The following is a 62,823-nucleotide window of genomic DNA, read 5'->3' as shown; positions in this document are numbered from 1 at the left end:
AATGCGATCAAAACTAAAACGTATTTTAAAGAAACTGACAAGAATAACTACATATTGAGATCAAGCTGTCATTTGCCCAGGTGGATGGACAATGTTCCACCTGAGCAATTTACTCGCATTAAAAGAAACTGTACTGACAGAAATATGTATAAATATATCAGGCAAAGAAAATACGAGAAAGATTTATGGAAAAGAAGTATAGGAGAGAAACAGTTGATGGGGCAATGCTAATAGTGGACACGTTAAACAGGGAGGATCTATTAAGGCCAAAAATTTAAAAAAACAGACAGGAATGCAAAATTTGATTTCGCTTTCCTCACTAGTTATAACAAGCAGGTAAAATCCATTAAAAACATCATAACTAGAGATTGGGGCATCCTTAAAAATGACCCCATTCTAGGTACGAGTATCCCTAATAAACCCAATATCATCTTTAAAAAAGCAAGTAATCTTAAAAACAAATTAGCGCCCAGTGCATTAAGAAGTAAAACCAAAAATGTAACAGGTTGGTTTCAACATAGTAAAGGTTTTTTTGGCTGTAGATAATGTAGAACATGTCAATTTAGATCCAGTAACAACATGGAATTCTGCTCAAATGTTACTGGGAGAAAATTCCAAGTGGACTCATGTTTAACATGTAGATCAGATCATATAATATATTTGTTAGAGTGCCCCTGCAAGCTACAATATGTAGGGAAAACAGAGAGACCAGTTAGAACGAGAATTATTGAACATTTGAGCAGCATTAAATAACAATTGACTACGCACAGCATATCCAACCATTTTCCAGAAAAACATCAGGGGGACGCCACAGGTTTAACATTTATGGCTATAGAACAAGTCCTCCAGCAATGGCGAGGGGGGGACGGTATAGGAATCTAGAGTTGATTAAACGGAAATCATTTTGGATACATAAGTTGAGGACTCTCTCCCAAGAGGGCTTAACATGGAAATTGATATTGTCCCTTTCTTGTAATAACTGGTATATGATTATACTGCTGCGGCCCATTTTATTCTAAAACATCGCTGCATTTTTCCTGGATTTTTTCTCGAATGCGACGCACTTCACCGGGAGCATGCCGCATTCATGTTGCGTTCTCAGCCGCGGGTCATGCGCGGTTGATGCGTTTATTGAGAATGGTTCGGATTCAATAGGTTGCAATTCTTCGCGTGTCCGCCAGATGGCAGATATTCATGAATTGTAATGCGCATGCGCTTCAGTAATGTGTCGACTTGCAGGTGTTACGTTAAAAAAGATACCACAGTGTGCTATTGTAAATTGGCCTTGAGACTGAAGGAAGAGGTTACAATAATGTATCAATTTAGGCTTTTCATATTAAAGAAAGACAAAGACCAGTTAATGTTATTCTCCAGAGACCCGCCCGCCATGAGTGTTCAAGTGTAGCCCGTTTTCCAAAACCCGACAGAATTTATGCGTATTTGATATGGGCCGCGATTAATGCAACAGATGATAAGATGGCAACAGTTGTTCAAATTTATCAGTATTTTATCAAAAACTATGACATTTACAAATTTTCGCCAGCTCCTTATGTGTGGAGCGTGCAATAAGGAAAAGGTTATGTAGCGATCCATGTTTTTATCGTATTGATCCCGAATTTATTGGAGGGTATTGGTGTGTATCACCGGCTTTTTCCTGTATCTATGATAATGCAGACAGCAAAAGGCGAAAGGTTGTGTTAAAACCAACTAAGAAACGACAGTCGCTGCCAAGCAATGCGCCAGCACCGGCTTCCAATAACGGTCCCACCGTCAGTGACAACCCTTGCTGTCTGTCCAGCAAGCCTGAGCCGGATTTCGCGTGCAGTTTCGAGCAAGCTTGCATGTACCTAAGCGATTTCCAGCCTCATCAGCTGACTACAGGTGTAGTAGTCCCGCTGCCAACTATCAACGTGTATGATCAAGAATACTGGACTGGCAGTGGTGAGTATTGTTGCCGTATTATTTTCTGTGGTTTTTTTATTTTGACAATATCAATATCGGTGCGATTCAAAAGTCAAGCGATTCTCCTGTAAGCAATATCATTGGCTGAGCGGCTTCTACAGTACTGTACTGCAGATACTGAACAATTGGTGGAACGCTAGGCGCATGCGTATTAGAACCTTCTTGAAACGCATATGCGTGTCATTACATCCACGGTAGGCGCATGCGCATGTGAACAGGAGACGCCCCCCGAGAAAATTATTGGTGGGACTGGCTGGGAACTTCTTTAGAGACTGACCATTACAGTATAACTTTCCTTTTTGTTTTTCCTCAGAAAAGAAAACGGCTAAAGGAGGGATTTCGATGGATAATATCGCTTTGTGTAACAATGCCTGCACATTGCTGAATCGGATTTTAAGAACCACGTACCGGAGTCTACAGTTTAGTGGCCGTTGTTATTGATTAGGATAGAATACCTGAAACAGTATGCTAATGTTTTCCGACCGTACAGTATACAATACTTTCTTATATACAGTATACTGTGTAATAAACACGAAAAAATAAAAAGTATGCATTTATTCTACTGTACATGTATTACAGTACATACAGTATGTGTCTTCTATACAGTACCAGTACATACTGTACAGTACAGTATGTGATTTCTATTTTTTTAATACTCTTGTGATGAGCATGCCTACAGTATACAGTACAGTATGCCTGGACAGTACTGTACATTCTAGAAACACTGTATTTTGTTACAGTATCAAAGGAGCCAATGGAACAATTTAAAACAAATCAACATGTTCTTTTATTGGTGGAGTAAGTACAAAAACATTTATTTACAAATACTGTACAATGTTAAAACATTTTAAGTTCACAGCAATTCAAAACATCAACAGGTGTATGGTTTACTGCTAGTGAAAACATTTATTTACAGAAAGTAAAAACCTTTACAGTCAGTCAGTATGGTTTACAGTCACATGTATAAAAAATAATTCTTTATTCATAAAATATACAAAACGCAACATCTCCTTTATTAAAGTACTGCAAGTCAAAACATTTCCAGTGGGATGGTGTGCAAAACAGTCAGTCAGGCCTGCACAACTCCAGTCCTCGAGGGCAGCAAACAGGCCCGGTTTTCAGGACAACCTTGAAAACCGGGCCTGTTTGCGGCCCTCGGGGACTGGAACAAAACATTTACCAAACATTTTCAACAGTTTCAACATTTTCAACAGTTTACTCAAATGCGTACCCCACCAGATTGTCCTTCCATGGCCGATGCCTTGCATGGCGCAAAACGCCATTAATGCAGTCTCGAACGCCTTTCATTACAGGATCTGTAATTGAAAAAAAGCGCCGCAATTCCTCCAGAATGGTCTTTCTTAAATTGTCAGGAAGCGCCTTTTTTACGCGATTTCCTTCGTAGTTCACTTTGAAGGCCCAGTCGCAGTACAACAAGTAGGACACATGGTGCTTAAAAATTAACAAGGCATACTTGTGGGGTGCACCAGCACTCATCACCCTATACTTCTCCCTGAGTGCCGGTGGCATATTGCGCAGGATGATGTTGGGCACCGTATCGATGCTAGCGAATGTAGGTCTTCTGTGAGCGGATGTGCTTGAGGTGACGGGCAAGGGTAGGTTGTCTGGGAGGAAGCTTTCCTCCTGTCTTGGTCGCCGTGTTGTCTCCTGGCGTGGTCTTGACGGGGTTGCCATGTTATCCTCCTCCTCAACGGCATACATGTACAGAAAATCTTCTTGGGTAGTGGGTGCGCTTGGTGATGGAAGGTGGTCGATGCTCCCATTCATCACATCCATGCCACCCTCCTGGTCCGGCGTCAGGGAAACAGGGGCATGAACACCAAGCAAATGATGTATCCCCGCTATGTCAGCCTTTATCTTCTCCATCCGTCGATCCATCCGTTGATCCATATGTAGCATCCGTTGCCCCATATTTAGCATGGTCTCCAGAAGCAGATCTATCTTTGTCAGCATAATAGAGTCCACGGAATATCCACACTTATCCCATTCAGCATCCGGTCTAACGAGCTGCTTCTTGTGCATGGCGTGTGGACATCTGGGTGGATGGGTGCTACGGAGGATGAGATGGGGGTTCCATGGAGAGAAGCAGCAGCATCGTCGAAGGGTGGAGGAGGTGATCTGTGGATATCCGGTAGAGGAGAAGCGGCAGCGTCGTCGAAGAGGGATGGAGAAAGTGACCTCTGGATCTCCGGGCGAGAAGCGGCAGAGTCGTCTAAGCGCAAAGGAGAAAGTGACTCGTGGATTTCAGAGGCACCAGCGGCAGCGGCGTCGAATAGAACTGGAGAAGACCGGCCGAAGATTTTCGGGATAGCGGCGGCAGAGTCGTCGAAGCGTATGGGAGGAAGTGGTCTGCGGGTTTGATGGGTTGGCTGCCATTTGTTTTGCGTGGAGTGTACATCACCGTATTTCTTCTTGACATAATAAGGCTGACGTCTATTAAAACCCTTAGCCTTTGGGGTCAGCAGAAGGTTTTCTTTATTGGCCTTAGCCTGTCGCTTTGGCCTTGGCGTGGAAACGGCAACCGCCTTTCGCTTTTTCTGCATGACAGGCACGGCAGAGGCGAGTGGGTTCCTGCGTCCATAGAATCGGGGTTGATCCATGGAAGCAGATGGCATAATGCAGTATCTGGACAAGGGAAAGTTCATATAAAGATCATCGAGTGGTGGGCTATGCAAAGTGTGTAACCTTTTATGCATGGCGGCGAGGTACAGTTTTTGAAAGTGGGCGTACTCTAATGTGAGTCATTACCGTATAAATACACCATCCATTTTGTGGATTCACTGCACATTGAATACACATCAACTAAACATCGAATATACATTCTTGTGTTTGTATTTCTTTCTACTCGCAGCAATGCCCGTTAAAAAGATTTCCAAGGAGCTGAGCATGCAAATTAAGGAGATGTACACGAGCGGACACCGAATTGCTGCTATCCAACGCTGGTTAGCTACTTCTGGCATCGTTGTGCCAGCAACCCCCGTGAGCTATCATGCACACGGAAAAACCAGAGAACTCAAAAGAGCACCAAGGGTAACTAACGCGTAAGTATATTTATATAACTTAATTTTTTTTTTATATAAAATATTGTACTGTAGATCTACTGTATCTAATATTTTTATTATTTCGGTAAATTTATATTACAACAGTATATATATTTTTGATATTTATATTTATATTACAACAGTATACAGTATATATTTTGGATATTTATATTTCTATTACAACAGTATATATATTTTTGATATGCGAAAGGCATACTGAGTTTTTGGAACGATGTACTCACCGTGGAACGCTGCAATAAATATATAGACCATATTGCGACTGTGTTGCCCATTGTGATCGTGCGTAATGGGCAAGCATCAGGAAAGTAGTACTGTACTGTAGTATTGTAAGTACAGTATGATACAGGTAAGTGTGGCACAGATTTTTTCTTTCCTAATAGTCAGAGTATACAGTAGTTCCAGAATAGACTAGTTTGACAGTACTAACTGCATACACAATGCCATAATGCCATAATACAGTATGCACCTACTGTACAGTACAGTACTGCTCAATTTTTTTCTTTCCAGAGAGAGCAGCACCAGCCATCTGGTTACATAGTATTTAACAGTAGTCAGAGTATGTAGTAGTTCCAGTATAGACTAGTTTGACAGTACTAACTGCCTACTAACTGCTCAATTTTTTTCTTTCCAGAGAAAGCAGCACCAGCCATCTACAGTAGTACTACACATCACACAATGCCATAATACAGTACGCACATAACTGTACTAATTTTTTGTTTTCTTGTCTTTTCAGGAAAAAAGGTTGGCCTGGGGGATGGGGGGTGTTGTGTGCAGTCTAATCTGTTTGTACAGTCAATTGTACAGTATATAAATAGCAGTAATGATGTACACAAAACCTCTCCTCTCTCAATGAACTACTGTACTGTACACAGAATGAGGAAGAAGATAAAGACGGAAAAAATGATATTACTATATATATAAATATTATACATTATATATTATTAAATAATATTATTATAAATGAGCATTATTTATGTTTATCCATGTTTTACAAATGTTTTATAAATGTTTATCCAATTTCAATCTGCCAGAAGAACTTAATAAAGACTGCATTATGTTCTATTCATGATTATTTTTATATTTGTAATTTTTGGTTCCTGATAAAGTTAAATTAATATTTATTTACATTCCTGCTAATCATAATCATTGACAACAACCCCCCCCCCCCACACCTACAGTACACCAAAGAAAAATAATGAATGCCAAAACAACATGAATCAGTTAATGGTTTTTTTAACTCTCAATTCTCACAATGCTGTGCAAATCAGATTTACATTTCAAATTCGAGAAGGGATTTTCCAAAGCGTTACCGTAAACAAAGCCTCAAAGGGTTGGGGGGGGGGGCTGGGTGAGTCATGCGCAGTAATCAGCTAGCTCCCATCTCAAAGAGGATTACATGCAGGCACAGTAAGGTGATTGACACTCGGCTAGGGACGGATTAAAAACACAATGACTAGCTTCAGAAAATTAATGACTCTGTGGAGGTGTCTGTCGATAAGAGTTTCAAAATCTTGAGCGAGCCTTGTGTGTGTGCGTGGTGGAGGGGGCTGCATGAAGGATTAGCTGTGCAGCAGTTCAAAGAAATTACATAGAGTAGAGTACAGTAATTTCAAAAGGCAGTTCATAATAATTTGATCCGTACATCCCCAAATACAGTACATAAAAAGCACACAAATCAACCATGTGCAGTCAAACGCACAGGGTCGCAGTCAAAAGCTACAGCACAGATTGAATATCTTAATATCAAGATTGTTTTTGCAGGCTTGTGGAGAAAATAACAGTTAAAAAATTATAATAATTTTTTTTTTGGGCACTCAAGCAAGCAGTGGTGGGTGAAGTTACAGGCGCATGCACAGTAATCAACTAGCTCCCATCCAAAAGAGGATTACACACCGGCGCATAGAGAGGTGATGCTCTGCTAGGAACTGATTAAAAACACAATGGCAAGCGTTTTATATTTTTTTTTTGTTCCTGGTCAAATAAATATTTATTTACATTCCTGCTAATCATAACCATTGACAACCCTTCCCCCAACACCTACAATACACCAAAGAAAAAGAATGAATGACAAAACAACATGAATCAGTTAATGGTTTTTTTTTAACTCAATTCTCACAATGCAGTGCAAATCAGATTTACATATCAAAATCGAGAAGGGATTTTCCAAAGCGTTACCGTAAACAAAGCCTCAAAGGTTTGGGGGGTGGGGTGGGTGAGTCATGCGCAGTAATCAGCTAGCTCCCATCTCAAAGAAGATTCCACGCAGGCGCAGTGAGGTGACGCTCGGCTATGGACGGATTAAGAACACAATGTCAAGCTTCAGAAAATTAATGACTCTGTGGAGGGGGGGGGGGGTTGGGTGAGTCATGCGCAATAATCAGCTAGCTCCCATCTCAAAGAGGATTCCACGCAGGCGCAGTGAGGTGACTGACGCTCGGCTATGGACGGATTAAGAACACAATGTCAAGCTTCAGAAAATTAATGACTGTGGAGTTTCAAATCCTTGAGCGAGCCTTGTGCGTGTTCCTGGGGGGAGAGGGCTACAGGGTACAGCTGCATGAAGTTAAAAATTAATGACATACTTTAATTTCAAAAGGCAGTTCATCATAATAATATGATCCCTACACCCCCAAATACAGTACGTACAGTAAAAAGCACACAAATCAACCATGTGCAGTCAAACGCACAGGGTCGCAGTCAAAAGCTACAGCACAGATTGAATATCGTAATACAGTATCAAGATGGTTTTTGCAGGCTTGTGGAGAAAAAAATTAGAATAAAAAAAATGTTTTTTTTTTTTTTGGTCACTCACTCAAGCAAGCAGTGGTGGGCGAAGTTACAGGCGCATGCGCAGTAATCACCTGCTGTCAAGCAGGAATGTGATTGAAACCAGACACACATTCAAAGGAATGGTGTTGGAGAGATGTACTGCATTGTAGAGAAGATAAGAAGTTGAAATACCCTGCAGCGCAGTTAATTATCCTGAGCGAGGGGAGAGCGCTGTACTGTATATTCCGAAATGTGACACTGTTACAGTACTGTACACGCCTATGTGTTTCAACAATTTTCAAATGAGACATACTGTACAGTACAGCACTGCAAATGCATGTATACTTTAAATATGTGTATAGATGTGTGAGACCGCATCACCAAATTTTATGAAAGTGATGTAGAGTGAGAGGTGCTCTAGAGGATATTGTTATGATTTTAACAGTGTTGATCAGAAAGGTGATCAGAAAGATTCCCCCTCTATTGAGCACTCAGTCCTGAGGTGGTCTGAAAATGGACTGAAAATAAGCCCTGTAGATAATACTACAAATTACTGGTAAGTTGTCCAGAATCACCGCGGAAATCAAAAATAATAAAATTTTATTAATTCTACATAGAAGGCTAAAAACACATATACATTATTAAAAATCCCCATGCAAATGTGGCAAATGAGTACAAAATCCCTTAATAGAGAAATATAGTAAATGTATATCTCTATATACTCATATGACATCCAAATGTGTACTACTAATAAGGTATGGCTACGAGCGTTTAGGTTATAGATAGTATATATAAATCCTAATTGATGTGGCTAGTGTGGTACAGTAGCAATAGATCTGTAGATAAAAATTGGAGCCTAATCGTGCTTTTGAATAGGTGGTAAGTTAGACAAACCATAAATTTCAAAATCATATGAGTACGATTCTCAGTCAGTGGTATTCCAACACTGCATAAGGGTACTCAGTAGCAAGCTTAAAGGGTAGCATTCCCAAACAGACGGCTATTCATTTATAGCTAGTGCAAAGATATTATCCATCCAGTATGACACTGAAATATCTAAATGCAGCTGTAGACTGAGTACGATTGTGGAAGCGATTGTGAATGGCAGAGAATCAAAATAGTTTTTTGCCCGTGAACCTGCTACAATAGTATCACATTGGATCTTATAAATGCAGAGAGTAACCAGGTGTTTGTCCTAGCACAACCGCAGCGTTTGCTGCCATATAACCATAAAATCCATTATAGCAAAGGTATGCCACAATCGTAAACCATAGAGAAGTGAACAAAGTAAGATAATCATTAACTGTCTCCCAAATAGGGGTGTATATCGTTACAGATCAATTGAAAATACTGCCACAAAATACAAGCCTGCTCGTAGACCAAACGATAGGATGTCGCCACTTGAAGTGACGTCACGAGAGTGACGCCCTACGTTCCCAACGCACGTTTCACGTGTTCACCACGCTTCATCAGGGGAGGAGGGAACCTTTGCTATAATGGATTTTATGGTTATATGGCAGCAAACGCTGCGGTAGTGCTAGGACAAACACCTGGTTACTCTCTGCATTTATAAGATCCAATGTGATACTATTGTAGCAGGTTCACGGGCAAAAAACTATTTTGGTTCTCTGCCATTCACAATCGCTTCCACAATCGTACTCAGTCTACAGCTGCATTTAGATATTTCAGTGTCATACTGGATGGATAATATCTTTGCACTAGCTATAAATGAATAGCCGTCTGTTTGGGAATACTACCCTTTAAGCTTGCTACTGAGTACCCTTATGCAGTGTTGGAATACCACTGACTGAGAATCGTACTCATATGATTTTGAAATTTGCCATCTATGGTTTGTCTAACTTACCACCTATTCAAAAGCACGATTAGGCTCCAATTTTTATCTACAGATCTATTGCTACTGTACCACACTAGCCACATCAATTAGGATTTATACATACTATCTATAACCTAAACGCTCGTAGCCTAACCTTATTAGTAGTACACATTTGGATGTCATATGAGTATATAGAGATATACATTTACTATATTTCTCTATTAAGGGATTTTGTACTCATTTGCCACATTTGCATGGGGATTTTTAATAATGTATATGTGTTTTTAGCCTTCTATTTAGAATTAATAAAATTTTATTATTTTTGATTTCCGCGGTGATTCTGGGCAACTTACCAGTAATTTGTAGTATTATCTACAGGGCTCATTTTCAGTCCATTTTCAGACCACCTCAGGACTGAGTGCTCAATAGAGGGGGAATCTTTCTGATCACCTTTCTGATAAATACTTTAAATATGCAAATTTACAATTACTGTGCGCGCACACACAGACTGTGTACTGACGTAGGTTGAACCGCGAAGGTATTAGACTTCCAAGACAACAGCTTGCAAACGCCCCCTGAGTTTTTACATGGCATTGCAGTATTGCAGACAGCGAGAATAAAATGCTAATATCACGAATGCTAAAATAACGCAATTCACTCCGGACAAAAAAAAAACGCACCTGACTGGGATTATCTGAGAGCCGTGGATCAAGCCGATTTAGACTCTGGTCGGCCGCCACTGTACAGTCCAATGGTCTCTAACATTGCACATCTGTTTTTCTCTCTTATCCTTTTTCCATTCTCTTCTAGGATATATATGACAAAGAGAATATTGTGTATTAGTTTTTTTTATATTGTGCTCTTGTCAGTTTATTTTATTGTGTTCCTGTCAGTTAGCATTATGATTAACCTTCTTTATCGCATACACTGTTTTTCTGTTAGGAATTTTTACAATCTCCTTTGTTGATAATTATATCATTTACATTATTATGTACCCGCCACAACACACCACTTGAGACTGTCAGTCCCATTAAACTAACATCTTGTAAATATTTTTACAACTTATATGTATTGTTACTTAGATGAAAGATAGGTAGCCTCAATGTTGCACTCACATTATCTAGCATTTTTTCCCATTGATCTGTTTTTGACATATGATAGTATTTAGACACATTGTAGTATATTTTGGATAAAAAGATGTTCCCCCGATTCATCTTGAATCTTCTAGCATCTAATAGGTTAAATGCTTATAGATAGATGGTGAGTTCTAATTAGCATTTTTAAGCACATTCCCTATTTACCACATAAATCTTGTGAGTAAGCTATATAGAAGAGCCAAGATAACATCTGAATTTATTCACACAGCATTTTAATCTACACTTAGATCGCTTTGTATTGTTGTTTTTCTCCCTCTATGCTCCCCCTGGATTGTGAGAAAAAGTTTATACATTTATAGAGAACATTCAATTGAAACTGATAAGGTATATATTAAGAATATATACTTAGCAACACTAATGTGACACAGTGATACCAAGTTATACAGAGAAGAAAATATATCTCTAAAGGAAACAAAGTAATTGAAATCAGATAAATATCAGTAAATACTGTATCTGATGTCCATATGATGTGTGTTAAATGCCTCAGGTTTGTATCCACTGAGCTTAAAGTGATGGAGTTAAAACATATCTCCTATTCATTGCTTATAGAACAATATTACCTCATACATTAGTTAGAGAGAGAGTAATTTACATAGACAAATCGCAAATAGTCAAACATTATAATATATATGTTAACCGTAATATTATTGCAATAGTCATGATTTTTCAATATTTGTGGGTATATATGTTAAATGTCAGTATGAACATCACTATATTAAACTCAAGGACACTTTAATAAAAAAAAATATTAAAATCACAATCCATCCTAATGCAACAGAAAACCCTCCTTATACAGTATCTGTATTTTAATGGATTAATAGTTCTCTTAGTATTGCTATTCCATATCAGTCTCATTCATCCTAAAGAGATTCAATGGTTAACAGATGAATATATATGTAAGACTGGATATTGCTGTATAGGAGGAGAAGAGCAGAAAGGGGATGGGAAAGGATGTGGGTGGAGGAGGGGGGAGGACAAAAAAACGGCAGTGCTGATAATATAAAAAAAAAAAATATTAATCTGGAACCAATGGAGTGACCTAAAATTTATATAGTTTCACAGAAAAGAAAGTACATTATTTCATTTAAAGAAAACACTTCAAGTCCCAATCTATGTTAAGGCAATTGGGATATAATGTATTCAAAGTAAAAATCCAATGAACCTAACGTTGATATAATATTTTGACTCTATCTCCTCCTCGTATCGGTGGAGGGATATATTCAAGAGCTACTGTATACATCTAAATGTGCTCAAAGAGCCATTAGGACATAGAGTGAAGTTTTAGCTACAGGATGTAGCAGATCTTTTTGAGAAATTACTTAAATACTGGGGTCCAGCAGAGCACTAGTCAGCCATTCACGCCTACACCACGCATGCGCCTCCTTAGGCCTTTTTTTTACGGATCTGATATTGTACGTCTTTATTTATATAGCGCCATTAGTGTACATAGCGCTTCACAGTAGTAATACACGTGACAATGATATAAATAACAAATAACAGGTCATCGGAATAAGTGCTTCAGACATAAAAGTAACATTTCGGAAGAGGAGTCCCTGCTCCGAGGAGCTTACAATCTAATTGGTAGGTAGGAAGAACGTACAGAGAAAGTAGGAGGTAATTCTGGTAAGTGCGTCTACAGGGGGTCAAGCTTTATGTGACATGTGTATAGTATCAGCCACGGTGCTACTCATCTGCTTCTTTAAGCAAGTGTGTCTTAAGGTGGGTCTTAAAGGTGGATAAAGAGGGTGCTAGTCGGGTATTGATGGGGAGGGCATTCCAGAGGTGTGGGGAAGTCAGTGAAAAGGGTTTAAGGCGGGAAAGGGCTTTAGATACAAAGGGGGTAGAGAGAAGACATACTTTAGCAGAACACAAGGTTTGGGATGGTGGATAGCGAGAAATTAGGGCTGAGATGTAAGGAGGGGCAGAAGAGTGTAAAGCTTTAAAAGTTAGGAGGAGAATTGAGTGCGAGATGTGGAATTTGATAGGGAGCCAGGAGAGCGATTTCAGCAAGGGAGACACTGAGACAGATTTAGGAAAGAGTAGAGTGGTTCTGACAGCAGCGTTTAGGATAGATTGTAGGGGAGACAGGTGAGAGGCAGGAAGGCCGGACAGCAGGAGGTTACAGTAATGGAGACGGGAGAGAATGAAGGCCTGAGTCAGAGTTTTAGTAGGTGAGCAACAGAAGCAAGGGCGTATCTTTGTAATATTGCGGAGGAAAAAGCGACAGGTTTTTAGAAACGTTTTGAATGTGAGAGGAGTCGAGTATGACCCCTAGGCAGCGTGCTGATATGTTTTATATGTATTGTTTTTAGCAGTACAGGCTATTATTGCACTTTTGCACTTTTATTTTGCGGTATTACCGCATTTTCTGAATACCGGAACTTGATGTATCCAGGCATAAGGGGTTTCTTTAAGTAATAATCCCAGAAGAACAGGGCATTACTGGCCAATAATGTTTTTTCCTGCTATAATTCCTTTGATTATGTATTACAGGCATACCCCGCATTAACGTACGCAATGGGACCGGAGCATGTATGTAAAGCGAAAATGTACTTAAAGTGAAGCACTACCTTTTCCCACTTATTGATGCATGTACTGTACTGCAATCGTCATATACATGCTTAACTGATGTAAATAACGCATTTGTAACAGGTTCTATAGTCTCCCCGCTTGCGCACAGCTTCTGTACATGTAGGGAGCTGGTATTGCTGTTCAGGACGTGCTGACAGGCGCATGCGCAAGCTGCCGTTTGCCTATTGGGCGATGTCCTTACTCGCGAGTGTACTTAAAATGAGTGTCCTTAAACCGGGGTATGCCTGTATAACTCTGTGTTTCTGTGGCATAAATCACATAATTTCCATCATTTTGCTTCTAATTGTACTCGCTTCCTTTGAGCATTCCTCAAATTTTATGAGATTGTCCACGTGCAAGCATTCTACCATTGTTATGACTACCAAAAAAAACACTGGTTTAAATTGGCATGATAAATGTATTCTCAGGCCTGGGCAGGACTGAATCACTGTGCATTTATGTTGTTAGGAAAAATGTACTAAAAGACAAACCCAATGGGAGGCTCCAAACCACAAGGACAAAAAACACCTTTCTGGTACAAACACAGTGAGACAGCTAAACAAATATGAATCATATCGGAACTTAATAGTAAACTGACATAGAAGCACTCCACACTGCAAAAAATAATAGTGACAGAGAAAAGTGTAGGTGATAATTTTAATCCTTTCGCTGCCAGACAGCCCACTGGGCATTGTAGACCAATTCTTTATTGGCCGCTCTAGCAACGATAGGGTTAATTTAAAAAAAACATAGACTGCTAGCAATTGCTGTAATTTGCAGTTTTCCTATCAGCAATTGCATCACTGGTTTATAACTCAAGAGAGGGTAAAACCTTTTTACGACTGGGAGTCATTACTGACTCATTAAAACAATGATATTTCAAAGGGAACTTTAACCATCAGTGGGTGGTTTACTAAAGCTCCAGCATTAAATATGAATGTTTCAGTACAGAGTATACAAAAATATCCAAAGGGATTTGTTACCCAATATAAATAGCATATCCCATCAGGAATAAAAATAGTTTTGCTGCAAGAATGCCTTCAAAGCTTAACTTATATCCTGTGGTTATGATGCATCATCCGTTATCATACCTGTTTAAATGATGCATTATGTGTATGTATGTAAATATAAATTGGTAAAGAGCCCACAGTGTAAACAGTGTAAACAAAAGGTGTGTGGAGTGGGAGTGTTTATCAATGGTGTGGGCAGGTGTGGAAATGTAAAAGGCTGTAGCATTACTAAAAGTGTGTGTAGATACTATATAGGTAACATATAGAGTACTTACATAGGCAAGCGAGAGAACCCCTTTGGAACAAGCACTCGTGGGGTGATAAAGGGTCTAGATAAATAAACCTTTATTAAATAATTATGGTATCAGTGAGCACAAAACTATTAAAAACAAATTAAACAGCTAACACCCAGTCCTATAGACTAGGCTGGTTGCCATGTGGATCTAGGGAATACTAGTTAACTGGCATAAGCAGAATAGATGTTTAGCTAATGCCTGAGTGAGGTATATAGATGTATAATTATTTATAGTCTTATGAAGGATGTACCGGACAGGACTTATAAATATATACCTACACTGAATGAATTGATTCAAAGAGTGTACTCATGGAAAGCATATAGTGAGTGATGGCTGTACAGTGTCACCGCACTCACAAACTGAACATATATACAGATCAATAGATTTGGGTACTCCAATAAATATGAATCAACAAAAATTATATATATAAAGGTCCCTAGAAACGACGCATAAGTATATAACATAGGGTTAAAAAGGCTACTATGTAGCTAAAGATAGGCTGAGGGCCAAGTACATAATGTGTATAAGAGATTTCAACATGACACATTCACAATCTCTGTCTATAATATAGTGCCTCAGCCTATTCGGGAGTTCTCACGTAAGTAGATATTAATGAGTGAGTAACTCCCCACGAACTTCCGTGGAAACGGCACCGTATAGTAAGGTGAAGTTGTATAAGCAATTTATGTTTCAAAGTGCAACGGTTTTAATTACTGTGCCCACAATGTGCAGTGGTATAGAGTGAAGGTCTGGTCTAAATACGCAGATATACTTAGTGTAGCACTAAAGAACTCTATGCACCTCCCACCCGGTGTGGTGTATTCATGAACACCACCGGACATTTAGTTAGCCGGGTGAGGAAGGGGTTAAACTTAGTGTAACACTAAAGAACTCTATGCACCTCCCACCCGGTGTGGTGTATTCATGAACACCACTGGACCTTTAGTTAGCTGGGTGAGGAAGGGGTTAAACTTAGTGTAACACTAAAGAACTCTATGCACCTCCCACCCGGTGTGGTGTATTAATGAACACCATCGGACCTTTAGTTAGCCGGGTGAGGAAGGGGTTAATGTTGGATAACACTCTAAATATACTGTCAGGAGTCTATCTTAAGGTCTATTATAGGACTCACTAGATGGTCTGTATATGGATGAATGGAGCCCCTATATATGTACACTAGATAGAAGGGTCCTCTTAGTGTATGTACAATATACTGTATACAACTCCAATCCGGTGTGGTGTATTAATGAACACCACCGAACATTAAATTAACCGGATAGGGAAAAAAATAAAATGCATTTCAATTACTGTGTCAAGTGGGTGTTGGCGTCTATGAGCCAATTGTAATGGTATTAATGGCTCAGATCCCCCTATGCAGGTAGATGTATGTAGTGAGGAAAGCTGTCGGTGGAGGACGCACTTCCGTGACATCAGCACGTGTCAGTGCAGTGTGGAACGCAGCTCCGAGGCGATCGCTGCAATTGTGAGCTGTATCTAGGCGCCTTTCTACCCCCACAGAGACTCCCCCCACCCGGCTAACTAACGTTCTGTGGTGTTCATTAATACACCACGCCGGGTGGAAGTCTCCACAATATATGCAAAGTGAACCTTGTGTGTTCTGTGTGCATCACTAAGCAATCAAGATGGTATTATAACACAGAACAACTGAGTGTATATCTATCCTCACTACATACATCTACCTGCATAGGGGGATCTGAGCTATTAATACCATTACAATTGTCTCATAGACGCCAACACCCACTTGACACAGTATTTGAAATGCATTTTTTTTCAAATTGAACTCATTGTTGTTCAGATAGGCCTTAAAGAGCTCCAACATATCCTCATCACCCTCCCAGACAAACAGGACATCATCGAGGGTGATGATGATACGTTGGAGCTCTTTAAGGCCTATCTGAACAACAATGAGTTCAATTTGAAATTTACATCTGAGACGAGTGTGAGTCAGATAGACTTTCTAGACCTCAGTCTGGTATCCAAAATTGGTGAAAACATCAATACTAAAACATTCTTTAAAAAGGTGGACACCAACAGCTTTTTATTGTCATCCAGTAATCATAAAAGATCATGGATTGACAATATACCCCTAAGCCAGTTCATGCGCATTAAACGCAATTGCAGCCTCCGAACTGACTTTGAAGCCCAATCGGTCTCTCTTTTTGAGAGGTTTGTTGAGCGAGGGTACGACAAGGCCCTGTTACTCAGCTCCTTAGAGAAGGTTGAGAAAATGGAGAGGGATTCTCTACTAGTGCAGAAAAAACAAACAAAGACAGAAGATAAAGAGGAAAAACTAATAGTACCTTTTATTACAGAATTGAGCTCTGTCAGTACTAGTATCCAGAAAATAATTAATAAAAACTGGAACATTTTATGCAATGATCCGATCTTGGGTCCTTCTCTTAACCAAAAACCCAGCTTTATTTACCGCCGGGCAAAGACCCTTAAACACTATCTGGCACCAAGTGATATTGGATCTCAGATTCAAACACCGTTGGAGATTCCATGGATGCCTGATAAACCCAACGGTAACTATTGCTGTGGTAAATGCAAAGCCTGTAAAATGTTAAGTAAAGATCGTAAAACCTTTCAATCTAACACAACTAAAGAAAACTTCACTGTCAAAGACTGCATATCTTGCAAGTCAGTATATGTGATATATCTGATACAGTGTCCCTGCGGATACCAATATGTAGGGCGGACAAAAAGATTTCTAAGGGTCAGGATTTTAGAACACGCGAGAAACATTAGAATAGGTTTTGAGCAACATAGCGTGTCCAGGCATTTTAAACTCAAACACAATTCTGACCCTTTACTTATGTCATACATAGGTATCCAAATCGTTCAGGCAGGGAGACGTGGTGGAGATAGAGATAAGAAACTATCCAAACAAGAAAGTTTGTGGATCTATAAACTCCAAACTCTATCTCCACTAGGTCTTAATGAAGAGATTGATGTCTGGTCTCTTTTCTAACTTTTTTAACTTTTCTAGTGCTAATATTACCAGTGATCTTTTATAAATAATGTATTTTATTAGTATTTCCATTCTCTTAATTGTAAATGTCTGTATACCAAAAACCAGTCCTTACCATTTTCTATAGCACATCATTTTATTCACTCTTAAACATTTATATCCAGATAGTGATTTGATATGCACTTGTTCTGTTTTTAAATATTACTAACATTTGTTTCTTTATTTCTAGAAGTTCTATTTTTAAAATTCAAGAACCGCAAATTGGTTATTAAAATTGAATGTATTTGTTTTGTGATAAATGTTTATGTATTAACTTAGATTTTGATTTAGAATACAGCCTTGTCTCCCCAGGTGGGGATTGTTTTCCAACTAGGTATGACCAATCAAATCAGTTTCATTAGTATAAGAACCACCCCTGAAACTTCCTCCGTTATCCCCTGAAGAAGTATTCATTACGAAACGCGTAGGAGAGGGCGCGTTCCAATACCTTCCTTATCTGAACCCCATTGCGGCTTTATTTTACTGCATAATTCTTGCATACGGTTTATGGGACTTCCACTCTATTGAACACTGTGAGCGGAGAGACGCGAGTGCAACGGGCGCCGTCTGATGACGTCAGACGCTACTGCGGACAATCCGGAACTGCCTGTGAGAACACCGTGTCGGAGCTGACGGCTGCTGCAGGGAGATCCCTAAAGGAGTTTTAATCTTCCCACCAAGCGGCCTGCCGGAGACTGGTGAACATCATACGGGGAGGACTTCCAAAGAGACGTGCAACCGTTTGCTGAGCTGTATACCGAGGACCAGAGGACGATCCAGATACACACCAGCCTGCACATAGCTGTTTCCCGCGAGCGGTAACATGTCCAAAACATGTCATGCTGATTTATGCTTTTATTGATGTACGTGCAATAATCACCCATTTACTTTATAAAATATATTTTAATACTGCACCATGAGGTTTTTTTGCGCTGTTTTCTTTTTTCTTTTTTTATGGTAATGAGCAGGAAGGACATCTTGCTAGAATTTACATAGCCTGGTGATCAAAGGCTAAATTGCCCAATTGTTTATGCTGGGCCCAGGGACCAAAGGAACTGAATTTTTAAGTGTGATACTTCGCAAGTCCAAAATCTGCTTCAAAGACTTTTGCTAGCCTTTTCGGCATCTGGGGTTAAGAGATGAGTTTGACATGGTATTTAAGTCAGAGTCACCCCTTACTCAAATGTCTTTCATGTCCTCATGTAAAGTCTTCATGCAAGGTCTTTCATGGCTTTTCGTGTCTTGGGATTATGAAGATTGCTGCATGAACTGCCAGTCCAGATGTGACTGTTTCATCATTTCCAACTTTAAGTAAGTGTCCATATTTTACATGTTATTTGTATATTTTGTGTGTTCACCTTTATCAAGGAACAAATTATATTTTATCATATCTAAGTCTCGTACCAGTTCAACCCAGTTATATATATATTTTTTTTTTTTGTGTATTATTAATAGCCTGTCACAAAGCTCCCGTCACAAGGACCTGCCACAACATTTCGATGGGGTGTAGGTCCAGACTTTGACTTTCTAAAATGTGGAATTTCTTCTTCTGCAGCCATTCTTTTGTAGATCTGCTTGTATGTTTAGGATCAATCTTGCTGCATGACCCACTTTCGCTTCAGCTCACGGACGCATGGCCTGACATTCTCCTCTAGAATCTTCTGATACAAATGCAGAATTCATGGTTTTGTCAATGATGGTAAGTCGTCCAGGTGCTGATGCAGCAAAGTAGCCCCAAACCATCACACTCCCACCCTATGCTTGACGGTTGGGATGAGATTATTCAGTTAGAATGCAGTTTTACTTGTCGCCAAACATAACGTTTCATTTATGACAAAAAGTCCTAACTTTGATTCGTTTGTCCAGAGAACATTGTTCTAGAAGTCTTGTGGATCATCTATGTGCTCTTTGGCAAACTTCAGACAGGCAGCTATGTTCCTTTTAGAGAACAGCGGTTTCCTCCTGTCTATCCTTTCGTGAACACCATTTCAGTCTTTTTCTGATAATTGAGTCATGAAAACTCACATTAGCCAAGGCGAGAGTGGCCTACAGATCCTTGGATATTACACTTGGGTTCTTTGTAACTTCCTGGATGATTTGTCGGTTTGCTCCTGGGTAGAGTGACTGGGTAGAGTGACTGTGATCTTAAAATTTCTCCTTTTGTGTGACAGTGGAATGATGGAGCCCCAAATCCTTAGAAATAGTTTTTTTTAACCTTTTCTTACTGATGAGAATCAATGACTGCTTTTCTGAGGTCCTCAGAGATTTCTTTTGACCGTGGAATGACGTGTTTCCACACACCTATATGTTGAAGACCAATCTCACAAAGTTTCTGATCTTTATATAGGGTGGTTTCTCCCAAACTCACACCTGAAGATCTACTTAATTATTTAAACACCTGATTGTAATTATCCCCTTTAATTCAGCTGATAAAATTAGGCTCCTGATGAAACTGGGCAATCCAGTGAAACGCTGTTACGCCGGTGCTGCCCGCAGACCAGACCCGTTCCTTTCACTGAGGTGAGGAACGTACACTGGCGACACACTTTATTCGAGCTCGGCTAGTCCCACGAATTCGGGTATACCCAGGTGTATTGAGGTTTGTGACTGTTTTCTGCCCGAGTGCATTGAGGTATTTTCCAGGCAGGGATTGAAGCATTTTATTCCCGCTGGCTGCAATACTGCACAGTATATATATATATACTGCATTACAATTCATGAATTTATGCCATGGTAGACACGCGAAGCATTGCAGCCTATTAAATCCTAATCATTATCATTTAACAGATCAGCCGCCCGTCAGCATGAACCCAGGCTGGGAAGGCAAACGCAACGGGGCTTGTCAGAGGTGAGGAGCGGCGCATTCCAGGTATCTGTCAGGTACATACTGGGTATTTGCTCGAATAAAGTGTGTCGGTGCAGTATAGAGGCACGCACCCGCAGCAAAGGGAGCGTGTCCGGAGTGTGGTGATTTGGCGTTGCCAGGCCAGGTGATGCTTAGCTAGCAATACTTGCCGGTACCGGTGTAGAAATGCCGTCGTCGTTGCCGTTAGCCAAGGTCAGGGATTGGAGAATTCCGGAAGGTCGTTGCCGTTAGCCAAGGTCAGGGATTGGAGAATTCCGGAAGGTCGTTGTCCAAGCAGGGGTCGAGAGCCAGAGGGAGACGTCCGCCAAGCCAAGTCGTAACCTGAGAGAATGAGAGAGAAAACGATAGAGTAGTAATCCTAGTGGAAACTATGTCGAGCAATGAGTGATAGGAAAGACCGGCATTATAAAGTGTGGCTGACCAATCAGAGGTGAAGGCAGGCCTGGAGGACTGCGTGGAGCCATCCTGGATAGGTCCCCTTGATTGGCAGGCAGGTGAGTACTCTTGTTTTGACAGGAGATCCTATTACTGTGCTGGGGGCGGATCTTCACTGCAAGAGCAGTGAATAAATTATCTTCACCCGGCGCGCGCTGTTCAGGCACGCGCCCGGGCAACATGAGAGGATGCAGGGACCCGAGGACGCCGGGGAACCCCCAGAACCGCCGGAGGTGAGTGACGCTGGCGAGGGACGCACGCCACGGCAGCGGGGGTAAATGCAGGAGCAGAGGAACCAGGGCGCGGACCCAGCGATCCCTGAATCCTCACAGTACCCCCCCCCCTCAGGATCGGCCTCAGGACGATCCTTCCATGGTTTTGATGGAAACTTCTTTCGGAAGCGTTTGAGGAGTCCTAGAGCATGAATATCTTTCAGGGGTACCCATGACCTCTCTTCGGGTCCAAAACCTCTCCAGTGTACCAATGTAAGGAATCCGCTCCTCGATTTACTGTTTGCCTTACCTTGCAGCAGTGCGGTCCTGGAGCACTTCTCCTGATGTTTGCTGCAGCCTGGATTCACTCACCAAAGTAATGCTGCCACACACCCCTTCTGCCATTGGTTCACGGACCTTTAAGTATTGCCTTCCCACAATGCTCCCTGCCGAGCATAGTCCTTCCTGGATGTCTCTGTGTTCTGCCATAAGCCTTGTCTTGTCTGTCGCCTTGGTTCCTGAGACCGGCTGCTAGTGTCACGCAGCGGTCTGTTCCTGAGCTGAAGCGGAGTACTCTCCTTGTTGTCTTCAGCCCCCTGGTTCCTGTGACCGGCTGCTAGTCTCATGCAGCGGTCAGTTCCTGTTTCCTGTGCTGAAGCTGAGTACTCTCCTTGTTACTTCAGCTCCTTGTTTCCTGTGACCGGCTGCTATATTCACGCAGCGGTCTGTTCCTGTTTCCTGCACTGTATCTTCAGCTTCCTGGTTCCTGGGGCCTACTCTTTCCCTAATCTAGAGAGGCCGTGTCCTGGTTCCTGTGCTGAAACGGAGGATTCCCCAGCCCGCTCAGGACTCTTGCGCTGAAGCACTGGTTTACCAGTGCAGCTAGGCGGTGTGCTACTCTGGTCTGTCTACCACCTCCTGAGACCAGTACCATGGGCCATGGTCACCGCACGCGCAGAAGCCACTCCCACGCTCCTAAGCTGAAGCGGGGCTCTACTGACTACCTGTTGCCGAACTCCTGCTTGAACAACGTTTACCCTGATATCTCCAGTCCTGACCCTGGCGTGTCCACCGACGATGCTGTCTTCTCCTATCCTGATCCTGCTACATACGACTACGAACTGCGCAATCCGGATCCGCCTGCGCGGTCTAAGGTCGGTGCTTTTACAACCCCACCTCAGCCACGCGGTCCGACCCAGGTTTGTGGCGAGCACAGCCATGACAACCAAGAAGTGGACTTTACCTCTTGAAAGACGGGAATCCAGTAAAGCCTGTATCTCGTACTCTTCGTTACCCTGTACCATCACAGGATCTGGTTTAGAAGTGTGGTCCGGAAAGAGGTTACTGGAGATGAATGGCTTGAGAAGCGAGGTGTGAAAGACATTCGGAATTCTCATGCTTTGAGGAAGTTGGAGTCGGAAGGAAACCGGATTTACCTGTTCCAAGATGAAAAAAGGACCCAGAAACCTAGGAGCCAATTTGAGGGAAGGAGTTTTGAGATGGATGTTCTTGGATGATAGCCAAACCTTGTCTCCGGTTTTGTAGATAGGTGCCGGACGACGGTGACGATCAGCCTGGGTTTTGGAAGACAAGGACGCTTTTTGTAGTGCAGATTGGATTCTGGACCAAGAGTCCTGTAGGAGGGCAATATGCTCGTCCACGGCTGGTACTCCAGAGGAGTCTTTAGAAATAGGTAGGCGAACCGGATGGAATCCATAGTTGATAAAGAAGGGGGTCTCGCGGGTAGACTCATTCCTGGAAGAATTAAAGGCGAACTCAGCCCAGATAAGTAATTCTGCCCAGTCATCCTGAGAATTCGAGACGAAGCACCCTCGAGGGATTGATTAACCCTCTCGGTCTGTCCGTTGGATTGAGGGTGATAACCAGAAGAAAAGGAAGATGAGATACCCAGTCTCTTGGTGAAATTTCTCCAGAACTTGGAGACGAACTGTGAACCCTGATCAGACACGATGGATATGGGAATCCCATGGATCCGAAAAATCTCTTTGGAGAAAATATCAGCTAGGGCGGGTGAGGAGGGTAATCCTTTGAGAGGGATAAAGTGTGCCATCTTGGAAAACCGATCCACTACCACAAGAATGGTATTCATGCCATTCGACCTAGGCAACTCCACAATAAAATCCATCGATATGTGGGACCAGGGACGCTCCGGAATAGGTAAAGGTAAGAGAAGACCCTGAGGTTTCTGACGAGGAATCTTGTTACACGCACATACCGGACAGGACCGTGTAAATTCAAGAATGTTCTTTACCATATTGGGCCACCAGAAAGTGCGACGGATGAGGTCCAAAGTCTTCTTGAATCCAGGATGCCCTGCCAAACGGGCGGCATGTCCCCAATCCAGTATTTCAGGGATGAATTTGGGTTCCACGTACAAGGAGTCTTTAGGAACAACCAGACCGATCGGAAGATTCTCTTGAGACTTGATGATCCTCTCAAGATTCTTGAATGCTACAGCTGCTAAGATTCTTTGTTTAGGAAGGATGGACTCGGTGGTCTTTTCTGATCTCTCTTCAGAAGAGTATTGCCGGGAGAGAGCATCCGCTTTGACGTTCTTAGTGCCGGGAATATATGAGAGAACAAAATTAAATCTAGAGAAAAATAACGACCAGCGGGCTTGGCGGGGACCTAAACGACGGGCATTCTCAATATACAATAAGTTTTTATGGTCCGTGAGAATAGTGAATGGCTCTTTAGACCCCTCCAGAAGATGTCTCCATTCTTGAAGAGCCAACTTGACGGCCAAAAGTTCCCTATTGCCCACGTCATAATTTCTCTCTGCAGAAGAAAACTTTTTGGAGAAAAACCCGCAAGGATGAAGTTTATCCTGGGAAGAAAATTTCTGAGACAGAACCGCACCACCGGCTCACAGTCCGAAGCGTCAACCTCTAGGGTGAATGGGAAATTCGTGTTTGGGTGTCGAAGGATGGGAGCAGAGACAAAAGTTTGTTTCAGCGTCTCGAATGCCGTGACTGCCTCTGGAGACCAAGATGAAGGATCTGCACCTTTTTTGGTCAATGCCGTGATAGGAGCGACAATGGTAGAAAAGTTACGGATAAACTTCCGGTAATAGTTAGAAAAACCTAAAAACCGTTGAATAGATTTGAGGGAATTGGGTTGCGGCCAATCCGCGACGGCTTTCAGTTTCTCTGGGTCCATGGCCAAGCCTTTGTTGGAGATGATGTATCCGAGAAAGGAAGTGGTAGACTGATGAAAAATGCATTTCTCCATTTTAGCAAACAAACGGTCCTCTCGGAGGCGTGAAAGCACAAACTTCGTGTGGATGATATGATCCTGTAAGTTTTGAGAAAAAATAAGGATGTCATCCAGGTAGACAATGACAAAGCGATTAAGAACGTCCCGAAAGATATCATTGATGAAGTCCTGAAAAACTGCCGGTGCATTGCATAACCCGAAGGGCATCACTAGATATTCGTAGTGTCCGCTACGGGTGTTGAAGGCAGTCTTCCATTCATCGCCCTCACGGATGCGGATGAGGTTGTATGCCCCACGAAGGTTGTATGCCCCAGTTTAGTAAAGAGGTTGGCCCCCTGAAGTCTATCAAAGAGTTCGGAGATGAGTGGGAAAGGATAACGATTCTTCACCGTGATATGGTTCAGACCCCGGTAATCAATACATGGTCTGAGAGTACCATCTTTCTTTTTGACAAAGAAGAATCCGGCCCCCGCAGGAGAATTGGAATGACGTATGAAGCCCCGCTTAAGATTCTCACGAATATATTCGTCCATAGCTTCTGTCTCGGGCAACGAGAGAGGGTAAGATTTGGCCTTAGGCAAGGTATAACCAGGTACCAGGTCAATCGGACAATCGTAGGAACGATGAGGGGGTAGAAGCTCAGACTGTGTCTTGCTAAAAACGTCCAAAAATTCCGCGTATGGAGAAGGTAACTCCCTCAGAGGACTGGATGTGTTGGCTAAAAGAAAGGATGGTTGCTTGGTAGACAAAGAAGGTTCCTCTGACCTTGACCTCCAGTTAATAGGGTTAGGAGAAACCCAATCGATGAGTGGATTATGCTTCTGTAACCAGGGCAAGCCAGGCGTAATAGGTGTTCCCAGGGCATGAATAACGTCAAAGCCCAGAGTCTCTTTGTGAGAATGAGTAGAAAGGGTGATAGGTCCGGTCTCTAAGGAGATATAAGCTGGGGTGAGAGGCCAATTATCAATCCCGACCAAGGCAACGGGAGAGTTCTTCCTGGAAAGCGGAATCTGATTTTGTTCAGAAAAGGTTTGATCTATGAAGTTCCCTCCTGCGCCGGAATTGATAAATGCTGCTGTGGAGGTGCGGAAAGTCGGGCCTGAAAGGGAGACGGGAATAGTCAATCTTTTGGGAAGTTCCCTTCTGGGAGGGGGACAAGGAGATTCAGCACCCAGAGAGCGCCCCTTCGTACTCACTGGGCTTAGTCGTTTCCCGGAGATGGTGGATGGTTACGAGTGCGCTGCTCAGAAGATCCGCAATGATGGCACGACTCTCCAGTAGAGCGAAGTTGTCGTAACGGTGCCCGAGGTTGCTGAACTCCAAGTTGCATCGGCTCTGGGGCCTCCAGCGCTGGCAGCGGGGAGAAGACGGGTCTCTGGGTAGTAGAGAACCTGGAAAAGGAAGCACGGAAAGGCGTAGACCGGGGATGCTGACGCTGAGCGCGGCGTACCTGAAGACGCTGATCCATACGAATGGCCAGGGAGATGAGGTCCTCCAGTAGTTCTGGCCTGGGTTAAGAAGCAAGTTCATCCTTCAGGGAATCCGATAGGCCTTTCCAGAAGACGGCGACTAAGGCCTCCTGACCCCAATGAGTCTCAGCTGCTATGGTTCTGAATTCCAAGGCGTATTGGCCCACAGGCCGACGTCCCTGTGTAAGCTCTAGCAGGGAATCAGAAGCAGTCTCTTGACGTGCGGGGGTATCAAAGACCTGTCGAAAGTCCCGTCTGAAGGCCGCGTAATCGCGGGTAATATCAGGGCGTAATTCCCAGATTGGAGAGGCCCATGCCAGTGCATTACCTTTGAGCAAACTATATACGTAGGCTACCTTTTTCCGGCCAGTAGCATACAGCTGCGGAGCCATCTCGAACTGGATCTCACACTGGTTGAGAAAGCCACGACAGGCGTGGGGATCCCCTGCGTAGGGCCTGGGAGCCGGAATCTTCGGAACTGAGAATGAAGTGGAAGATAAGTCAGGCTGCGCCGGAGGTGCAGCCGCAGGAGGTGCCTGTAGAGAACGGTCCTGTACCTGTTGGGAGAGGAGAGCCACTTGATCCGTTAAGGCCTGGATTTGTTGGTACATGGCCGTCATCATAGAGTCCACATCAGTCTGGTCTGCGTCTTGTGGGCTCGACATAATGTTACGCCGGTTCTGCCCGCAGACCAGACCCGTTCCTTTCACTGAGGTGAGGAACGTATAGAGGCACGCACCCGCAGCAAAGGGAGCGTGTCCGAAGTGTGGTGATTTGGCGTTGCCAGGCCAGGTGATGTTTAGCTAGCAATACTTGCCGGTACCGGTGTAGAAATGCCGTCGTCGTTGCCGTTAGCCAAGGTCAGGGATTGGAGAATTCCGGAAGGTCGTTGCCGTTAGCCAAGGTCAGGGATTGGAGAATTCCGGAAGGTCGTTGTCCAAGCAGGGGTCGAGAGCCAGAGGGAGACGTCCGCCAAGCCAAGTCGTAACCTGAGAGAATGAGAGAGAAAACGCCAGAGTAGTAATCCTAGTGGAAACTATGTCGAGCAATGAGTGATAGGAAGGACCGGCATTATAAAGTGTGGCTGACCAATCAGAGGTGAAGGCAGGCCTGGAGGACTGCGTGGAGCCATCCTGGATAGGTCCCCTTGATTGGCAGGCAGGTGAGGACTCTTGTTTTGACAGGAGATCCTATTACTGTGCTGGGGGCGGGTTTTCACTGCAAGAGCAGTGAATAAATTATCTTCACCCGGCGCGCGCTGTTCAGGCGCGCGCCCGGGCAACATGGCGGCCACGTGAGAGGATGCAGGGACCCGAGGACGCCGGGGAACCCCCAGAACCGCCGGAGGTGAGTGACGCTGGCGAGGGACGCGCGCCACGGCAGCGGGGGTAAATGCAGGAGCAGAGGAACCAGGGCGCGGACCCAGCGATCCCTGAATCCTCACAAACGCGTTGAGTGCCAGAAGAAACCGCAGACCACAGCAGTGTAACATTGATGATCACAGCACTGGTGCTTCCCTGAATCAGAATCCTGGTATTTAGACAAGAGGTGCGGAGGCCAGCTAATCGCAAGGTTACAGGGTTGAGGGACGCGCAAACACCTGTAGATGCGAGTGGGGGTGAACACTGAAGGCTGATAATCCCAGACGGCGTCTATTCCGGTCCCGATAACCATTGATGTGCCTGTTATTGTTTGATACTATGTGAGTGTATATATGCTTTTACTTACCTTCCTGATAAATTATCTATCAGTTTACGCTATTGGCGCTTTTTTATTCTTTCTTTCAAAAGGTTCTCACACACCCAGAGGTACTGGCTATATAATACCACCAACGGAAATTAAAATGCTCAAAAGAACAGATAGATTGTGAGTACGCAGTCTATAGGTTACACTGAAAGTCACTGATTTTTTTCAGACATATTGCACTATTTTGTGTTTTTATATTTTTTATTCACATATCTGCGCTCCCCACCGACTGGACAACACATGTCTGGCTACATTGCCATTTTAATTTCTTCACCCGTGTGATTATGCCACCGACTTTTGTTTGGTTTCAAACCCATTCATTCTATTTCCTGTCTCTGCGGGGAATATTCAGCATATATCTCCCTCCATACTCCTTTGAATTGTCTTCGCATTTAAGGTCCAGGTTTCAAATTTTTTTGTTGTAAATAATACAAGATTACAATAAATAAGAATACAATGAATAAACTAGCACACCCTATTGCAGAATAAAAAGACATTTCTGTCCCCTGAGGAACCTTTATGAAGCACCCATCCAGGAATCAAAATGTCAACTTCTATTGGGGCATAGTCATTAAACTGTGATAGTGATAATTGCATCTTACTGTATATTTGACTTGCTTTAAGATTTAGTCCTGCCCTTTTCAACACTGTTTTTATTTTTTTAAATGTCCAAAAGGTTAAAACTGAGCAGTTTATATTGTCATCACATCATTACGTGGTTTTTAGCATTGGTTTCAAAGAGGTGATGCAGGTACACAAAATCCTGCAAAGTGTTACACACCTGTAGCTTTGGTTGCTTTGAAACAAAGTTATTCACAGGCAGAGGGACAACAACAAAATATTCACAATAACGTATTTTTAGAGGCTGAATTGCATACTTTGACAACATCTGTAATACAATGGTATGTTATGTTGTTATGCCTCTCCCCCTTATACCTATTGGCTCTCTGGCAGAGACAAATTAGGCTAAGGACTAGAAATGTTTCAATCTCGCTCCCATTTAGAGTCCCGGGTGAAAAGAAGGTTTCTAACATTTCAAAGAAACCAAAAGGATGCTTTTATCGAGCATGATTACGTTTGTTTAAGGAAGCCAATTACAGTATTACGTTGGCGTTTTGATAAACGTAGAGGATTGTCTGCCACCTTTAATAGCAGAGGTGCTATCAGAGCTTTCTGGGGTTCTTACCCACTGCCGAACTAATCATGGGCACACCTTTCACATTGTTATCACTGCTTTCTTCCTGGTCGTGACGAGCCCTCCCCCTCTCTCCTTTCTTATTCCCTGACTGACTCTCATGAGTGTGTGACTCCTGGGTGACCCACAGAAGATAGCTCCTGTACAGCACAGCTAGCCTCCACCCACCTCTCTCTCACATACCGCTGGGACAGCGGCACTGCAAGGGACTGAGACAAACACACACAGGGTAAGACGACATTACCAAGCCCAGTTTGCTGAACGTAAACAATGCTTCCTTGTTACGTACACAGCTGAAAGAACTCGACGAGGCCCAGGAATGACTCCTTTTGCAGCTTCCTCATGTATTAGTATTATTATTGACTCAATTTAACCCTTTCTGTACACAGAGGCTTGCGATGCATTGCAGTGTAGGGGTTAAAGGAGTTCCTGAACTTGCATATATGTGAAATGTGACAGGAGGGTTGTATAATTTTTACCAGCAGCTGTATTTTATTACGAAGGAATAATAAGATATGAATGTTTTTCACCTTGGGAATTCCTATTTATTTTTAATATTTATGACATAACATTTTTAAACATAAAACAAATGTATACATCAAAGTGTGAAATATTCTGCAGCTTATATACATTGTAATCAAATGCAATATGACAGATGTCAGAAAGATTAAAGATCCTGCATAAGGGTTTGCAGTTTCTAAAACCTAATAAACAAGAAAAAGAATATTCCTCTCTGAGTTTTTTTTCTGTATCTAGGTATACTGTACAGTAATAATCGTGTGCTTGAAGTTTATAGCACGACAGCGTATACTGTTTCATACGCTCATAATATATATTTTCTCTAACTGTGCACGCAATGTCTTGTATATAATGTATACCTTGTTTATTTATGTAACTGTATTTGTAACCATGTATTATTTTGTTTAACTCTGTGCCCAGGACATACTTGAAAACGAGAGGTAACTCTCAATGTATTACTTCCTGGTAAAATATTTTATAAATAAATAAATAAGTATGCTGTACGTAGCAGAACAATGACTAAGCCTGTAGAATTTCAAATCAAAGTTTTGTGCCAGAGGCACAGAGATATATATATATATATATATATATATATATATATATATATATATATATATATATATATATATATATATATATATATATATATCTCTGTGCCTCCGGCACAAAACTTATTTTTTATATATATATATATATATATATATATATATATATATTATATATATTGTACTACTTGTTTAATATCATATGGAGCTTACATTGGGTCTTTAGACGGTGGGCTGGGTCCTGGTGGCAGAAAACTTTTGGGCCCTCTCTTTTCCCCTCCACCATCGAGCGCCCCTGTAGCAATTGACAGGCACGAACAGTGACATATCATGGTCCAGAATCCTTAGTGGCAGCGCTGGCATCGCACCATGAGGACCGCCAGGGGGGGATTTCAAAACGTTTAAAAAAAGTCCCCCAAATGGGGGCACATCAATGTTCCCCCTGTTACCCCCCACCCCGCAGTGCTTTGCGACGACTATAGCTCCATCCCTGTTTCAAATCACAAAGATCCCCACCCATACAGTAGGTACAGTACTGAAATATATCCCGTGTGAGCAGGTCGTGCATCTGTATTTTAAGCCTGGTTTATTACCATTTGACTATTTTAAAGCAGCAGTACCTCCAATGTAGAATACAGCATGTATTTTTCTCTCTTGAAAAATAACCATGTATGGTGGACTGAACCTTTGTTATTAAAAGAAGCCGCTGGGGAAATGTTTTGTCAAACTATTTAAAAAGCATGGAGAGTTTTCGCTAATAACTTAATGATAAATTTTAATCCACAGAACAGTTTGATAACCTAGAAATGGGTTCGCCAAAACAAATTTTATCTAGTAGGGAGTTCACAATGTAAAAAAGGTTGGGAACCACTGTCCCATTGAACTGTTTTGCTTGAGCTGTGCGAGTCACATCCTCTCTCTAGACTAATAACTAAAGCAGTGCTGGGTAAGGTTTGATAGGTAATCATGGTTGTCATATTTTCTTCAAATCAGCAAAAGCACAGGAGTCCCAAAGGGGTCACAAAAAGGTTCCCATATATATTGCACTCATTCCGTTATTTTACATAATAGGAGAGAGGACTCAGTGGTCCCAAAGTACAATACTAGAACAAAGTATTGGCAACACATCTCCCAATGTATTCCTAAAGCAAAACAAATGGTGTGTGCTGATCACGTGCATTTTAAGCGAAACTTCTTTGTCTTTTGTCACTGTTTTATCACAGAAATAGTATTTGTGATGGTGATGTTTTTAATTAAAAATCAAAACACAATTTCAGTGCCAAAACACAAAGAAGTTTGACTTAGAACGCGTTTTAGCTATTTGCACTTCTACATTTATAATAACTGCATTTTTGTGTGTGTCAGTGTGTCAATCAGTGTGTGTCAGTCAGTGTGACTGTGTGCAAGTCTGTGTCTGTCCTGTTGATGGTGTGCCGGGGCCTTCTGCACAGGCGCACTGAGCCTGAGCCAGCGCCGAGTAGGCCGAGACAGACACAGTGTTTTTGTGCGCGAGCGTGACTGCAACACGCGGTGGTGCACGTCTATTAGTACTGTGACGTCACTCGCATTATGGTTTTTCGTCACAATGCAAGGATTTTTTTCCCATGAAAATCCTGTAGGCGCCAGCAAAGAAGTTTCACTTCAAAAATAATAATATTTTATTAACATATATTACAATAATGTGAACTAATATACAATGTAGATATAAAATCTAAAATCTGAGGAGCAAGCATTTGTACTGCCTGAAATCAGTTAGCTGTTTCTTTTTGTGTTTCCTATATGTCTGGGTCACTAACCCTTTGAACAGATGATTGCAATACAAAACTATGTACAGACAGTGTGGCGGGTGATTTGGCAGAGATATATACCCTTAGGCTGAGATTATACTCACCGCATGCTCTCCCACGATGGAGCGCGCGCACCTGTCACATGCCTGTCGCTCCCCCGATTGTAAATTTTCTCCTAGCGATGTTTATGCCATGCAGAGGCGTGGTGGGGGCGTGGCCATTATATCACACGGCTGGTTCGCCATCATTGGCTGAACCGCAGCCTTGACATGGCTATCGCTCGCCCGCTGCACCAAACGACAAAAATCTTGTCTTTTGATAATGTGGTCCCGCCATCACGCTCCGTCATGCACACGCGAGCACTAGGGCTGGCCTCATAGGGAGTCTGTAATTTGTTTTTGCCGCACGTGCGCGTGTGCCAACACACGGACTATAAGCTCAGCCTTACACAGTTGAAAGGGAGACTGTATATATTTGATATAGGTATTGACACGTATCAATAGAGTCATATAGATACATTCCGTCGCTACTTTCTAGTGTCAATTTTGTATCTCGGCAATACTGCAAAACATACATAGACATTGTGGAGTGGAGCATCTACACATAGCTTGTGGATACACTGTCTCTACACAGATCCTACACCTACCACTGTGGATTTTATATCTACACTGTATATATTAGTTCACATTGTTGTAATATGTTAATAACATTATACTATTTTTTGCTTCTGAAGTACATTGGGAGCTGTGTCGCCAATACTAGGCGATCACTTTGTAAAATAAATGAGTGCAATATATATGGGAACATTTTTGTGGCCCCTTTGGGGACTCGTGATTTTGCTGCTTCATTTTCCCTTATGAACCTTCAGTGATTTATTACTATCAATTTACACTTGATTTTAAGGTTGGGAGGCAGGGCACTTTGTTTATTAATCTCTTCAAATCAATCAATGTTTTCCCATTTAGTCGATCTATAGTCCTTCAGCTCACTGGTAACAGCCTTTCAGGAGCTCTAACATCCCTCCAAGACCAAGTTTATTGTATATGTATGTTTCAAATTGATCTATTTCCCTTATTTCTAATCCCAGGCCTTTTATTTACTGTATTTCCTCCTCTCCCTTTGTTCTAGAAATCTGTTCCTTATCTTGCTACCCAATAAATAGACTTGCTCACCTGTGACCACAGAAGTAGAAGGAATGCCAGTAGTGCTGTGTGAAAGCATACAGTACAAGTGAGAGTATCCTAGTGAGTCATACAGTACAAGTGAGAGTATCCTAGTGAGTCATACAGTACAAGTGAGAGTATCCTAGTGAGTCATACAGTACAAGTGAGAGTATCCTAGTGAGTCATACAGTACAAGTGAGAGTATCCTAGTGAGTCATACAGTAAATTGGTGTCACATTTACTTACATTGTACTATGTCTTATACGTCCACATTAAACTCACTTGCTGAGACAGCCCCAGTGACATTGGGTTTGTGGATTTTTTTTAAACTTATCAAGAGCCCTTGTGAATAAGAATGAACATGAAAAAGTAAATAATTACAATACTAATACATTGCACAGAAAACTGACCTGGAGCCTGTATTCGGCATACACCAGACACGCCCTTTTTAAACATGAAAATACTGTATATAGTTTTTGTCATTTAATAGCATTTGCACTTTTTTTCTTAATGCTATTGCAACCATGTAGTATCCCAGTGTAACTACTGTTGTCATATCTAGAAACGCCCATCTCGGAAATTGTTTAAAAACAATATTGTAATACAGATGCAGTGGCCGTTATTCGAACACTTCACGCGTTGTATACCTCTGAATACCCATGTCATGGCGCGTGATTTCTTCCAACCGTACCGCCTTTAGATGCGAGTGCAGAAAATGGCATTTTAGTGTTCTGGTTTTTAAACGCCTGAAATTGACACAGTAGCACAGTATTGTACACATTACAATTCATTCATTCATTTCATTGCATTTAATTGCACACAATCCATGAAATTCAAACAAAGCAACCGCGATAAACATATGTGCCTGGTGTGATTGGACGCGTTAATGCCGCATGGAATACAGCAGAGCACACGAAAACGGTTCCGTGATTTGTTCGAATAACGGCCGCTGCATCTTGATGGCTATCACGAATGGCACACTGTGAGCACATGACTTTTGTTTGTGACAAGGGTTAATACATACAGCTATCCAGCTGGCTCACTTATCTCCCCAAAGGGTCCCTAAAATGAGTAATATCTCCCCTCAAGCTGTTAAAAAAATGATATATAATATCTCAGATGTCCGGGGCACTCGAAATATATAGATAATAAGGAAAGTAGAAAAATATGTATCATAATTCGGGTTCCAGTGAGATTTAAAATATATTGGGTGCAACCACATTTAGAACAGAAGGGGTGGGAATAGGGTGATGGATTTGTGTCATATACTGGAGAAGAGCTTTCTCAACAACTGCTAAGGCTACGGTCCCGCTCTGCGCTACACACGCGCCTGCGAGGCTGGCGGCGCGTGTAGCAGAGTTCCCTGGTCTGCAGGGGGAAAGACAGGGGAGCATGACGGGGGGCGGGGCCATGACATCACACTGCAGGTTCGCCTCATTGGCTGAACTACCGCTCCATCACTAGTATTGATCACAATTTTCCTGTCTGCTTGAAAAACTGGCTGCACAGCATGGCGGCCACCCCTTGCAGTGGGCCTGGCCCCATTGTGGGGTGGCTCTTGTCCCCGCAGCTCCCATGACAGCAGGACTTGGCCTAAGGCCGCGATTATACGTCACACGGGCCTGTCACTCGCGCGAAACATGCACTGAGGCTGGAGGCGATGGCGTGGCGGAGGCGTCACCAAGCCGGTTCGCCCTCATTGGCTGAACCGCTCATGCGACGCGGCTGTCGAGCGGAAAAAACGAATTCAATTGTATTTTCAAAAATCGCCGCTCTTCAGCACTTGCGCACACTATGGGTAGCCTACTTGAGGAACACATATCCGTACTTGCGGCGCGCGTACACGCGGCCGCTATAATCACGGCCTAGGGCTCGAGTTTCGTCCCTAGTGGGACTATCTATAAAGTGGCATTACAGTCTCCCTCTTTCTGCTGCCTATACCTTTCCTGATACAACCCAGCATCCTGTGGGATTTCCTTATTGATTTGTTACATTGTGTGCCTGCTTTCTCTGCCCCTAGAACCAAAGTGTACTAAAGGCAGTGGCATGTTTATTAAAGTAAATACCGGAGGTTGACACCATAAAAAAAATCAGACAAGTAAAATTATTATTTGTTTGAACATTTTTACGTTTATTAGTAACCAAATGCTTTAGAGTGTTGTTACGATATATGCCTAATGTCTTTTGTGATAAGTCTTTGCTGACTTTTTAAAAGCTAAAGAGAGTAAAGATGAAGACAAACTACCAGAGAAGGTTGGTATTACACGGAATCCTAAAAAAATAGAAACATTTTTTACACACAAATACAGTAGGTCAAAATATTACTTTAAGGGTGACCTTTCAAATGAAGCTAATAACATTGATCTAGGTGCCCATTGTCAGTGCAGATACTGCAGTCCTGTTTTATGAATAAAGCAATGTCTTGGAATGGTGAATATGAACAAATATTTGTTTTTTTAGGACCTCAAGATGGAGAAATTGAGTTCTGCCTGCACCCACTTTGCGCTTGATCTGTTCAAGAAGATAAATGAAAACAACCCAAAGGGAAATCTTTTTATCTCTCCTATCAGTATATCAGCTGCTTTGGCTATGATTTATCTGGGGACCAGAAGCAAAACTGCAGAGCAGATATCTAAGGTTAGTTAAAAAAAAAAAAAAAACCTTTCAAGGGAATGCTCTTTGACCGTCCAAATAAAAATAAAATACAGCGTGTGATATTTACAAAAGTATGATTGTGGTTAAAGATATGATGTTTTTCAATCTTATAGACTAGGATAATGTATGTATGTGTGTATATTTTACTTGTGTGCTAATCAGACGGCATTAGTGATTGTTCTTTAAACACAATACCGGTTTATTTTCAACCTGTGGGCAAGGAGGTTGAATGATGATCTTTTTCACTTGCTAAGTACAGTGCACAAACTGGGGCACAAGATTTTTTTGGGGGGGGCGCGGCGGTTACAGAGGCCCCACGCTCTTCAGCGTTGTAACTCACCTGAATTCAGCTGACTTCAGGCGAAGCGTCGCCATGGCAATGCCGCAGGGTCATTTGACACGATGTCCATCGCCATGGCAATGCAGCGTCAAATGACCTAGTTATAAATAAAACTAAGCCACAGTATAAAAGAAACCAGCGGCACAAGCCTCGACATTTGGTCTTGATATCAGGATAATTTAAATGCATTTTATATGATCGCAAGGACTTACTGTAATTGAGAAGTTTTTCATCTGAATTAACGCTGGGTGTATCACATCAACCTAAAATATTGACTGCAGTGTTTGTAATTGTCTCATGTATTCCACACATGTTGTCCATGTCTTGAGAAAAACATGACATTGTATGTGCTGTTTTTATTTGACAGCTAGAACTAAAACATAGGCAAGAGTTGGCCTACAGTATCTGAGTTACCATGGGCATAAATCCTTCAGTGTTGGAAGGGTTAATATGATTCCTTATCAGTGAAAGAAGGTACTGTGTGCACAGTGTTTACATTTTTCACCATGGCAGCTAATATGGGTGCAATGTATAAGGCAGACATACGTTAATTGTTTGAGTAATAAAAGTTACTCATGGACTTGCTGAACTTTGGACAACGTTTTTAAAAACACATGCACATTTTATCATACAGTAGGTAAAAAAGGCTAAAAGATTGATCTCTTTTGAAGATGCCATAAAATGAAGAGATAACATTAACAGATGATTTGTTATCTGCAAACATGCATATCTTCAGCAAATTCCAGACTAATGCATTTCTATTGCAGTATCTCAAAAAGCAAACACCAATCTTTCAAAAATGCACTTTATTTTGCATTAGCTGTTGAAGTGGACAAAAACGTTTACATTTTGGCTTACTCGCAGTATCCTTATAAACTTGAGAGAAATTTGACTCCCAATTAGGAACATGCTGAAGCGCAGAATAATTTCAAAATCATTATTATTGCAAACATAATATTTGCCATATTGTGAAAATACAAATCCATTTAGATAGTAAATCCCAGTGATTGGCAAATACCCTGAAAAACATTGTTTTCTCATGTAAAAAAGTTATGTACATTATATACTGTACATTTTGTTTGTAACAATCTGTTCAGCAGTTTGAGGAAAATTATGAAAAATGTGAGTATACCAACAAAGAAAATGTGTGAAAAAGTGTGGAATACAAATATACAATCAGAAAATTCCAAAACAGTGATCTACTGATAGCACACTTTATCTAAGGATTTGTAATCTAGTGATAAATTATTACTGTAATAAGACATGGCATGGATCTGTCTACCTGTGCATTGTTAAAATGTCTGAACATTAGCTCTTTGTGCCATGGGCACGTTATTTTATCTTGCTGGATGTGACAGAACGGCAGATCGCCGGTACCAAAATACAGCAGGTCAACGGTACTCTGAGTCTATCCGGACTCTGCCCACCAGGAAAGCGACATGGTGCTACCGACTGCGAGGGATTCCCGCTCAGGGAAAAAGGTGCCCAAAAACACACACTACTAATCCTAGCCTTACTTTGCCAGGATGGTAGTCACCACGCAGGACCACTAGGTCCGCTGAGTGTAGCAGCTGCTAGCTAATGGGGATTATGATATATTGCACCTGGCCCACGAGGAAGGTCTGATGCGGGCTATGACCCCTGATAGGCCAAGTGAGGAGAGTCCAAGCAGGGGAGCCCACAAAAGAGGGGGCGGAATTGATGAATGCCATGTGAATGGGAGAAGTGAATAGTGTGAATAGTCAAGAGGAAACTATGGGAAGAAGTACGGTTGTCATAAAGAACAAACCCATAGGTGGGGGAGGAATCCATGGAGAAATCCTGATCCAAAAACTGCTATTGATGCGGGGGAGAAGGACATTATGCCAGTCAGTGCTGGAACAGAGCGTATCCACCGCAGGTAGTGAAGCAATTCATCCGCTCTCGTTTGGCTTCGGGAAGGTGCATACTGGGCCCCGAGTGCAGAAAGGTCAGTTCAGACGACACCCGGAAGAGATTATTCTACTTCCCACTTACACCTGGGACTACTGGGGTGCAAGTGGGGTCCTCAGCATGACTGAAAGCGAGGGACAAGTATGTAACGTCCTTTTTGATAGTGGATCACAAGTATCCATCATTTTCAAGCCCTGGTACAATCGGTACCTAAAACACCTGCTGTTGAAACAACTGGGGGGCTTGGGTCATTTTGGGGCCTCAGTGACACCAGCTACCCTATCTATTGTATGTAGTGGTGAAGCATGAGTTTCCCAAGAAAGTAACTAGAGTAGAAGGACCATTGACAGTGGTGACCTTCATACACTATGCCCTGAAGTCCGCAGCAAGGAAGAGACTGGGGCTACAATTGGCACAAATGCCAATATTTTTGGACAACTAGGAAAACTGTGCCAGAACATTGGTGGAAATGATTATGGCCGGGAATTGACCATCCATCCCTTGTGTTTGAAGGCCTACCAGTGGATGGAGAAAAAATACAGGTCTCCGAGTGAGGGGCCTTGGGGCAGTTTACATTGGCAAGACCCCGCCCCGGTGCAAGTGCCCCCCAAGAGTGTACAAAGGATAACTGCAAAAGTGACACTTAAGAGAAACATAAAAGGATATCCTGGAGGACTACTAGTAAAGGCCGTAGTGCTGTCCATACAGAAAGGAAAAATAGACACACTAGGAGTAGAAGTAAGAAATGAGACTGCCCATGATGTGTGGATATGAAGAGGCACAGTGGTTGCACACCTGTATAGTGCCGAAGTGATGGACCCCGCAGGGACAAGAAAATCCCAGGGGAATAGATTGACCCCGGCTATGTTCAATTTTGGAGACGGTCTGCTAACTGTTCCTTTCCCTGTGTGTGCTGATTTTTTTTCTATATTGCTACTTTTTTTTTTTTTAATACATTAAAGAAGAAACTTGGTGAGACCAAAAGGAAAATGTAAGTCTTTTTTAATTGACTTTGAGTGCTGATCCAGTAGTTGTATGAATCTAGTGGTCTAGATGCAGGATCATAGCACCTCCATCTGAATTATAGTAGACAGGGTGAGTGCTGGTTCATTCTATTACACTATTTTGTGTTTTCAGCTCTTTTTGGTTTGATATTGTGCTCACAGGGCCGGCTGAGATTATCGCTCGGTGCAGGGGCATTTGCGGGTCTCCTGAACGGCACAGCATCTCCTCCTGAGATGATGCAGCGTCATGTCGTTACTGCGTCACATGACATTGTGGCGCCATTTTGTCATGGAACGCAACACTATATGATGTTGTGGCGCCATGATAACAGGACCCGTAGGAAGAGATCCCGCCAGACAAGGTAAGACACAGCTACAGAGGTCCCGCACTCTTCCCCAGGCAATCCATTTAATTCTTGTGGGGAAGAGCACGGGGCCTCTGTAACCGTCATCAAGCCAGCTCTGCACGCTCGCCTAAGTTGGAGAAAGTTTGAAATTGGAAGAACTCAAGAAACTGTTCTATAAGGGTTTGAGCAGCAGTATCAGTATATCATATTTTACACACATTTACTTTTGCATTGATTCTATTTTAAATCATTTTTTTTTATCACAAATTGTATGTACTTATTATTATTATTGTTATTATTATTATTATTATACTACTTCACAAATCAGTAAAAGTATTTTTTCTGACTTAAGTAACGGACACTGAGTGTATAATATATATTTAGAGGAGCATAGAGTTGTATATTGTGTTTTAAGCATTGTATCAATATAGTGGTTATATTATGTGCATAGTATAGTCAGGTTATACGCGTTATTAGTGTATACACCAGATGGCGCTATACACTGACAGAGTATAACCTAGCAGAGTACAAGTGGGGGGTTGGAGGGGGCGGTGAAATGGTGGAGGCTGGGAGCGAGGGACATGGTTAATGGGGGCAGCAAGGGACAAGTTGTGGGGGCACTGAGGTACAGGTGGTGGGGGTAGTGGCAATGTGCAAACCTTCTTGTGCTCAACTTGTTGATCAGTCAGCATTGAAGTAAAGCAGGCAGTTGCAGCACAGCAGCCTGGAGAACCCGCCCCTCCACACATCGGAGTAGAGGAGTGGCTATGATGTCCTCTCCTCTCCTTGTCCCTCCCTCTATCTGAGTTCAGTCAGCCAGCCCAGCCCTCTGCTCCGCGGCAAGTCTTCTTGGGGAGTAAGTCTGACAATGTAACTCTGGCTCGTGTTCCCGACCCTAAGCGATGACATCACATTGCGCATGTGCACTTCACTTCAGGGTTTTCAGTGTTACGATTTCCCGGTGTTTGAAATTTGATCCTGGTGTGGGATTACATTTCCAGGGAAATCGGAAAGTGGAATCACTGGATGGGACCCGCCCTAAGAGCAGTGCACCTACACAGGGTACACTCCCACCCACTCCTGGTAATCCCTGATTCACACAAAGAGTCAATCCCACTTCAAGGACCAGCATCCCTATCTACGCTGCTACTTGGGGATTACTGGGGATAATGGGGCCCAAGCCAAATTCAAATGCAAGGGTCACAGAATACCCAGTAAGCGCCCTAACCAATAAAACAACATACAATAAGTTACTAAAATCCATGTCAGATAACACCTAGTCACGACAATAGAACTATTAAACGGGGTTTAGTATGGAAAGGTACAGTACACTAAATATAACATACAATCAGCAACAGTAAATGAAAGGTGAGGTAGTAGAAGTTCCTATAACTCGCAGTATTTCAGTTACAGTCTGTGGTTAATATTCTGAAAGCCAGGGGTCATGTGTAAGATGATTTAGCCCAGATAGTGTCAACTCGGCCCTCTTTTCCAAGCACAACAAGTTCTGTTTCTTTTCTTTACTTTATTTTTGGAAAGTAGCATAAAATACAGTCACTTGTGAAGAGATGTTGATGTATGAATAGTGTCTCTCTGTGGGTGCCTTGGTAGTTAAGAGCAGGTGAAAAGATAATCCTACCATACAGGAGTATACAGCAGTGCTCACTCATCCAGAGGTAATGGTGGAAAAGGAAGTGAGGGGCAAGGGTCACACTAAAGGTTCAGTGAGACTGCACTAACTGTCAGCAAAAGACAGGGGGGGGGAAATGGGAAAGCCCAAAACTAGGAGGACTGGAGACGTTGCCAGAGCAACCAGGGGTATGACAGACTGGAAGGAAAAAGAGATACATAATGTATCCATTCCATCTGCACTGAGAGAGAACTGCAAGGAAAGTGACATCCTAGTGCAGCTAGCAGGGGGAACTGCCAAGGGAAGGGGGGCTGAAACAGAAAAGGCAGACGGGGTATTTCTGTTCCATGACAGTTAAAGACGGACTCCTTGGGTTGGACGCAGAGGCAAAGGTATTTGCTGCATGGCTCAGCGCTTCCAAGGGAGACAGCATAGCATCAAAATGTCTTTCCCCAATTGTGTGTAAATCTAAGGGCAGTGTGTGCTTCATTAAGGGATTCTGGCCCCATTAGAACCTATGGGCCAAAGCTGCACCAGTCAGGGAGCTTGCTAGTCGGAGAGGAAGCCAATCAGAACATGCCACGTCAGGGGGATGTCATAGCTCTGCCACCTGGCTGAGGCGCGACGTACAGCCGTCCAATGAAAAGGCCCTCATTTTTTTTTAAAAGCCCTCTCCCTGTTGCGCCTATGCAGGGTGAAAGGTAGGGGGGTCCGACCTGGACAAATTGCTGGCCGGGTCCCCCTGTGGAGGCCCCAGACACAGTAAGAAAAAGGTGATGTATAGTAGCGCTAATGGGAAATAGACAGTATACCCTACTTGGAGGCTGAGCCCTAGTGGTAGAAAAGGCAGCCTGATGATAAACTGATGGTACAATCAGAATAAACAGCATAAAACCGGCACCTAGTGAGTCCAAGTGATGGAATCCTGGATATCCAGTGGAAATAGTTCAAGTCCCAAGATGATCAACAGTCTCTAAATCTTTGGGTGATCAGATAGGACTTCATTCATGGGAAGTGGAACATGAAATGAAAAAAGAGATATTAAGTGCAACACAGCTAAAACAAATTATACAGACATAGATTTGCAAACTGGCTGACAATAGTGACAAGACAAATAGACACACCAAGACAGATAAACACAAAGCAAAGCTAATGATAAAAGTTAATTTAATAAAACTAAATGAATAAAATTGTTGGACAAAATTCTGGAACGCCGCTCCGGTCGGTTAAAACCTGAATAACACTCACAGGACGGCAGATGGTATATAGCAGTAAACTGGTGTGGACTGTTTTCCACGTGTAGAGGGTCCGCAGAGTGTCCTGGAAGCCGTGCGATCCTTCCGTGTCTCCTGGCTGGCAAAACCCGGAAATGGCGTCTCCGTCGTGTGCCGGAACCGGTATTGACGTCACCGGACGTGGCGTCAAGGCCTGGCAATCTCCAACGAAGCCAAATGAAACGGCAATCCGCGCCTCCTTGCCCCTCTATCACTAAGCCACAGCACTCAGCGCTTGTACTGCTTATCCACTAAAAGTGTCCAAAACACAGTAAAAATGGCCCTACGCGTTTCGTGTGTCTAAACACACTTCCTCAGGGGAACTTGCTGTGTTGCACTAAATATCTCTTTTTTCATTTCATGTTCCACTTCCCATGAATGAAGTCCTATCTGATCACCCAAAGATTTAGAGACTGTTGATCATCTTGGGACTTGAACTATTTTCCCAGACACAGTGGTACCAATGAGGGATAAAGAAGGCCCCACGTGGGATCTCTCCCTTCCCGCACCTGACCGCCACCATGGCCATTTCCTGCCCCCTCTATTCAGCTCCTAGAGTGGACTGTGAGAGCAGGGAGGCCATCAGTGGTCTGCTGAGGACTGTGGTAGCAGGCCAACCTGGATGACCTGCTCCTTTCTTCTGCGTGCCATCCCCCCTCCCCACATGCTGAGCAGAGCAGGGGAAGAACGAACACGATCATTGGTGGTGAGGAAAGGAGATGAGAGCCAGATGTGCCTGCTAGGGTGACCTGCTTGAGTTTACCGCCTCACACCCTTCCCACTCCTCTCTGCATGCCAAGCGGAGCATGAGGGAGAACGAGTGCCAGCGCAGAGGAGGGTGAGAATGGGCCAGGAGCAGGGGGTAAGGGGCACAGGGAGAAAGTATTGAGGTAATGGATGGTGGATGGGAAGCCCCCTCTGTCACACTGGATAAATTGGGTAGACAGATTTTTAAAGTGTGTACATGGTCAGCAAAAAATAAGAAAAAAATAGCATTTAAAAATGATTCATTGGTTACTCTATATTTTCAGTTTCTCTTATTTTTCTGAGTAACATCTTTTTGTGTCTAGACTCTGCATTTTGATGATGTTGAAGACCTTCACCCAAGTTTTCAAACTTTAAATTCTCAAATTAACAAGAAAGGAGCGTCATCCTATGTTTTGAATCTGGCTAATCGGCTCTTTGGAGAAAAGACCTTCAACTTTCTTCCGGTAAGTCCATGCAAGCTTTCTCTACAGAAACTCAGGATGTCCTTTAAGTTGTGTGAATGTCATGAAATTTGCCCCGGAATATTTTCACTGCAATTTTTTTTAAGATTCACATGGCTCTGCCATTTGTGAAAATAGTATTAGGTACAAAATGTTACAGCTAAATTCTGCAACTTTTGCCCGAATTTCACAACAAATTACAGTTGATAAAGGGTCATGTGAGCTGATGTAATTTGCTTCTGTATTGATGTTGGGTGGAGTAGAAAGCAGGAGAGTGTAGGAGAGCGAGTCAGGGAGGGTTATTCATGAAACTGTAATACAGTAGTGCCGATCGGTGCATTATTGCACAGAAACTCCCATTGAACCCAGTAGATTATGAGAGAGAGAGTGTGGCCAAGGGTAAGAGAGACTGATAGAAGAAAAAAATGAACGCAACAAAAATGTTTACAAAAAGTTAAATAGTAGTACAGCATAGTAGTATAGTTCTTTAGTTTTGTGATAGTTATTATAGTTAGCTAGTTTATTGAATTGTTGTGTCTTAGCACCATTTAGTACAGTATGGCCCTTGATATATTAAAGTGTGATCAAGAGATTAGAATTTTTGGGGGTTATTTACTAAAGTCTTCTGGCTGAAAACTGGGTCAAAAACCAGTGCAAAAGAATTGTACCAGATTTATCTAAAGAAAAAAAACATTTGCTTATAATGTTGTACCTTTTCTTTAATTATCTATAGTGTTGATTTTTGCTCTAGTTTCTACTCCCCCCCCCCTGCAGCTGGGAATCTTTATAGTAATTAAAGCTCTACAGAATGTGGCTTTAGCAGTCACTGAACTTACTTGCAAACTTCTACAAATAACATACTGTGGAATTGCAGCCAACAACCAAGGGCCCTTGGTCCTGGGAAGTCCATTGTAATTACTAGAAGCACTTGGAATGACACAGTTGGTTCCAGTTGATCAAGTGGTCCTACTTTGCAGACCACCTGTTGTATGAACTTATCACAGCACTGATGCATTGGAAGGCAAAGTCCAAACAGACTATTTTAGAGAGAGCCTTCGCAGAACTGGGTTGGTTCACATTGCAGACACTTGTGCAGCAGCTGTTCTGATTAAATGGTGAGGGCTGCACATGTCAGGAGAGAGTGAAGGCAGGGACAACTTTGTGATACCGTAGCTGTATACACATTACAAATGTTGTCTGTAACCCTCCTTGCCCGGCTCTTAAGGAGTTTGGCTGCGCACAGTCTCTCATACCATGTCAGGGTGCTGGATTCACACCGGTTGTACATAGATATGCTGATGGAATAATGATGGGCACCAGGAACTTTTATAGAACAAACAGGAGCTTTATTAACAGCCATTGATAATGCTCTTCACATCAAGACATTTGCCCTTCCACACACATTGGCATGCAAACAATCGTGTTTGTACTTAGGGCCTCATGCAGAGAGCAGCGCTAACAGGAAAAGCGGCATTTTTTGCCGAAATCTGCCTTTAGAAAGGCAGGTAATGGCGAGTTTTGAAAGAAGCGCCATTTTTTTTTTTTATTTGCAAATCTCGCCGCGCGGCTGGCGAGAACCTAAATCTCTCCAGTGTTGAAAATGGCCGTATTCAGAGAGGCGCGAACGCCATCTAACGGCTGTTCGCGCCAAAAAAATGGCGCGATTTTCAACATTTTGCTTCGCCAACAAAAGTTGGCAAGAAGCTGGAGCTCGGCGGCCGGTGGGGGAGAAAAAAAAAAACGCGATTTTTTTACAACACGTTTCAACAGCGCTCATATCGCCGGTTGAAACTCTCCATATGCAGACAGGATTTTAAATGCAGTTTTATGACCTTTCTGCATATGGAGATTAAATCACGCCAAAAAAGGTACTATTTTTTACTTTCTCCAATTAATTCCACCGCTGCTCTCAGCATGAGGCCCTTAGTCCTGCTTCCCAAGGTAACTCTCACTCTTCTTACGTTAGACAGGTACATAGGCTTGTTTAATTTGGCATTAGTTAGCTTGTCCCTTTTCTATAGAGCATCTGTAATGCTCCACATTAACTGGGCCCTTTTGGGGTCTGAACAAGCCCCTCTTCTATCGGGATCAGTATCCCAGAACTGTATACTGAATACATCTTCTAGGCATACAGAGTTGGAAGCGAACCTGCTGATCCCACTGTGCCCCAGAGCTACTGCGTGGGGAACCCCTCTTTGGCATAGTCTTCCTCTTCTTGAGCTATCGGAGGCCATTACTATAAACGCTAACTGGATAGGGCACTTTCCCTAATTATAAAACAACAAACGGGGACACGACAATCACAGTATACTTATCTATACACAGAAACATATTTACATAACTAACTATGAGGAACCCGAGTTCTAGAACCTTCATTGGGCTATATATACCCCGATGGTGACACAGGTCACCAGACAAAGTGGGCGTGGCTTCTTTTCTGGCAAGTCACTCTGTGCCTTGGGATGGGAGCCCACACAGTTAACACCTTATAGGCCGTTAACCCCTTAACTGGAATAGTAGTCCCACAGGTTGGCTATATGTCCTTGGGAATTTGCCAAACGCATATTTGCCGTGTTGGATATGTGCTGTGAATAGATGGATAACATCCTGTAGGCGAAGAGGCAAAAGGTTTGTGTACAGTTTACTTTCCATTCATTTGTAGTACAAAGCAGCATTTACCTACAGCTCAAGGTGGAAATGGGCACATTTCAAATAATTTCCAGTGATCACTGATAAGTCCAGTTTAGCACCAAGGAATTGTTGGTGCTCAATGCTTAGGTCTGCTTGTTACTTAAAGGAAATACATTAAAGTATTAGTCCTAAAATACATTTTTCGGAGCTCTTGACATTTAAAAAACTAAAGTAAAAAACTCCAAAATGGGCATCTATAAAAATGTATTCATTTTGACTTATTAGTACAGACGTATGAAAATAAGAAGGAAAAAGCATGGGTGTTTCTGAAATGCTGCACATAAAGGTCCATACACAGTGATATGCCCTAAGTCACCTTCTGGTGCTGAAAGTCACCTTACAGCCCAATCAAATGAATGGTGTCTTCCACCGCCAGATGGTGGCTTACTAAATACAGTATGTTACAACAGTGAATACAAGAATATATTGTATTGCTTGCAGAATATAAAATATTATTATTTTCATTATGGCTGTATTGCTAGTGGCATCTGTAGATCACTACAAGATGCACTTAAGAGAATACATATTCTAAGCAATGTGTATTATTGATATTTTTCAAGGAATTTTTAGCTTCCATTCAAAAATTATACAACGCAGACTTGGGAACTGTTGACTTCCTAACCGCCGTGGAAGAATCCCGAAAGGAAATCAACCAATGGGTTGCAGAACAGACGAAAGGTAATATTTAGCATTGCTATTTAATACAGGACACTATACAGAACTCAACAAAAGAACATTTGTAGTACTTATGTTTTTAAGTTGCAGTCAAACTACTGAGTTTTACTGTAGTGGGACATGCACAACCCACCCGTGGCAAAAGTGGGCATTATTTTGAATCAGGCGTGCCCAACCAGAGAGCTATCACAATATTTCACCAGCTGAAGTGCACCACAGGTTACAATAACGTTGGCTATATTTGTATGTGGAAGCTGCATAAAGTGACATGAAAACACAAAGCGTTTGGTGTGCATTAAAGGCTTGTCATCCATGACAGGTTTCTGGTGGGAGAGAATTTGTCTCAGGAGCTTAAGTGAAAGTGTATCTTCCTAATGCATGTGGATGACGCCCTCATTTACTCCTGTCTGGGAACCCATTTTCTTCATCTAGACGTTTGTTTATAACGGTTTGCCCGTCTTAAACTGCTAAAACAGTTATTGAATCTTATTATTCTAGCTTAACTATGAGCAAAGCATGTAATGAATTGAGGACAATTTATCATAATGCTAGGTGTCTTGGCTGCATACTGTCAGTGTACCCCGTTAAAAACCGTTGACAGTACATTCACTTAGTTAGGTCAAAAGGCTTAGACCCACAAAAAGCTGCTAAGCTTTAGCATTCATATAAGAGAAAAGGCATGCTAAAGCTTAGCACCCTTTTGTGGATCTGGGCCAAAATCTACTTTATTTAGCGTCCCAGACAACTTTCACTAATTTGGAGCTGGTTTCACTAATGTTTAACATCTGCAATCTAATAGACTTTAGTTATGTTTCACTGATCTCCAAAAAGTTTTTAGTAGTCCAGAATTCCCATATTTCACCGAGTTTAGTCCTTGCAAGTTGATATCTATACCCAAGGCTGCCGAAAGCAGTGGGTAGAGCCGGAACAACCATCCCGGACCTGGTAGCTGCGAGGGTACTAGCCAGTGCTGGAAGTTGAGCCTGGCCAGGGGTCAGGCCCAACTTCTGCAATCTGCTGCTGGGCCTCTGATTGCCGCCAGGCCCCAGTTCTCCCCAGCTGCTGCGGGCCCCTCTCACTTGCCGGCCTCCCTCTACCGCCGGTGCACACAGCTGGGCCCCCCTGAAAGTCTGACTCAACTTCTGCACGCGGACCAGGGAGGCACCAGTGGTCTGAGACTACCCCCAATGTGTGTGTGTGTGTGTGTGTGTATGTGTGTGTGGAGGGGGTATTATTGTGTGTGTATTGGGTGGAGTCATTATTGTTGGGGTTATTGTGTGTGTGTGTGTATATGTGAGTGTGTTGGGAGGAAATTGTGTGTGGCCAGGGGTGAATTGAGTGATTGGGGGGTCATTGAGTGATATCTGAGCGGGGGTGGGGAAGTGTGAGAATAGAGGGAGTGTAAGAGAGGGGGGAGTTGGAGGAGGGAGACAGGGGAGGTGAGAGACTTAGGGGGGAAAGAAAAACACAGTGAGAGTCAGGTGTGAAAGAGGGGGGACTCGCAAGGCCGCCGACATGGGGGGCCCCGGGAAAGCTGTCAGCAGCCCTTTACATACATGACATTAACATAAATGTGGGTTTTATTGTCAAAGCCTATCAGCTGCAGAAGCAGGAAATATATTTTCCACCAGTTTTTCAGCTGGAAGGCTTTGATAAATAATTCTCACTGCCACTTCTAATGAACTGATTTATATAAAATCTGAAAAAGCTAAAATACGAACATTCGGGAGTTACATTGGATGAGGGGTCCTTGTGAACTGTAACAGTCTCCCCTCTTTCAATCTTCATTGTTTTGCAAATCAACAAAGAAGGAGCCTGAGTGGCTGATAGTAGGAAAGTAAACAGAAATAATGAATGTATTGTTGAACATTGCTGCTTCATCCCACATTTAACAACAACATGTTTCTTCTAGGTAAAATTCCTGATCTATTGTCTAAGGGGATAGTAGACGGCACCACCAAACTCGTGCTAGTAAATGCCATATACTTTAAAGGGGACTGGGCTGAGAAATTTAATGCAGAACAAACCACAGAAATGCCATTCCGATTAAATAAGGTAAAATGTCATATCACTGTTGCTGAGAATTACAGACAACATTCTTGGGGTCTTTTAACAAATGTATCTGTGTGTTGCATTTTGCACAGAATGAACAAAAAACAGTAAAAATGATGTATCAAAAGAAAAAGTTTCCCTTCGCCTTCATCCAAGAAATCAGATGTAGTATCCTGGAGCTTCCATACGCTGGACATGAACTCAGTATGATCATCATGCTGCCAGATAATATTAATGATGACACCACTGGGCTACAGCAGGTGACTAGATTACCACATTTTAATTACAAGATTGTCTGTTATCATTCCTTGTTTAGCTAATACCTTTGGTCTATTATACCCTGTATACTTTTGTATGAGCGACAGGCTGTATAACTATGTAAACAGTAGTACCCAACCGTTTTTTGTTTTTTCTTGTGTGCCCCCTGCTAGAAAGTCTTTGTTTGAAGCCCTAATTAATTAATCTTACTGCCTACTCATCAGACTATTGCTAACAAACCTGTTTGACTGATCCAAGGCAGTAAAGTGTCCTAAGCTTGTAGGGGTTACACATGCTTAATAAGGCCTGAAACTGTACCTTGCTCTGTGCAGACAGCATGGGTGGTATAGCTGTCACTTGCTGTGGGAGCTTCCAAAGTCCTGCCCCACAATGCCTTGCCATTGTGGATGCAAAGCATTGTGGAGAGCAACTTTGGAAACTACTGTTGTAATTGACAGCTATACAACCCACTGCCTGGGGTCCACCACTACATATTTTTGGGGGTACCCCTTGGATACACCTCATGAACCCCTATGGGTTCCCAAACCACCTGTTGAGAACCAAAGACGTAAAGCCTATAGAAGATGACCGTTTTAACTGGCACCTAGTTAAAACTAACCATATTAATAATTTAATAAAAAGCCTTAGTGTATATATGAATACAATAAAAAAGACAGAAAAGCCCAATGCTACATCCAATATGACAAAAACAATACACAGAGAAATACTTATATATTCTCTTGAAAAGGGGCCATTTAGTTAAACCCTTTGGCCAAAGCGTTATAAGCCTGCAAACCACATCAAGGCATGGCCATTAGTAGGTCCTAACACTACCTGATTAAAATTCTCATTTACCTCTATTTGGAGGGAGAATGACAACATTGGAGCTGTCCAAACCCAGTAAAATGAAAAAGACCTGCTAACTTTGAAAGTGGGGACGGGCGAGCTTAAACCCTTGGGGGGGAGGGGGCACTAACCTCCAAACAGCTGAGACCAGCTGGAAACAAAAGTTTGAGCTTGCTGGGATTTTGTGTGTATTATAGATGAATAATAAGATACCGACTAACAGTAAAACAAAAGACAGAAAAACATTGCTGTGCTATCTTAATGAATGTACTCACTACATTTGGATGACATAAGTGCTTTGCATAGGGAAAATTCTAATCGAATCTTTATAATTAAGTGAGTATCAATCCAACTTGGCCTTTTACCTAATAATATGTTTGTTTTTGTTTAGAAACAGTACTTTATTAATAATATTTCAGACTATACGTGTACGGTGTTTTGTTGACTGTTGTAGGCCTTTATGAAAACTTAAGCCTACTGTTGCTTCCCATCCATGTAACTAGCCTGCCTTCCCTTTTAACCATAGCTTGAAAAGGAGATGACCAAGGAAAAGATTCAGGAATGGACAGAAAACATGAGCTCCATTGATGTGCATGTGCATCTGCCCAAGTTTAAACTGGAAGACAGCTACAAACTCAAGTCAGAATTGGCTGCTCTGGGAGCGGTAGACATCTTTGACAGTGGCAGTGCAGACTTATCTGGGATGTCAGGAACACGCAGCCTGTTTTTATCCGAAGTTGTCCACAAGTCTTTTGTGGAGGTGAATGAAGAAGGCACTGAAGCAGCTGCTGCAACTGCTGGTATTGCAATGTTCTGCATGCTGATGGAAGAGGAATTCAATGCTGATCACCCTTTTCTATTCTTCATTCGCCACAATGCAACAAAAAGCATACTTTTCCTTGGCAGATATTCCTCTCCTTAGAAGAGGAGGCTGAGTAATGTCAAAATTGTCTAACTACTCTGTGCCACATTAAATATGTGAGAAAATACATTTTTTTTCTTTGAAAACAAAGTATCCACTTTTACAGGACCAATGTGACTTCTAAAATTCTGCATTAAACTAATAAACACAACTCATTATTTCACTGATATTTCAATTGCTTCTCATTTGTGTCATAAATAGTAAGATTTCTGTGTACCCTTTAGGCTACAGTTTGTTGCAATATATGCACAATTTTTCTAAATTAAACTGTCTTTTTCAGGATTAGATACGTTCTAATTAAAACAAATAATAATTACAAAGGACAATCTGCTGTACTTATGTTTTGTCAAAGAGAACGAACATTGTGATAAAGAGTCTCCATTCCTCCAATCCCATTACGGGGGCCAAGCCCCTAGATTATACTTAAAGCAATCCTTTATTTGATAAGTTACGGTTTTATTTTTACCAAGGACTCTGAATGAGCTGCATGTCAAACAATTGTTTCATCTACCCTTACCCCATTATGGGAGAAAAGAGTGGTTGTCCCGGCTCTTCCCCTCCCCCCTGGGTCCAACTACAATTTTACGCCCACCTGCAATTTTTTTAAAGGCCCCCTTTGTGTTTTTAAAGGCCCCCACAATAATGTGTTACGCTTTGAAATATAATGTAACATATCAGCTACAGCATTTCATAGACTGCAGCACAAAGTTAGAAAGCAGCCATTTCGTTAGGCACATAATCAGGATATGTACAGATTTATAACAGTTCACCAAATGATTGCCATCTTTGGTAAGAATGTAGAATTCTACTGTACATTGTCACATGTTTTACATATACAAATAAAGAAAAAAACAAGGGAAGTAGTATCGCTGCTTTAAAAACATCACTACCATTGGCTTATTTTGGTCTTCGACGGGATGAGAAAAAGGAGGAGATGAACGTGTTTTTACTACAGAATATTTGGAATTTCTATTTCATTGTGGCTGGAGAATCTTGAGACACTAATTTGTGCTATCTACTGTAGGTCCTTATGAAAGTAAAGGGGATGAAAAACAAACATAACATTTCTGGTCTTACAAAACTTATAGCAAGAAATCCAGGTCACTAAACTCCAGTATTTGTCCACACTTACAGATGTAGCAAAACGTACGTTCGCAAGAGCCGCGATAGAAAAAGCAAAAAATCTGTGACTCCGGAGACAGCGTCTGCCGCAGTCACACTGTGGGGGGTCCCACATAGCATTAATCCTCCAGCGCCGGAGCTGCCGAAGTCACACTGTGTGGAGGGTCCCACAAACTGTTAATCCTCCAGCGCCGGGCTTCTGCGGTCACATTGCGGGGGGTGGGGCGGTGTTTGGGTCCCAAACAGCATTAATCCTCCAGTGCCAGGGCTGCCGCGGTCATGTGCCCCAGTTCCGAATACAGTCTTCTGTGGTACGTATGTACATTTTCTCAAACAAGGTGATGAGAATTGTGCATATATGGTATATGTCATTGTGTTGTTCAGAGTGAAATTAGAAAACAAAACCCAGACAAAAACCAAATTGCCTGGTTCTCTGTAGGACCCATTCTATTACTGGTATCATTTATTTATAAAGCACCAACATATTCTGCAGTGCAGCACAGTGAGAGAACAGTAATTACGTTAGGTAGAATGATATACAAATAAGAACAAACACAAACCGAAACAAAAGATACTGAGGGCCCGGCTGGTGAGAGTGTACAATCTACAGGGAATAAGTGGCACAGTTGAAACAAAAAGTATAATTGGCCATTCAATGTAAGACTGAATATGCTTTAGGATGAAGTTTGGTCCAGCCACCTACAGTAGCTGGTCCCATTTCTGGATGTGTTATTTAAAGTCGTGCGTTTTCAGTGTGCATTTTAAAAATCTGAAAGCTGGAGGAGAGTCCATGCGTTGCGTGGTAGGGAATTCCAGAGAGGGCGTTCCACGGGGAGAGGGAATCTTGCCGGTGGGGGTGAGAGGAGGGTTTTAAGGGAGGAAGAGAGGTGTACGTCATGGGCATAAATGAGGGGTAATTTAGGGGAGTTTTTGGAGGTGACGGCTGAGATGTAACGGGGCAACATCATTGAGGGCTTTGTAGAGGTTATGGGAAACCAGTGTAGGACTTTACATAGTGTTGCAGCAGATGAAGAGTAGTGAGTGAGGTAGATAAAAGAAAAACAATCAAATGCGCAACAAATTATTAAAACGATAAGTGCATACAGTAATACAACCCAACTGTCCCTGCAGCTGAGGTCCACTCCCTCACCCAGAGAGAAAATACAAAGTCTAGAAAGAAGAAGAACCTATAGTGCAAAAAGGACAAAAAAAAACCTAGTGTAATCTTCTTAGACAGGGAAAGTCCCCACTCAAATGAATAGAACTGACAAGAGGATGGTTAATTCAAGCGTGTAGCTGGAAACCCAATAGATCACATGGATAAACTGTTGGGCCTCTCTTCTTATATGTTGGTGATTATTCTTCCATGGGATTAGAAGTCAATATGGAAGGGGATATAGCAAAGGGCAAACATAGCATAATTCCGTTTAATAAAATAAATATTAATAACAAGCAATTGCACGGTGCACTCACAGATATTTAGATTAAAAAAAATGCGGATTACAGTACACCCGACTGTCTGGCAACAGTGATCCTATTTCCTCTCCTCAGCATTGACTGGTGCTCCAGATCATGGACACTTCCTCATTCTCTGGTATGGAATCCGTCTCACAAGAAGGGCAGGTAGTGTCAGCTGGAATCTCTCTCCGGTCGTGGCAGTCCATTCTCCTCAGCGTTCGTGATCGATCTGGATCACAGATACTTCCGCATCACCTGGTGGGAGATCTCATCTCATGAGATTTGGAAATTGGTCAGCTTGGCTCTCGCTGTTCTGCGTTTGATCATTCTACTTGTTTCGTTTAGGCTTCCTCGGGGGTGCTCATGTGAGGTAGAGAAGTCTAGCAGTAGGATTCTGGATGGATTATAGTGGGGACATTCAGATGAGGGGAATGCCAACTAGGAGGAGGCTGCAATAGCTGAGCCGGGAAGAGATGATTGAGTGAATTAACATTTTGTTTGTGTCTTGAGTGAGAAAAGGGTGCCTATTCTGGTGATATTTTATAGATGGAAGTGACAGGACTTAATGAGGTACTGAATGTGAAGAAAGAAGGAAAGGGCAGAGACAAAGTTGACTCCCAAGCAGCGGATTTGGGAGTGTTGACAAGATTGTGGCGTTATTGACAGGGAGGGAGTGTAGCGTAACAGTGGAAGGTGGAAAGATTTGAAGTTCTGTTTAAGCTTCAGGTAGCTGTGGGACATCTAGGGGTTAAGGTTATGGCTTTTAGGTTAATGGGTTGGGGTAAAGGGTTTTTAGAGTAAGGGTCCAATTAGTGGTAAGGGGTTAAAGTTAGAGACTTACCTTCACGGTGGAATGGCTGATGGCTAGCTGTACCCTGCGGCCGATTGGCAGCAGCTGAATGCCGGTCGCTCATTGGCTGTGGCAAGATGCCCACGCCGATACGTCCTAGGCCGGATGAAAATGAACTGTAGTATAGAGAAGTTGCCAGGTCATAACAGAGAAGGGAGCTGTAATGATGTGGAAAATTGGAGAGGGTCTAGAGCAGAGGAGGGCAATGTTTTTTTCAGGTGTAACAATAAATCGGCACAAATTTTTGGGGCGGGTTACTGTCTTACTTCCCCCTACATCCATTTTAAATTAATACAGTAGCTAAACCTAAATGAAATAATGTCAAAAGTAACAAGGATAATAAAAACATTAAAATATTACAACTTTTTTGAGAAATGAAAACTTAAATCGTAATAAAAAAAATTAAAAAATCTGAATGTAAAATGTCTCAATGGGATTTCCGAACTTCCATTTCAGGTAACAGTTTCTCATTTTAGGATTGATGATCAAGGTGGAAAACAGACGCAGAGCCCACGGTCTGTCAGATCTGTACTTATTTATAACAAAGTCCATTGCTGAAAACATCCGCTCACAAAATAAATATGGGCAATAATTACATTCAAATTAGATTTGCCTTATTTAAATTGATTTGATTATTTTGTTTAATTGTTAAATAAGTTTATAAATGTATGTTTATATTTATGTTTCCCCAGTCAAGTTTTTTTAATTTTAAGGATTTGGTATTGTTCCTTTCCTTAATTTGATGTTTCTTTTTTATTCCATCACGTACAGTAGTCCATTCCAAAAGCTGTGGCGGTTTCTGTGTGTGCATGTGGAATTCAGTATTGTGGAGTGAGACTGAAGGTTAGGAGGTGGTGCTCAGGGAGAGGAGAAGAGACTTACATAAGTTAGAGACTACTCCGAAGAGAAAATAAGGTCAAGCGAGTCTCCATTGCAGTGAGCATGAGAGGTAGACTCCTTTGAGAGACCAAAGGAGGTGGTTAAGGAAAGAAATTGGGAGGCGGCAGAGGTTATCAATAGGAATGTTAAAGTCTCCCAAGAAGAGTGTAGGTATCTCAGATGAGAAAAAGGAAGTGCACTAGGCAACAAAATTATCAAAAAAATTGATAGGCTGGTTCAGGAGTGTGATGAATGACAGCAGCACAGAGGGAGAGGAAAGAACAGAAGGGCAGTGTGAACTTCAAAGCATAAGAGAGAGGGAGGGAACAAGGGGTTATGATTTGAAATGGGCAGAGTGGAAAAGTAGAATCTAAAAACAAAAACTCCTGAAAAAGTTGCACAGCTATGAAATGCATAGGGGTATGCTCTTTTTTGTTGGTGTGTAACATTCAGCATGTGCATAGACACTCCCGGGTGTAAAGACCATAGCTTGTTTCAAGTTGATATTTGAGTGGAACGCAAAGTAGTAGAAATTGATCGCTACTCAGCGATGCCACAACAATGTTAGCACTAAGTCTGCAACACTCAGGAACGCCACTCATGGAAAGCACGTCCCAGAGGATAACCTGATAATGGAGACGCCGTAGTATACATCTTTGAGAGTCTTTTTACCATTTTTAACCTTTGAACCTTCTTCTAGATTCAGCAGCACTGTTGGATTGAAACATTGGACTTTTACCGTCTCTGTTACGCTATTATATGCCCAAACGTTTATATATTTTTAGAGAATCTAATTTAGATTTTCGATATTTGTAAGATCTAGATTTGTTTCACTTATTGTATATAACATATAGACCCTTATTTATTTATATTACTACCGGTATATATTTTTCACTTACTTGGGGTGTTTTATTCAGAGCACAATCTTTTTGGGTAGACACCCACCCAGATTTTAAATTAGACTTATTTTTTGTTCCAGCTTCTCATCTGGCAGGGTGTCTCTTCCTATCTATTTTTTGGGAAAGTAGAATACGTGTTGTGCCTCTCTGTCTCCAGGTCTGGGGGTTTGGAAAGACCATCATAGGAGAGTGTAGCAGGAGAGGCGGTGTCTGATGGGGTGAGCCAGGTTTTTGTAATGAGTAGAAGGTTCAGAGAGTTGGAAATGAATAAACCATACTAGAATGTTACACATTTTAAACATTACACATTACTTCCATCCAGTCCTGCGGCTCTGCCTGCCAGCTCGTGTGCACAGACACACTGTAGTCAGATATATTCTGCATGGACAATCACAAAATACAAAGGCTCCATTCACTACATGCTACCGATGGTCAGCAATTTCAGGTGGATTATGGAGACACTATCCTGGACAAAACCATTTTCAAACAAACAGCTGAGCTTTTCACACTCCCTTGATCCCGTTAAGCATCTGTAACATTTCCATTTTATTTGTGCTTATGTATTTTTTGCAACGCTTTCATACACTATACATTTCATTGCAAATTAGTTAAATGCGACCACAACTCTTTGCAGAAGATTGCCACGACCAGGCGTTGCCAAATACTCCATTGTTTTGAGTAGTGCTGTTAGTCTGCAAATCGTTCTGCTACACTGCCTTTATCAGAATGATGTTTCATTAACACATTGGTGGAATTTAATCCTCTTCTCTTCCACAGAAGGTAGTGAAGGGGTTAACTCAAACTCCAATTCTGAAATACTTTTAAAAGGGTTGCTTATTAAGATTCAAAGTTGCCACTTTTCAAGCTAAATGAAGTTAGGCCCAGGTTTACTTAAGATCAAGTGATCCTTCTGGTGTGTGGTGTTCTTAGCAGTGTGTATTATATCTTGCCCTAAGAGTCTTTTGGAACATACTGTACATATGTTAACATCACATTTGGAAGCTGTTTTGTTTTGAAATTTCCTCACGTGGATTTGCAATGTGGGAAATAGATATATGGTGCTATACGAGTAGCTGGGGGGGGGGGGGGGTCACCTGACACACTCTATATTGAGATGTAGTATGTTTGCAGGCCTGTTTTTCCAGAATGCTATATGGATAGAAAAATGCAGGGATGATGTGAGAACATGGAGTCCAGTTGGCAAGACTGGCACCACATCCACCAGAAGCGAATGGGAACTGAAATATCAAAGGCCCTTGGAAGATTACAATGTAATACTAATTATGTATTCAGGTGTAGTGGTGCTGCAAGAGGCGGATTTTATTTATGTGCAATGCATCTAGTTTGTGTAACAAAAGTCGTCACAACAGAAAGATAGGGACGTTTTGTTGTGCTCTGATTAACAACAAAGAAGATAGACAGAATCAATGTGCCCAAATCCTAAGTCACACATTAGCTTTATATATATTTTTTAAACAATATATTTTTTAAAGGTTTTGTATCAGTATAAAATATACATATCAACCTTTATCAAACCAACATAAAACTGTTTCCTTTCCTATATTGATAGTAACAGACACCAACACTTCTGATTGGAAATTAGCAAGAGAAGTAACAACACAATTTGTCCCCTTCTTTCCCAGCTTCAGACTCAGAAGACCCAGCATCTAGATCCCAATACAGGCATACCCCGCATTAACATACGCAATGGGACCGGAGCATGTATGTAAAGCGAAAATGTACTTAAAGTGAAGCACTACCTTTTCCCACTTATTGATGCATGTACTGTACTGCAATCGTTATATACGTGCATAACTGATGTAAATAACGCATTTGTAACAGGCTCTATAGTCTCCCCGCTTGCGCACAGCTTCGGTACAGGTAGGGAGCCGGTATTGCTGTTCAGGACGTGATGACAGGCGCATGCGTGAGCTGCCGTTTGCCTATTGGGCGATATGTACTTACTCGCGAGTGTACTTAAAGTGAGTGTACTTAAAGCGGGGTATGCCTGTATATCAATTAGCACAATTCTGTTTTGAAAGATGTGTATAACTGTCAGGGTAGACCAGGTTTTTTAACACCATTTATATTTAAGGGATCAATCACAGGGCGAAACAAAGCAGTGAAATAAAATTAGGTTTATTTTGGATAAATCCTCGGAAACACACAAAAATACAAAATACAAAAATATACACACTTACGGGGGCTTGGGGAATGAGATCTACCTTTCCTAGGTGTAGGGACCCACTTCAAATGGGTTTCCCCTGTCCGCTTCTCTGCTTCTGGATATCAGAGTGTGGAACACCCAGCAACCACTCTGACTTGTATCTCCAGCTGGTCACAATTCAACTTCACACTCCTTCCCAGAGTGTCTCTCAGATGGTCTTTTCCACATTCCTTCCCAGAGTCTCTCTCTCTCTGTTAGTCTCCTGCTCTGACCAGCAGTGTTCCTTATATACAGGAAAAAACAAAAATAAAGTGCGCCAAATGGGATGTAACTGTGAATAGAGGCTATGTGATAAAACAAAATACAAAAAAACAAAAAACATGTGACATGAACCAGTCCGGCGCGTGTAGGGTCTTGCTAACAGAAGTAGATGAGTAAGATAGCCACAACCCAATGAATGACGCAGCTTCTTAATACAGGGAACCCCAGTCCCTGATGAGACCGTTACAGCAAAGAAGAAAAAGAGTTAGAAGCGCAGTCAAAATGGGGTAGTGGTCAAACTAAACACCTTTATTAAAAATCGTGTCCCAGGGATCACCCTCTAGGACAACAAAAGCATGATGATCAATACATAGACAATAATGTTTAAAAACTGTGCAGATGAAGCTGTTGTGCAATTGCACTCAATGGGTCTCCAAGGGGTTAAAAACGGGAGAATCCCGGTGAAAAGTCAGAGTCCTGCAAGCTGTGCACTGCCCGGGCAGATTTTAATATAGAGGGGTACCCCAGGGTTGAGCCAATGCTCGATATGCTCACCCTGTATTCACTGCTGGTCCATGGGGGTCCGGTAGCTTTCTTCAATCCCGAAATCTGCTCCGGTGCACGCTGCACAGATGCACGATGACACACGATAACACACAGCCCTCTGGGTGTCCGGGTCTGATGTCACTTCCGGCCGTGACGCACAGACCCTTCCCGGTAGTCTCTGGGCTGCGTCCGTCAGCTCTCCTCCTCCTTGTGGTTGCCGATGAACAGGCAAACAAACTTGAACAGGTGCTACTGGCTGGAGCCCAATGTATGATGTTGCTTGCTCCGCTCCACTGCACTGAATGAGAGCAAAAATGGAACAATACACTCTAACTTTAAACCTAGGTCCAACTTTTACCCAACACAATCTAAAGGTCCCAATGTAGAGGTGTTTTTCGATCTTGTTCTGAAAGACTTGGAGTCCCTTTGTGAGCACCCCCCTAAGACAAGACCCAATCTAACAGCAACAGAAGCTAAAGCTGTTGATGATTTAAAAAATAATCAAAACATCATTATCCGTCAGGCGGATAAAGGTGGAGGGATAGTAATACAGGATAGAATTGATTATGTGTCAGAAACCCTCAGGATTTTGGGAGAGGGGGAGTCATATTCCATTCTTAAGACAGACCCACTTATTATCTTCCAAAAAAATCTTTTGCAATTATTAAAGAATGGGAAGCAGCAAGGTGTACTGAATCAATCAGAATTTAAATTTCTTTATGTGGAAAACCCAAGTACACCAATAATGTACCACCTACCCAAGATACATAAGAGTCTCACGAACCCGCCAGGTCGCCCAATTATCTCGGGAATCAATTCACTAACTTCAAATTTGTCCGAATTCGTTGACTCATTCCTTCAGACACATGTAAAGAGTTTGAAATCTTATACAAGGGATACCAAACACATTTTAGATATATTGGGGAATATGAAATGGGCTGACGATCTTATATGGGTAACCTGTGACGTCACTGCATTATATACAAGTATTATTCATGAGAAGGGAATAGAAGCAGTTGAATATTTTTTAAAACAGGACCCTTTTATGAGTATTGAGCAACGATCGTTTATCATGAAAAGTACACAGTTTTTAAACATTATTGTCTATGTATTGATCATCATGCTTTTGTTGTCCTAGAGGGTGATCCCTGGGACACGATTTTTAATAAAGGTGTTTAGTTTGACCACTACCCCATTTTGACTGCGCTTCTAACTCTTTTTCTTCTTTAGTGTTCCTTATATACCCGTTGGTGGCTATCCTTTAACATTGAGCAAGGGTAGCCAGCCAAGAGAAACAGTGCCTGGGGCTCAGACCTGGTTACTTATTCTATAAACTAGTGCCCTCCTTTGGTCTATCATATCTTTTCCATGGAACAGTTTAGCAAAAGGGATTACAGAAAACTCCCTCCATAAAAATTATAGGAACAGGCACATAACATCATTTACATTTGCAGGGCTGACATGTTAATTTCATCACCACACAATACCAACTACTGTATCTAATCTGGGAGGAACTGCTAACACAGGCATAAATACAGACATAAGGTAATTATGTAAAAGACAGGACTTAGAATTACACACAGCTAACCCAAATTACATCATGACAATACCAGCTTTCTAACTGGGGGAAGGATTGTCACAAGAAATAGAAGAATACATGCTTTGAAATACATTTACACGTCCCCTGTTCTTCCCAAGATATTAAAGACATTTGGCTGGGTGAAATATTACTAGGACAGCCAAGTTACACTTTTTTTAGGGGTATATAGCTGGGATTTCTCTTTATTAGTTGCCCCAGCTACCCCTACCGTCACAATAACTTCCAGCGAAGAACTTAAATCCAATCTTATACTTAAAATATAGATTCTGACAGAGGAGCATGCGCGATGTGAATGATAGTGGTTGCTCAGTGAAGAAGCTCTTCTCGCGGCCAGGTGAAACCCCATAAACATACAGCCAAAACCCCTGAAACTCATCAAAAAAATACAGCAATGCAGTAGGAAGGTGTAGCCACAGATTTAGAAGTGCAGCGCACAGCGATGAACTGGATCCACAGGACAGCAGCAGTGTGATGAAGATAAAAATTCTTTATTGAGAAGTCATGGTGCAGACAGGTATGGGTGCAGGAAAAAAACTCTGTCTCTAACGCGTTTTACGCCTTACTGGCGCTTCGTCGGAGACGGAGACGAAGCGCCAGTAAGGCGTGAAACGCGTTAGAGACAGAGGTTTTTTCCTGCACCCATACCTGTCTGCACCATGACTTCTCAATAAAGAATTTTTATCTTCATCACACTGCTGCTGTCCTGTGGATCCAGTTCATCGCTGTGCGCTGCACTTCTACATCTGTGGCTACCCGAATCATTTCTACCAGCAGGAGCACGCTTTCCAGAAGGCACAATGGGCAAGGTCACGTGAGTTGTACCTTTAAATAGTACATAGAGGTATTTTATTGGTGTGTTTATTCAAGTGTCAGTACCAGTCCACATTTGGCAGTGAGGGGGTGGAGCTCATATATCTCCATTACCCACACTCACCAGGACATTTATTCAGGTCACAGACTACATACGCACCCATATATACCTCACTCATTTATATACCTTATACCCAGCCTATTCCCTTCAATCAAGAAATCATTGTTAATTACAGAGCATGTCACTTGAGCACTATATTTGAACAATGTTCTTCTACCCGGCAGTAGGAAGGTGGGTAATACTAATGAATGCTCCCCAAATATATACAATCTCAGCAGATGTCAGAGGTATCTGAGGCAGGAAGGGATCCCTGATCAGAGGAAAGTTTGCACCTCACACAGTGACGATGCACACAAGGCCAATATACGTACTGAAAAAGAACCCCCACTTAGGATAGAGGAAATAGGAGGCCTTTTGATAACAAAGGCTCTATTCAGAGAAGAAATATAAGCAGCATTAAAAAATGTGAATAGGGACATCTCTTCCCTACGAGAACGTACAAACACGCTTGAGACCAAAATGCATTAACTGGTAGATTTACATGATTCCCTGCCACAAAAAGTCCAAGAGTCCAGAGATTTAATTGCAGAATGATAGGAAATAAAAAGACCCTGGAAAGCCGATCCCACAGAAACAATGTCTGAATCAGAGGCATAACATAATAGGCAAGCCAATTAGAGCCTCATCTATTCTGACTGACAAGCACCTCATCCCTAACACAGATCCTGAAATGTACCACCTGAACAGGGCCCACACAGCCCTCAGGAGTCGCACTAAAAATGAGGAAAAAGCAAGAGACATAATACTATGCTTCTTGTACCTTAAAGTAAAAGAAGACTTACTAAAGGCAGCAAGAAATGCAAAGAGAAAATAATTTGAAGGCTCATACCTGTAGATATACCCAGATCTCTCCCCATTCACATTAGCATGAGGGAACTACAACCTATAACAGCACAACTGAGAGACAAAGAAATTAAATATAGGTGGGGATTTCCCTTCCGCCCAATAGTATAGCATGGAGGCCTAATGAGATCAGCCTAAAATCTACTAGAGGCAGAACTACTACTAAAAGAACTGGGCCTGCAATGGATCACACCACACAGATTCCCGGCCAGGATCAGGCCAGTGGCGTAACCCTCGAAAGGACCTGGAAGCAAAACAAGATGCTTTGAAGATGATGACCCACGCTTAATGACAGAGGATGACAGAGTGCACAGACAGATTCATAAGAAGTGGACAGTATATACACACATCCTCTTCATTTGTACTCCTTTAAGAAGATAAGCTGGACTGGATGGATCACACTACACAAATGACCCCTGGAGACATTCATAGAGATGGAACTGGACATGGATGTAGAATCTGAGAGAGGAAGGTCCCCTCTATATCCTTTTACATCATTGATTGGACAGTAAGACTTGTGCCAGTAAAAGAATATAGATGTTCAAT

At 42.2% G+C, this 62,823-nt stretch overlaps 1 protein-coding gene and 1 long non-coding RNA gene across 2 annotated transcripts; one reads left to right on the top strand and one right to left on the bottom strand.

Moving 5' to 3' along the window:
• The first annotated feature begins 28,927 nt into the window (after positions 1-28,927).
• LOC142487110 (leukocyte elastase inhibitor-like) lies at positions 28,928-50,890 on the top strand. Its single transcript, XM_075585831.1, has 7 exons — positions 28,928-29,102; positions 35,348-35,524; positions 43,140-43,280; positions 46,529-46,646; positions 48,556-48,698; positions 48,788-48,955; positions 50,326-50,890. The coding sequence occupies exons 2-7, from the start codon at positions 35,357-35,359 to the stop codon at positions 50,719-50,721; spliced, it is 1,134 nt and encodes a 377-aa protein (XP_075441946.1). The 5' UTR covers positions 28,928-29,102; positions 35,348-35,356; the 3' UTR covers positions 50,722-50,890.
• Positions 50,891-53,256: 2,366 nt separating this feature from the next.
• On the bottom strand, positions 53,257-54,313 carry LOC142488634 (uncharacterized). The gene is made up of 2 exons (XR_012799549.1): positions 54,143-54,313; positions 53,257-53,759 (listed from the first exon to the last, which is right to left on the bottom strand). It is a non-coding gene; the product is annotated as an uncharacterized LOC142488634 (long non-coding RNA).
• Between the last annotated feature and the right edge of the window lie 8,510 nt (positions 54,314-62,823).

Source organism: Ascaphus truei, chromosome 2, assembly GCF_040206685.1.
Source record: "Ascaphus truei isolate aAscTru1 chromosome 2, aAscTru1.hap1, whole genome shotgun sequence".
NCBI lineage: Eukaryota > Metazoa > Chordata > Amphibia > Anura > Ascaphidae > Ascaphus > Ascaphus truei.
The sequence above is the reverse complement of the archived record's forward strand: the minus strand, read 5'-3'. Positions and strand labels throughout refer to the sequence as shown.

What these genes read in the sequence shown, in the direction of transcription:
- LOC142487110 (XM_075585831.1), top strand. Translation starts at nt 35,357, where the DNA reads ATGGAGAAATTGAGTTCTGCCTGCACCCACTTTGCGCTTGATCTGTTC. An exon ending in GGTTGCAGAACAGACGAAAG is followed by an intron (nt 46,647 to 48,555) that starts GTAATATTTAGC and finishes TGTTTCTTCTAG; the next exon opens with GTAAAATTCCTGATCTATTG. An exon ending in ACACCACTGGGCTACAGCAG is followed by an intron (nt 48,956 to 50,325) that starts GTGACTAGATTA and finishes TTTTAACCATAG; the next exon opens with CTTGAAAAGGAGATGACCAA.